At 36.0% G+C, this 60,948-nt stretch overlaps 1 protein-coding gene and 1 long non-coding RNA gene across 2 annotated transcripts; one reads left to right on the forward strand and one right to left on the reverse strand.

Moving 5' to 3' along the window:
* Positions 1–20,864: 20,864 nt before the first annotated feature.
* Positions 20,865–33,420, reverse strand: inhbaa (inhibin subunit beta Aa). Its single transcript, XM_088643713.1, has 2 exons — positions 33,027–33,420; positions 20,865–23,288 (listed from the first exon to the last, which is right to left on the reverse strand). The coding sequence occupies exons 1-2, from the start codon at positions 33,418–33,420 to the stop codon at positions 22,510–22,512; spliced, it is 1,173 nt and encodes a 390-aa protein (XP_088499839.1). The 3' UTR covers positions 20,865–22,509.
* LOC148657440 (uncharacterized) lies at positions 29,984–60,180 on the forward strand. The gene is made up of 4 exons (XR_015940968.1): positions 29,984–30,231; positions 33,214–33,442; positions 50,546–50,652; positions 54,560–60,180. It is a non-coding gene; the product is annotated as an uncharacterized LOC148657440 (long non-coding RNA).
* Positions 60,181–60,948: the final 768 nt, after the last annotated feature.

Below are 60,948 nucleotides of genomic sequence, written 5' to 3' on the forward strand. Positions count from 1 at the left end.
TGAGAGAGACAGCTGTTTACATTTTTTACACGCTAGCTACTATTATTATTGAGCCTCCATCAGGACACAAACCATTTGTTTAAATGTCCCAGCAATTGTGTTGAGTGCAGTTTTGAATGTGAACCGTTTACAGATGTTGCATTTCAATACAGTGCCTTCTATTAAAATTACAGGGAAAAAAGTGATAAAAATAAATTTCACTGCTTAAACACTTTTTCTAAAGTAAAAAAAAATCTGTATTATTTGCTTGTGGAACATTGCAGGGAAAGTCCAATATCTGGATGCGTTCACCTAATTTTTCTTGCTGTGGACACTACTGAAGTCATAATTTTTAAATATTGATGTTATGAAAATGTTACCCTTTGTTTGAACTGAATTAAGCTTGTGTGTCATTTTTATTTTCAAACAGGTCCACTTACTTTGCTTTTAATTTGTAGTGATTTACAAAATAAGGACATCATATCTTGTAAACAGAAACCTAGCATACTTTTATGTAGCATCTAATAACCTATTTACTAAACTTATTATACTGTATTCTAAAGACCTTCACTAGACATACTGTAAGAATTAATAAGTTTGACATTAAAAATATTACGCAGAAAAAAGGACAGTGCTATTTCACATCTGGTAAGGCAGTGATAGAGCTATTTAGAGGGAGAGAAATATAACAGGTGCGACAGCAGTCCATAGTTTTCAAGTGCCGTAACCACTGTCTGTCCTGAGATGAACCCAGTTAATGGCAGTGCTTTTAGGCAACATTTTACTCCAAAATTTCTGCTGAGGGATAAAGTTATTTAAAAACAAAAATGTTGTGTACACATTATAATTCTGTTGTACTTTTTATTTTGTTGTTTTAGAAAAGCATTCTACAAACTAAACAAATGTACACACTGTATTTATCTGTGTATCATCAGCTGTTTTCCCGAATCATCTCGGAGAACATACGGTTTTCACATTTTGTTGTTTTAAAGTTTGCAGAAATTATACTTGAAATAGCAATTCATATTTGTTATACACACAAACTACACCACATGTTCAAAGCAAAGAAAGAAAAAGACATCAGTAATTAATGTGAAAGACGAATGGAAAAGTCATGGCTGCATAAATATTCAAATCATATCTGTGGCAAACCTAAATATAGACTCTGGCTCCGCAGTGACCCTAAATTAAATAAAGCAGTTAGAAAATGGATGGTTGGAAAGTTACTTAAATTAGGTAATTGGGTTCACATGATTTTAATTCATTTTGATTAATACACCTCACCACTACATCTCATGTGCAGTAAACTTCAAGAAAGATTCAACCATGAAGCTGTCAAAATAACTCAGGCATAAAGTTGTTCAAAGGCACAGATCAGAAGAGTATATAATATCTCTTTAAGCACAGTGAAGTCAAGCATAAAGAAGTTGAAAAGACGTGTATCATATTACCTAGACATTGCCTCGATCAAACTGTCCCTCCAAACTTAAGTGCCAGGCATAAAGGAATTTGGTTAGGGATGCTACTGTGAGGCCAATGGCAATTTTGAAAGAGTTACGGACCTCAGTGACAGTAACAGTTGGACAGTGAAAATGTCAATGGGAACGAATATACAGTATATTCCACTACTCCTGTCATTAGTTCCGTGATTGTAGCTATGTTCCCCAGGTGTATACTGTTATGTCTACCATTGTTTAAAGTCTAGCTCCTCCAGTCCTCGGGGCTCAACATTAGGGTACGGATGTCACGAGGCCCGCCTAGCGCCAGGATACCCTTCGTCCATCTCCTGTGGGCATAGGCCTCATCCCAACACCTCCCGTTTCCTAAGCCCGGGGTCTGGAGGAACCCGCCCCGTCACCCTAGGACCTCCATGTTTTGCGTGTGTTTGTGTTTTCCCCCCTTCCCGGGGATTTTAACCTTGTCGCGTCAGAGGATGGATTTATTATTGATGGACTCGTGGACTGTGCCCTGACCTGCCTTTGGACCTGCTTGGATTTGGATTCCATTCTTTGTCTCCCCTGCTCACTGTCTCATGGACTGTCACTGTTATTTTGTGCACCATTAAAGCCCTGTGTGTTTTTCCATACCACGCCTCCTGTTTTCTCCAGCTCTTAGTGCATCGATAGGGTCTACAACAAAACCCGACACGGACTGCAGACCCTGTCCATAGCAGTACACAACTCAAATGGGGATTGCGTGAAACTGGAAAAAAAAAAACAATTCAAATCTCAGGGGGTATGCAAGACAGAATTTGAACTTTTAGGTCTTAATGGAAATGGAAAACATTATATGTGGCGAAAACCCAGCACTCAGTCAACAGCCTCCCTACCGTCATCCATTCTTTCTACCTCTAGTACTCACAAGTCTGAGAATTACAATCGTCTTGAGTAATTTAAATTTTCCAATGTCATTCATATTAGTGTAAAGACCTTCTTTGGCTGATATCTCAGTCTGTTTCATTCTCAGTGTAGACGTCAAAGCTTCCACTAATTGTTTAAATCTACAGTGAGTGCCTGTCCAGAAGGTGGTACTGTAAGGGCAGTGTTAGCATCAAATAACTTCTGCTGCAATTCAATAATGTCTTCCTTCAAACTCTCATTATCTGATTTACTGTATATTTTTGAGACGCAAAGGTCATCGCCTAGGCTACAGGGACTGCAGACAAGAGAGGCTAAACTTGCTACTCTAAGTCTGCACACTAACTTTTTCTGCCAATCTTGTCTTTGTCTTTTATTTCCAATTACAGATCACCACTTGTGGCAACACACTGAGTCAGATCATATATTTCTGCATATGTGATATGTTTTCTCCTTAGATGTCTTCTTCTTCAAATGATCTAATAGTACCTCAATATTTTTGAAAAGATCATTTTGATTCTTCACTGTCATTTTGTCATTTTACACCTTATAAGGGCATAGGCCCACTGTAGCTCAGAGACTCTATCCCTTACAAGCTTGTATCAAAAAGCAATGACTATAAAAATCAGTTCGAAGAACTGTGCCTTTTCTACTTGGATTATGTTTTGGCATAACATGTATAAAACAAATTAAGTTAAGTTTTATAGTTACATAATTTTGACTTCTGCAGTCAAACCTTTGCTGCCTAGCTCCCCAGTAATGTTAGAGAAATGGTAAGGGTCCAAATTACATTTAATGGTCAAAAATAAAATTATTATTTATTATATAATAATTACATAATTTAGGCTTACATTATTACATAACACCAGCTTCTCTCATCTAGGTTTAAAAGAGGGGACAGAAGCTCAAATAAGAGTGAATGAAAAACTTTCTTTCAATTGCTACACCATAAATGTTCTAACAATAATAGTTATCATAAAAAAGGGATTATTACTCTCTTTCCTTGTAAAATGGTATAATTATTCACAGGGTCTTCTTCAATTATCATTTTTCTGAGAGGTGTCCTATTTCTTGCTCTTTTTTTTGTCTTCTGGAACTTTCCCAAGACATAAGAGTACCAAACAATGTACTGTAAGTCCACCAATCAGTGAGGCAGTTTTCATCACAAAGTGACATATACTATACACACTAGGCTTTGTCCATTCAAACAGAGGATTTGACTGCAACTCAGCAGACATTGCTAAATGTACATTTGAATTGTTTGGAGAAAATTCAAGGATCATTGAGGATAAATAAGGATAATGAGAATACTTGAATAGTAGAAAAGATAACAATAACAGAAGAATAAAAACATAATTATATAAAAATTATTTATTAATGCCTTATATACTCATTAGGATAATTCACTATGCAGAAACACATTCAAGAGATCTGATTGGTAAATAAGGGCAATATGTTCTAAATTAGTGCTGTTTTTTTTTAAAAGGAAGTTTTCCAATAATAAAAGCTACTATGTGTACCTGAAGAGAATCAAAACCCCATATAAAATGTTAAGGAACTGCTGTACCAGCTGGGTTAAATAAGGTTTTTATATTAATGAGAAAATATGAAACAAGCCAATATAGGACTTCAGTAAATTATTAAGTATACTGACTTAAAAAGCCTGCATCACTGCTATGCTTGCCACTATTAAAGGATACATTTGGAGGTTATTGGCAATAAAAATGAATGCTAGCTCTCACAATTTAATAGATTAATATTTATTATAGTGTTTGTAGGTACATTAAGTCTATTTATATCTATCAAGATCACATCAAATGGTGCAGTCTTTATTTCTTTAAAGTACCAGAGATTTCTGTTAGTTTCACAACATCGTAAAATGTTACAGATCATACATGTTTTATGCAAACACTCACGTAAAATCCTTCATGGCATGAAGCTTATTTTTATGTGAACTGCTTTAAACTAAAACATAAATTCTTCGATATTTTAGATGCCTGGTGCATAGTTATATAAGAATACATAGGAAGGTTCTACATTTTGTGTTAACTTTGAAGGCAGATTCTGTGCAAATTGTGTATTATATGTATATTTTATCTTGTAATATCTGTCCATTACATCTCAGATTTTTTAAAATATGTTGGGCTGGAAAAAACAGTCTGCATAGTACAGTATCAGCAGGTACAGTATAGGTTCCATTTATTAGCCTCTTCTTGCATAGATATGAATGAGAGAGACAAATTCAAGGTCAGCCAGGAAATTGTGATTGAATGTGTCACACTGTTGAATGGTACTGATACGTACAAGGTCCAAGTCAGTGGATTATATACAAATAAAAGATAGAGGTGCTATACAGTATCTGTCTTTTACTTGTTCCTTAATTGTGTTTTTTTTCCTGTAAAATCATATAGGAGAAAAGCAGTGTCATAGTCTAAAGGCTGGCTCAAGGTGAGAATCACAGTAGTATGAAGATCTATAATTTTGTTATCCTTGGTGTTTTAGTAATGCAAAAAAAATCTTAAATAGTTCATTAGTTAAAACAATGGAAAATATCTACTGTAACTTGCTATAGTGTAGTTCAATAGTTATGAAAATATTTTATTTAGGAATGGAAGATTATTCATATACAATATCTCTTTTTTTCATGTTTAAAAACATCAGGTTAATCCATTCACTTGACATTCTTCATTCAGTTTAGTACTGTGTATTATGGTATCAGAGTTATTCTTTGATGTATCTAAGGAAAGACTTTTCTGACCAAGGTATCTTTTACCCAGAAAACCCAAGTTCTCTAAAATCACTGAATAGCAAGCTTTCTCTTCAGCAAGGTTCAGATACAGTACTTAGCTTGAGTCAGGTTTCACTTGGATGATCATGAAGTAGCTCTCTTCTGACGAAAGCTTCAAGTTCCAACTCCTGTAGAATCCTTTCTTGTCTTTCTCTTCCTTCCTGTCCTTCCTCTCCTTGTTTCTCTCCTGTGCTCTAAAAGTGTCTTATATTGTGTGTTTCTGCACTGCACACTGACAACCATTGACCCACAACCTACCAACAGTAGGTATACCAAGGTAAACTTTACAGTGGTTTCTGATCAAGGGACTCCCACATCTCAACAAACTCTCTGCTTTGAAGCTAGAAGTATTTACTCACAAACTTTATCTAGAATATAAGACACACTTCTCAGTCACCTAAAGCTGTAACATATTAATACATCATATAATTTAAATGTTACTCTACACTACAACTATCTTAATGTCCTTAAATTTGTCAGTATTTTTATTGCTTTCCACATTGTCTAGCAATGGGCACTGATAAGTCATAGTGAACACCAAAGCATGATAACGTTTCCTAGGTTGCTTCTTGATTCTTTCTATATAAATATATTAGTTGTTTAAATTTGTAAATCCCCTGGGAACAATCTAATCCTGATGTAAATCTTACTGTTTATCTTATACTTTTAGTATCACCTTTGCAGATTTAATATTTGCTGTTTTCTGCATTTTAAACCATTGTCAATGCATCTACAGTATATCTTGAATTCCTACAGTCTAAAGACTGAATATTAAACATTTACAGTTTAATACATTTAGGCTGCCATTTCTTTAATGCTTTTTGGAAATAGATGCAAGAATGGTTTCAATGTCTCCGTGTGTGTGTATTTTTAAATTCATTCTTTTGTTACTTGCTTCATCTAATAATATTAGTAATATAGAGGGTGTCAGAGCCTGTCCCAGCAAGTATCAGGTGCAAGGCCAAATACAACCTGGATGGGACGCCAATCTATTGGACACACACAAAAGAGTTTGAAAAGGCACACAATGGATAAGGTTTTTGTTTGGTTTTATCTACAAGATTTAGAAACTTAGATTGTGGTGTTTTTTTTATTGCAAAGCTTTGGCATCTCACGTACTGTATGCTTTAATTAATCCATTTTCAATGCTTGGGATGGCTTCTGGGTTAAGGAAAACTGTGCAGCGCAACTTTTGATAACTCTGTCTTCAACAGTATCACTAAGCCTTTTTTTAGCATGACCTTGACGTTGTGGAATGCTTGCTCCTCTGTTTTTGTTCTATGCAAGGTTTAATACTGCCTGCAGACAGCCAACCTTGTAGCTAGAATGGGCTGTCTGAATTGAAATTCTTAAGTTAATTTGTAGGGCTTACTATGCTGGTGATTTGTTTGAGGTTTTGTGTGAGATTTTTTACTATGTTGGTGATTTGTTTGTGAAGGTGTGCTCCTCGGGTATGCAAAGGTCCTTTAGTTTTGACTAATGCTCAAAGGATTTGATCTTTTCATAAAAGTATTTTAAATTTGACTAAAACGAAATCCTAAATACTGCTTTTCTTATGCACGTTCGACCATGTTTCCTAACCCTCCTATTTTGTTATCGACTTTAGTTTGCTGGCTGTATCAGAATCTAGATTCACTCTTCTCAACACCTGGTCCATAAACTAGCACCAGTTCCTGGAACAGTGCTGGCAATCCCTGACATAACTTTAAATAACATTACCCACTAAATTATATTTTTGGTATTAACCACTATTTAGCCTACGTGGTCTAAAAAGAAGGAGGACCTCAGGGCACTGTTCCCTGTAACACAAAAGATTGAGAAACACCGATCTACAATCACTGTTAGAAATAACAGAGTGCACTAGTTGTAATACAGATTTCTGGGGCAGTTCAGTAATTACTTCACAGTCTTTTTAAGCATTTAGCCCGCATCAGCCCTCTGTGTCCTTTTCAATAACCAATTCATAATCCTAGTCCACGCATTATCTTGAATGTACACAGCCTGCAATTTGAGAGTTAAAAAGCACTATCAAACATTTCTAATTATCTAAATGTACCATATCATAATCTTGTTTATATTCATTACTGCTATTGCTTGTTAGTTGAGCAACATGATAATCATTTTATAAATCTGTGCTAACCATGTCTTGGAAACATACTGTTATACAGATTATCCTAATTTAGTTACAATTATTGTTTCCACAACCTTCCATTTAAAAGAAGTAAAATATACTGATGGAAAAAAGAAATGCAACATTTTCTGGAATGAGAATACTATAGTTACACTGTAGTTTATGTACTTTCACAAAAAGTTGTCAATTTGTTTTAAGCCCTCTGACCAGCAATATAGCTTGTGCTGTGAGGCATTGCAACTTGCCAATTACGCGAAAGCTCGTTAGGTGCACTTTTACCTAATGAGGTCCAGGTGGAACAATGCCTAATCAAGTCACCTTTAAAAAGGCCTTAATTCAAAGCTTAGGTCACTGCAAGAAAAAGGCCACATTTAGTCAGTTTTCTGTGCATTTCATAATGCCTCAGATGTCACCAGAAGCAAGGAAGAGGCCCTTTGGCATGCTGCAGGCAGGTGTGTCATGTGCTAGCGTTGCCCGACACTATGGAGTAAGCCACTTCACTGTGTCCCGACTGCAGAGAAGGTTTCAGCAGACTGGCAGGACAGATGACTGTCCAAGATCCAGTCGCCCTCGAGTGACCACACCAAATAAGGACCAACTGGTCCATCTGAGAGATTGTTTCAGATCTGCCACCTGTACTGGTGCTGAAACTGCCAGCAGACACAATGCCCGCATCAGTGACAGGACAGTGAGGCTCCATGTGGTTGGCCTTAGAGCAAGGCAACCTGTCAGAGGCCCTGTGCTCACACCTCCTAGACGTCACACCCGACTGGCTTGGGCCAGACAGAGGCTGTGATGGACTCGTCAGCAGTGGCATCAGGTCCTCTTCATGAATGAGTCACTCTTCAGTTCCACGCAGACGGGAGGGCCAGAGTGTGAAGGAGGTGGTGTTGCATTTCTTTTTTTCATCAGTATATATCGATCTCCTATTACTTAGTTTGCTTTAGGCAATGTTGTATTTATGCACAACACTACATTAGCAATTTGTGGATGTATTTGAGTAAGTAGCTGTGCCAGCTGATGCAATATAGTACCTTCTTCAGATGATACCGCAGCCGAAATGTTGTGTCTCTTTTCTTTTCCTTTCAGCACGAAATACACCTTTGTGTTCAATTTGTGAATATGAGCATTGTCTCAAGAGACTGCTGGAAGACTTTTGTTAATGAACATGAATATGACATCTGATTTCCAAAACATGAAAGAATTAAGGTTTATCCCTTCACCCTCTCTCTTTTGGGAATATTTCTGTCAAGATTCATGATCTTTTCTTCTCTTTTTTCTTATAATTCTCTATGTATTGTTTTCTTTAAGTAGACTTAAAATCACTATATTTATACAACAAGAAAGTGTGAAAACAAAAGGGGGCCATTCTGCCCATCCTTTCTATTTTGTAGTTAGTATCTAATTGATCCAATTAAGTTATTCAACTGTTCTTGTAATATACCCAGTCATCTATTCTCTGTCATGCTACATGCTGAATCTTTCAAGCCTGGATGCCTTGCTTAAGAAAATACAAGTTACATGTTGCAAGGAACAAGACATTTAAAAAAAACAACAACATATTTTTAACATCTTTCATTAAACACAAGTTAAAGAGGACTGGTTTCTTTCACTTATAATAATAATAATTATAACATCACTTTATTAACCCTTTACAATTTCTTGCATTAGGAATTATCTTTTCACATGCCCCAGCTTGCTCTCCATGAGACACACAGAGAGGGAGAGAGCCTGGGGTCAGAGCACAGGGTCAGCCATTGTACAGCACCCCTGGAGCAGTTGGGGTAAAGGGCCTTGCTCAGGGGCCCAACGGAGTAGGATTCCTCTGCCGGCTGCGGGATTTGAACAAGCAACCTTCTAGCCACAGGCACAGATCCTTAGCCACAGAGCACAGAGCTCTGTAGTATGATATAGCAATATAAGATATTGCTATATTATAGCAATATCTCTTTAAAAAAATTGATAATTGATTTTAAGGTAACCTTACTGTATGTTGTACATAAAGTTCTACATAATATTAAATGTACTATACGTGTTCAGTATTTTTTAACTGTATATGGAACAAGGATTAAAGTTATTTGTTTATTTAAAGTTGTTTTGCAGCACGTTGTACAGTCCGTTATGTCCCTTTACCAAGACTTTCCAATGTTAAATACATTGTTTTGTTTCTATTGGGTGATCAGACTATAAGAAGATTAAAAGTGATTAAAATTAATTATTTATAAATAAAAAAAGTATTCAAAAGGCATGATTAGCTTTGAAGTATGTTTTGAAACTGAATAGGGTACCTAGTAAAAAACAAAAGGTTTGCAATATCAGCAAAGCTATTTTAGCTTTAAGGTTTACATTAATTAAAAGAAGTTAGATGTGGGCTGGAAAGGGAATGGATTATATCATTTTACTTTCCAAAAAGTAAATCAAAGTCAAGACAAAAAGTTTAATTATGTTAATTAAGAAAAATATTATAAGAAACAGCATGGAAATGGAAAAACATCTAAATAAACAAAGGAGTCCTAGGAATTTCAAAATCAGGACATGAAAATTAAAAAGGCCAATACAGAGTTAAATATATTCTTGGAAACCTATGCAATGCAGAATACAGTCAGTTTAAAAAAAAAAAACTACAACAGCAAAAGAACAATAAAGGATTTGGTAAAGTCTCAAAGAAATAATAGTGTGAAACTGCTAGAAGATGAAGTGGAAATGGCTAATACTGTATATTGAATAAATATTTCATTCAGGTGTCTTTACTAGGGAATACATTGACAACATGTGGCATCTTTGGCTGTGGAACGTTCTATATTAAATAGTACTAGCACAGAGGTATTATAGGTACTAGAAGTACTTAAGATAAGCACATCTCCAGGGACGGATGGAATTTTACCAATTACACAAAAGGAATTGAAAGATGTTATTTTTAAACCATTACCAAAACAGTCATTCGTGGCAGGAGTAATGAACTCTGAGTGGAAAATTGCTAATATAGCACCCAACCACAAGAAGGGTGATAAAATCAATCCAAGTAATTACAAAGCAGTAAGTCTTGCTTCTACTACAAGGTCATGGAAAAGATAATTATAACTAGAGTATTATCTGTATGGCAACAGGGTTCTAGGGGATCTTCAACATGGATTCCAGTGAGCAGCAGCAGTAATGGGTGTTCTGTACAGTAAACAGAGTATATCATATCGTATATTTGCTGTATATTTTTAGAAGGCTTTGATAAAGAATCAAATATAAGATAAGTCTCACATTGGAGGATAAGTCTCACATTGGCCATCCATGGTTGTGCATGTGTTTGGGTCTACTGTATGCATTTGGATTGAGAATGAGCTAATTGATAGAAAACAAAGAGTAGATCAACAAAACACAGAGGTGATATGATTGGTGGAGTAGTGTATTACTAAGGGTAATGTAAAAATCCAGATGTATGACATGAAACCCTCATTCCATTGTGTAATTAATACCTGTCAGGACAAACAACCAAACCAATTCAAACAATGAAGAAAACCTGAAAAAATATGTAAATGCAATGTCAATGTGTCATGTGGGTAATGCACAGATGAAATGAGAGGCACAACAGAAATGTGAAAACATTTGTAGGTGTTTCATAGACACCATAATATATGCATACTGTATGTTAAAAACATGAACTAACAACTGTGTAACTTCTACAGATAAACATTATGAACCTTAATGGATAGATTATAGGCTAAACTGATTAACTCTTGATAAGAAACAACAAATTTAAAACAAGAAAATCTGTGGTTGCTCCACTACTTTCACTGAATCCTTCTTCTGTCTTCACAAAAGCATAATCCCACATCATAGTGTGAATACAAACTTCACATGAAGATAGTACAATCAGGACAAAGACATGCCACTGTATTCAGTCTACACATTAAAGTTTCTCTCCTGGAGGCAGTTGTTCTGTTAGTTACTGACAGCCTATAATCCTTCATTAAATTAAATACTATGTACGTGAAACAGACTTTTTCAGAATATGTTGTTTGAAAACTATTTAAAAATGTGTCACATTTCTGTGTCAGTGATATCTGCTATCTCAAGGCCAGAAAGCAAATCCATTGTGTGCATCCTTAACCCAGAAAGAATGACCAACCAAGAAACCGTGAGGTTCTGAGAAGTGTTTGGAAGTCTCAGAGAGATTTGAGATCTTTGAAAAGTCTGAGAAGATTCTTGGGGAGACTACTGTATAAGTGTTTTTGAAGCCAGTAAGCTGCTTCGCTGCTCAGCTCTGACAGATAGGGACTTTATGAAGAAGTTTAGTCAGTAGCTCAAGTGGAGCTAAGGTTTTGTATTGGTGTTTGTTTGATTGTGGTGTTAGCTGAATTTTTCCCTGCACTGTAAAAATAAGTTTTTGTTGTTCTGGACACAGAAAAAATAAGTGTTTGTTGTTCTGGACACACCCGTTTTAAAGTTACAGCACACCCAGCAGGTTGTCAAAATGATCTATCCATCCATTTTCTAACCTCTTTACCCAATACAGTAATTGGGGAGCTGGAGCCGATACTGGCAAGCAATGGGCACAAGATGTGATACATCCTGGATGGCACATCAGTCCGTCGAGGGCACACACAGATACAAACACACACACTCACACCACAGCCATCTCTTTCAACTAAGGGAGGAAACCAGAGCACCCAGAGCAAACCCACATGAATATACAAACTCCACATGGCCAGCACCCCAGATATTGAACCCAGAGGCCCAATGAGGGGAGGCATCAATACTAACCGTTGTGCTAATGTGCTGTCCCTGTCACAATTTAACAATTTATAAATTATTACATTGAAATCAATTCTAATACATTATATAAATATATTGTTAACATAATTTACCATTTAATTTACAGATTTACCAATTGGTACAAAGATACAGTACCAATTTATTACATTTAATGTACACAAGTTTGTCAGAAATACATCAGGTGTAAGTAATAGGGCTCACAGGGCACTGAGCCTGTTACAGAAGGTAATGCTGTCCACTTGAAAACTACACTTTAGGTAGCATTGAGTTCTGTTGAGGCCGGAGGCCTGGCCTTTTAGGGGAATAGAAGGACACCACTGCTTGGTGTTCTCCACCAAGAGCTGATTAAATCCTGGTGAAAACCGAATTTCACTTCTCACATAAGTGTTTCCAAATATGTCTGTGAAATAATGTGAAACAGGTCATTCTAAAACATCAAGGCACACACATACAACAAAGCTTTCTGGAATTAATTAAACATACAGTATATCTGATGTTTATGTAAATTCTGCATTATATATCGCCTGTTTTTCTATAGAACCATCCAGTTCTTTGTGGTGGGGAGAATATTAACATTAAAGAAAAAGTCCAGAACAGAGCAAAGACCCACAACATGCTGCCATGAAGCTTGGAAATATTTAAACACTAAGGTCCTTATTGTCCTAGCACAAAAACCATGTATAGACTGTACGCTCCCTATAAAATACATTAGACCGGCAATCTGCCCATAATTTTGAACAATAGTGTGTTGTTGAGTCAAGCATCTTAACAAACCAAAGCTACAAGAGTTATGAAGGAATTTCATAAGACAAATGTGTAGATAGGACTCACTTTTTATTGTTTTTAGATTTTGTTTTGCATTAGATATTGTTGAAACCATTTATCATAAGCAACCTTGCTGAAGGATTTTGTTTTCATTTTGTTAAGGTGGATTGCATTTGCTTCTAAGCCAGATAAAATGTTTACGTACAGGTTTTCTGGGACCCTGTAATTATCACTTTATTTGTAATATGATGCATACTTCTCAGAGATAAGTATGACAGGCTTCATTGCATTGAGGGAGTGGCAGCTCTGAAATCCACTCATATTTCAAAACACTTCTTTTTTAAATGGCATTTAAATCCAAGCTGATGCAATTAAAATGATTATAGTCTTTACATGATAATCAGACTACCTTGATTAGCCGTCCGTATTTTCTTTCTTTAGTTTATAAGAATAGGGTTTTTTCTTTTCCTTTTTGCTTTAACAAGAATGGCCACACATTAGAAGTTAGATTGTCCCGCAGGCTCAGAATAAACCTATTAGAGTATGCAGGTTTCAGCTTTTCTCAAATGAGAGATGCCTAAAATAAAAATAGACTGCAGTAGTATCATTTTCTTAGAACTTGTGTGTTTCCTATTTGAAATATGTCTCTGTTGAAGTTGGCAAAAATGTTAAAGTATTTTTTGTGTGTTTTGTTATTATATGGTGGGGAAAGGTTTAGATTCCTGGGATGGTTAACTTGTTTTTCTGAATAGCAGTCTACAGTCTGACAGACACTGTCAATATCTCTATATATTCTTGCATTCCTGTTCAGCTTGTTGCCATATAATAAAAACTAAACCATGCCACATTTTCTCAGGGTTAAATCCAGATCCTCTGGTCACGTAGACTATGAAGAAAAGTAATAAAAACCAGTCACTCTGCATTCAGAACAGTGAATTCACTTTTGTTCCCACCAATGTCATTGCAACCCCTGAAAAAGTTCAAGGAAAAGAAATGTAAATAACTTCTAAATTTATAGATATAGCATAAACAGGCTAAGGGAAGTAATTATTGTTTGTCTTACAGCAAAACTAATATAGAGTCATTTGATGGGTATGAATTATAAATTCTCATGGGTATGAAAATTTCAACGAAAAGATCAACTTTTAGTTCATAAATGGTTGAAAAAGGTACAAATAATGGTGAATTTAGCAAACCACCCAAAACATTTTTTGACTTTCACTAAATGACTGGTTGAAACGTTTGCCAGGTAAGTTCTTAGCAAATATACAGGCTGTTCTTATGCAGTACAGATTATTTTGCAAATGAAGGAAATGACAAAAAAAAACACATTTACTTCCTAACTTTAAACTGTGTGTGAATTGTGATTTGTTCAGTCTGAGTATGTATGAAAGGAAATATTTATTATTATTATTTTGCAATATTTTCCAATCTATTATTTAGTTCAACAGAAGATTTGTTTTTGCTATAGCTTTAGATTTTTCTCATCAACATTATTAGCCTTCTCAGCCTCTGGCATTATGTCCTCATCTTTAGTGACCTATTGCTGTCAGCACAGTCCTGCACATATTGCTGAGAATATTTATGCTGGTTGTACTCACCTTTAACACATCTAAAACCTCATCTTTAGTGTCTCCATTGGGTCAGAGGACCCTGCTGAGCCTCTGCATTTTAATGTACATAAATGCAGATACTGTACATAGAAAACCAAGTATTTTCATTCATATTAATTATGCAACACTAAACCACCTGATTGTATGGGAGGCTGTGTATAAATCATTAGCTTCCTATTTAAGACCAAAGGTGTTGAACAACTAGTGTGAATTTCGGAATACTGAACAAGTTCTAGTTGTCTTTTATTTCTACCTCACTTTCAAGCATTTTGATTTTTTTATAAAGGGATATACCTCCAAGCACACTTAAAATCCTGTTTCAGTCTAATTGCGAAGCAATCAAATTGGGAAATCCTACCATATGAACCATGCACTCAGTTTTCTGACTTAGATTTCTCCCTGTGGTCGGATTCCTGGTATTTCCTGGTACATCCAAAATGGTGCAATTTCCGTATAAAGAAAAACATGATTATAGGAACTGAATGTTTATTTCTAAATCCAGTTGCATAGCAAATGCCAAATCTATTATCCTGGAGTCCAACCACAGATGAATCAGTTTATTCATGCCATGAAATTGTTCTAATTTTTACTCTCAATTAGTACATGTCAACTTTTCATTTACATATAAAGTAATCTTAGCATCTATCAGACTCGTTTATTAAAGACACGAAATGAAGTCAAAAATACAACCTGAGGATTGTTTTTTTGATAAATAATCTATTAATCTTCATTTGGTCTCACTTTAATGCCATGAACTGTTCAATATTTCATAGTAAAGCCCTTAAGTTATTATTTATTTTAATTTACACAGATCTATAGTATCATCATGTAGTTTTTCAGGCTTTTACTGTCTTTTTCAGAAGTGAATCTGTATGCCTTTGTTTTCTGCTTAATTGCGGTTACAATCTAGTGAGTTAATTTCATTTACAGAATGATTGTTTTCCATTTTAAGCATATTAGCACAGTTTTCATGGGATCTAAGTACCTGCAGTTTGCCAGCTTTATTTAGAGAGCATAACTACTTCAATTACTCCACAGACTTCCTTTGATTCCTCTGTCTGCAGTGTGCCACAGTATAATAACATTTATTCTGGTCTTTTTTTTTATTCTTGTCCCAACAAAGTCAGCACAAAGTTTAAACTGCAATAAGCAAGTGGATGGAAGGGTAGCAAACAGATAGGATTCTGACCTGAAAAACTCCACGTGCCCTCTGTTCGTCTCCCAGTCTTGTTAGTTTAGTGGTAGGGATTCATACTGACTGCAAACGTCACAGGTGACAAAAAAGTTGATGCCTTCAATTGTTTGCTTGAAGTCATCAGTAATGCACAGAATGGGTTCACTGAAGCAGTGGCAGTTCTATAAGCCCCACAGTAAGATGTGACATAATAGGGTATGTCACGAGAAGGCATTAACGAGGGGCCATTGTTATGCACTGATCCGTCACATATGTCTCACCTATGAATATTCTTTTATGCTGGTTCGCCATCCTGAAATTTAAACCTCAGGGACAAAAAGTTGCTGTTTTAATGCGTAATGTATGTTTATATTCATAGATTCTTCACGTAAAGCACGTTGTCATTTCCAAAACGGTTCACAAACTGATAAAAAGCTGCTCTTTTTAAAAGTAACAGAGAGTCATTTTTCTTTTAATTCTGTTACCATGCAAAAGTTCCCTTCAGTTTAAAGGATGTTGAAAGTAAGTTTAAATTATTCTAATGTAAAGATACTGTACATTTAAAGATAAAGTATTTCTATTGTGTTGTATTTTTATTTTCTATTTCAGATTCTTGCTGTTTTACCAAAATTGTTGTTTTATCAAACATTTTGCTTGAGTGTAAATGGTTTAATTTCATCTGATGCATTAAATATACTGTATAATGGAAGTAGTTAGATTACACAGACTTTATTATTGTAAGACACTACACAAGAATCAGAATCTACTGAGTAAAATTACTTGTTTTTTAGGCAAAGACATTTTCATTAAAATGTATTTTAATTTAGCTAAATATGATAGAGATTATAGTATAATGTTGCATAAGTAATTACAAATGGAATCTTAACCACAGGAAAGCTTAAAACATTTGGCATCAATAAATATTGATTTAGTAGCTTTAAATCCTAAAGTTCTTTGTTTTTTATGTTTTATTTGAGTAGACAGTGATCTTTTATTGTAGCTGTTAGAGGAATAAAAACGAAAATTATACAGGAACAAGTAATAGGTTTATTCCATGCTAAAAAGAGAAGAGAGAAAACACAACGTTTCGGCTATGAAGCCTTCTTCAGGTACTTGTTCCTTTGCACACTATGTATGCTGACGCAGCTACCCACCTAAAATTGTATAGTATAACTGCCCTGTGCTGGGCTGTGGGTGGGCTGGTGGTTTGGGGGGATACAACAGCTGTCTGCTTAACTCCCCAGGTCTTTTGATCTGTTGCAGGGAGAAAAGTCCTGACACCTTTAAAATTGCTATATGCGGAGTTGTCTAAGGGATCTACAGTACAGCACATATTGGGGTCACATTATCACTGACAGGAAAAGTAGTGCCTGGGAAGTCGAAGAGTTGCTGTTTTTTCACAAGCCAAGAGAACCCTTGCTGAATTACCACAACTCAGCCCCTGGCACGTCCTCTGCCAATTTTGTGGCTGGCTAATGACAGGACCCAACCTTGAACTCACGCCATTTGCAATGTAGAGCACGTTCTTCACCAGAAGTAACTTCTTTTAGTAGTTCAACCAATGGGGAGCCCCCAATAAGTTTTATTTTTTGTACAGAATCCAATCATCTTTGGTTATTTGTTCCATATACAGTACACCTCATTATCCATCCATCTCATAACCATTCATCCAATTCAGGGTCACAGGGGAGCCAGAGCCTATACTGGCAAGCAACACGCACAAGGCAGGATACACCTTGGACGGGACACCAGTCCATTGCAGGGCACATACAGACACAAACACATACGTACTCTCACCGGGACCAATTTTCCCAGAAGCCAATTAACCTACCAGCACGTTATTGCACTGTGGGAGAAAACTAAGCACCCAAAGGAAAAGCATACGGACACCAGGAGCACATACAGTACAAACTCTACACAGTAGACTTCATTATACAGTATATTAATCTATTCTCCCAAAAGCTGGGGAAAAGCCGTCCAGATACTCCTTGTTAACCATTACTTTCTTGGACCATAAATTCAGAATGCATAGAATTAGAGAACAATTTATAAATGAAGGACTGACTTAACTCTAAAAATTGTTTATTTAGGGGTCAGAATTTCTTCAATTCCTCAAATCCTCAGACAACAACAATTTGCAATCCCCTCCTCACTCAACAAATCTTCCATTCCCAGGTTTAATAGTGGGAAAATGCTGTTGTTAAGATGAACAACTTCACCTCTTTGCCCTTATGAAAACTGCCGCAGGGGTTCCAAAAACCTTCAACAAAAATGTGTGGATTGATAAGTATAAAGAGCTGTAAAACTGCTGTTAATGTATTATTTTTAAAATGTTTCTTTTCATACAGAGGCTTCTTTTCATAAGACAAGCTTGATTCTAATCCAGTCAAACCTCCTTAACCCATTCCTCACCAAATGAGCTCTCATTTGTAAACACTCTTATGTTTGTGTAGGGGAAAATGTATTTCCCCTTTTTTCTCTTGCTAACATTTTTTAAAGTTGGTGTCAGACAGCCAAGGACTATTTTTGCTTTATATCTTTTAAAGGGCAGAAAGCAGGGCTCCTCTCATCATAACTTTATTGTTCTAAATATGCTAGTACAGCTGTCTCACATGCAGTACGTTTATTTTTTTTCTCTTTTCAGTTCAAAGGGCTTTAGTTGGCATGACCAATCTGTAATTCGTTTCTCTTGTTTGGAATGTGTGTGTTTCAGAATAGCATTATCAGAAAATGGGTGTGTGCAGGAAAAGTACATTGCATTGAGTACCAGAAAATTAGTCTATGTGTGTTTTAATACCCTTATAACAAAAACCTTGATATAGAAAGCAAAAATAAGTGAGACTGAAAAGACTCAATAATAATAATTATAATAATAATAATTGCTTACACTTATATAGCGCTTTTCTGGACACTCCACTCAAAGCGCTTTACAGGTAATGGGGACTCCCCTCCACCACCACCAATGTGCAGCATCCACCTGGATGATGCGACGGCAGCCATAGTGCGCCAGAACGCTCACCACACATCAGCTATCAGTGGGTAGGAGAGCAGAGTAATGTAGCCAATTCATAGAGGGGGATTATTAGGAGGCCATGATTAGTAAGGGCCAATTGGAAATTTGGCCAGGACACCGGGGTTACACCCCTACTCTTTTTCGAGAAGCGCCCTGGGATTTTTTCTGACCACAGAGAGTCAGGATCTCGGTTTTACGTCTCATCCGAAGGACGGCGCCTGTTTACAGTATAGTGTCCCCGTCACTATACTGGGGCATTTAGGACCCACATGGACCGCAGGGTGAGCGCCCCCCGCTGGCCCCACTAACACCTCTTCCAGCAGCAACCTTAGTTTTTCCCAGGCGGTCTCCCATCCAGGTACTGACCAGGCTCACACCTGCTTAGCTTCAGTGGGTTACCAGTTGTGAGTTGCAGGGTGATATGGCTGCTGCCATATAACAGCAGCAAACCGAGCTCGTGGTTGTATATTAGCAACAACTTATACAGCCATGTGGCATTTTGTCCGTATCATTATTGCAATACCTTATCATGTTTTGGTTATTGTAATATATTATTATATTTACTGTTAATATGTATGTGACTTTGCATCGCGTTTTACTTTTTAGACTGTTTTGAAGGTTGTTCAATGTCTTGGATGAACATTTCGCTGATCCACAATTATGATTTTAGCTTTTGCTTAATTAAAATATATTGTGTCGTAGCCCTCATATAATCAGTCTTTGTTGAAAGCAACTTTCTGAAAAGAAAAGTACTGTACCAGCCTAGGAAGGTCAAAAGCCCCATTATAAAAACTTTTTTTTCATTGGAAGAAATAAACTTGAGAGGAATCTAGAGAACTAATTCACACTTATAAACCTACTCTCTAATTGCATTAACTACTGTACAAGAACATATCTTTGTTTATTACGTTTTCTTTTGGATATGGAGCCTAAGAAATACAACAATAAAACTTGTTAAATGCCCTCCTATCAATTCTAGAGATAGTGCTCATAACTGGAATGGTAACACTGTGAGATTATGATTGTGTGAGGAAAATAAAACGTCTGCCCTAAAATCTGTTCATTCAGAGAAAATTATGACAAAAGTATCATATTTAAAGATATGTCTAACATAATTAGTACACTATGGAATTAGTACACAGTCTTAATCTCAAATGCTTAGTAATGCAATGAAGCCATGAAAACACTAACACAATGCCTGGTTACACTTTGAAGAGTGCAGAGTACAAGAGAGATTATAGAAAATTGTATAAAGAAGTAGGTAGATCACATTCTGAGGCTACACACAGTACCGGTTGTCTCTTTAAAAAAAGGGATCAAGGCTCATTTCAGTACTTAAGGAGATGCATTACAGTACCAGCCTGAAGTAACTTTATTGTTTCAGATTCAGTATAAGATGTCTGAGAGAAGACCTGATTGAGGTCTTCAATGTTTTAAACAAATCGACCAGCTAGATTCCAGTACTTATTTTAAGTTAAATTCAGTACGGACAGGAAACTGACATTAGGAAATACCTTTTTACAAAGGGGATTAATACACACAGTAGATGGCAAAGTGCAGTGGTTACCTTGCTACCTTGGAGTGCTGAGACCCTGGGTTCAGTCCCAGACAGGGGGTGCTATCTGCATGGAGTTTGTATGTTCTCCCCATTTTCACATAGGTTTTCTCCCACAATTCAGAAAAAACATGGTGGTAGGCTCATTGGCCTATAGGAAAACTGTCCCTAGGTGCGAGTGTGTGCAATGGACTGGTGGTCTGGCCAGGGTATACAATGCCTTACGACTGTTGCTTGCTGAGGCTTTGCTCTAGTCTTCTTCAAGTCTAGGATTCATACTGTGACACTTTCACTCAGACTAGAGAAACTGATGGATTCACCATAAACCTTTTTTTTTACTGTATGTTCTGAGGCATTGACAATCAAAAGAGCTAGATAATCCTAGATAAGCCCCTGAAATGCGTAAAGATCACTATGAGAGCTACTACTACTACTGCTATTATTATTATTATTATTATTATTATTATTATTATTATTATTATTATTATTATTTGAGTGAATGAGTGCAGGTGTGGTATTATTATTATTATTATTATTATTATTATTATTATTATTATTATTATTATTATTTGAATGAATGAATGCAGGTGTGGGTGTGTAGATATTTACGTAGGAATGTCATTGGTGTTCAAATACTTAAATGTGCACATACAGTAGACGTTGTGTCAGTGAGAAATGTAATTGCAACAGAAGAAAAGTTCTTTTAATTTCACAACACAGTATTTAGTGTACAACCCATAAGCTTTAATGGTGAAGCAAAATACTGTAAAATAAATTAAATAGAAAACATAGCCACAAGCACATATTTTTTTCTTTTTTTTGATTTGTACAACAAAGCAATGCAACATAAATTTATCTGTATCTCCATATATACAGAATAAAAATAAAGTCTTTTATCTTAGACCAAACACTTGCTTCAGTGTCGTTTTCATTTGTCTTGAGAAAAACCAAATACAACCACAGTTTTTTTTTTTGTTTGTTTTTTTGTTGCTGTTTTTATACAGATATATGCCAGAGGCATCCTGGCAATTTTTGAATTTCTTTCAGTCCAGACTGCAAAGCAAACTCCGAAGGTAACAGAATCAAATTGCTGAAAATTAGACATTGCACAATGATACAGTGTTCATTGCAGTAAGCAGAAAAACAACTTTTTACAACAAGTCAATCCACTGGAAAATAATAATGCAGAATTCTGATGGGGTCCTTCCAATACTCAGTGAGAAAATATATGTATTTCATTAAAAATAAAATAAAGGTTTGTATTTTTATGTTGTTTTTTTATTGTGATTATTTTTTGCACATTCGTTTTACACATTTCAAACATACAACTAGAAGACTGGTCTTAAGTGCCTTTTTAATATAAGCTGCTTTTCGACAGTGTACCACTACATCTCAAGAACCGAAAATACACTTGATATTGAAATGTGAAGGGGACTCAGAAGAGAGCTGGAGGAAAAACTCTTGGATCACAAATCTTCACTGAGCAAGACATTTTTCTGAAGTGTATACTGTAACGACCACACATAGGAAATTGGAAACTCTCACACAAACTCTTTGGTGTTATTTAAAAGAAAAATATATATGCCTTAATTGATTTTTTGTTTTTTTTCTCTCTCTTATGTGCTCTAAATATTCATTTAGCCCACTTTTTAAGTGCAGCTCCTCTGTATTCCAATACCTGTTAAATATTGATTAGGCAAATCAAAAATGTCGGTATAGTGCAAATCGTAAACGTTCAGAACGCTTAAAAAAATAAGAACAGAAAAAATAGTAATAACAACAATATTAATAAAAATAATAATATTAATAATATTAAAATAAAAATAATAATAAAAAATAATAATTATATAGAGAAGTGTTTGGCTCCAGCAGCTGGTCAAACATGTTTCTTTCAAGTATCTCTCAGCAACAAAAACATGAAATATTTACTTCCAAAAAAGTATTAAAAAGTCTTCCTCTTTTTGTTTGAAAAGGTAAACAGTTTAAAATAATACTTGACAAGTTGCATAGTTTTGAGAATCGTAGGCACCTTATCAAAACGGTAACTCTTATTGCAGTGCACTGAAGATGAGCAATGCTGCACACTTGCAACATATATATTTTCTTTCTTTTTCTTCTCTCTCCCTCTTTGTAGTAACAAAAATATATTATATATTTCTCTTTTTTTACTTTTTTTTAAATCTGAAAGTGCCTCAGAATGGTCCAAGTTAAAGACAACCAGCAGATTAGAAGACGTCTGAAGGAATCAGCGCCATGTCAGGTTGAGTCTGAAATGATTGTGAGTCTGCTTGAAAGAAGGTGGGATAGAAATTCCCCCCTCTCTCTGTCTCCTTATTCTATTTTTTTTCAGAGCAGTTGCCTTGGTCCTTAAGAACAGCCGCATTCCTCTACTATCATGTTCTGAATGTCTTTTTTAACAATTTTCTGCCCTTCGTCATAGTACAACATGGACATGGCCCGTAGTTTGGTCGGAACGCAACAAGACTTGATGTTTGTGAAGGGGCCATAGCCCCGCATTCTGTAGTGGTTGATGACTGTTGAGTGGAAAGACAGCGAGGAGCCTGTAATACCGGCGACATTAGTTGGGCAGTCGCCTTCGCAGTAGTTGGCGTGATAACCCGAGGGGGCTATTATCCAGTCGTTCCAGCCGATGTCCTTGAAGCTGACGTGGAACTGCTTCTTGCAGCAGATTCTAATTTTGCCGTCGCACTCCAGACCCCTCTTCCTCCGGCGGTGAGGGTGGTCCTCAGACTGCCGCACCACGACCATGAGGAACGGTCGATGAGACTGCTCCCGCTCGTCCTTCTCCACCAGAATCGGGGTGGCGCCAGCTTCTTTGCACTGCTCACACACTATCCTCAGGTCAAGGGAGCTGTACCCTTTCTCCAGCAAGGCCTGGATGCTTCCGGACACGGGCAAGGTGTGCCAACCACTCCGTCTAGTGTCCACCGCTTTCTCAGAGATGACAACGTCTACTTCAGCTCCATCTGTGCCCTGTTTCTTCTGGTAGAGCTGGATTGTCACTTTAGCACGACTCCTGTTGGTTTTGGACAGTTTAAGGAAGAGCCAGACATTGGCTTGTTCAACTAGGGACAGGTCATTGCCTTCCTTTGATATCTGAAAGCGCACAAAGTCTGAAGAGTCACCTGATGGGACAGAGAGAAACAGAGGGGAGAAATCAGTAACACGGCCACATCTGAAATTAAGCAGTTTGACAATATAGGAGCATCACCGCACTCTTGCAATGTGAAAGTTCTTTTCTGAGAAACTATGTTGATTTTGCAAACATAAAACAGAACATTTTGCCTGTTTTAATGAAAAGAATAAACATTTTTTATTCTTTTTTCCAAAGCTACTGTAATCATTGTAAATTATTAGGTAGGTAAGGAAAGGCTTCCAAATGATCAGTGAAATACAGATCTAAACTTTTTCACCATTACAGTGACCTACTGTAAACAGCAAAAAGAAACAGGGAATAAGTTACAGTCAGACAACTAGACTTTAAATACTTTACAGTATATGTGCAACATATACACATTTTCAGTATATAAAGAGAATTCATATACTGTGTATAATTTATAATTTTTATACTGTATATGATATATACATTATAATGTAAATAGCAATGTGAATGTTCTTATTGTTAAAACATATGTAATGTATATACTGTAATACTGTATGTTGGCTTTCATTACTTTTAATTAATGTTAAATCCTCTTTAAGCAGAATGTCTTAGAACCGTTTTATGAATAGCTGTATAACCCTGCTTTTGCAACCCTGCCAAATATTGATGGATATTCATGTTTTCCAAATAAAGCTACATAAAAAAATCCCAAAGTCAAGGAAAGCAACTCAAGCGGAAAGACTGCAGAGACAGCTTTTTCTGCTCCCATGGGTTCTTACAGGTTAAAATTAGAAAACACACGTAATGCTCAAGACTCACATTCCAGAGTGCCCTCGAAAGCTTTAAAGAGACCAAATCAGATACTAGAAAACATTACTGTAGTTAAAAAGGCTCCCAAGTGTCTGCAAAGACAGAAATTGAAAACATCTCCTCACGACTCCACATAAAAGATCATGAGAGCTCTCCATGGAACAGCAGATGGAGCCATCTTCTCAGATCAAATAGTTAGAAGACTTCTGAATTAAAGTGTATTTGATAAATGTCAAGTAGAGTAGTACAACTAATGAAAAAAGGCAGTTGTCTTACTATAAAATGGCAGATGTGCATTCACAGAGCACGAGGAACAAGACTTGTGCCCCTTGAGGACCAGGCAAAGGTGCTGTGGTGAGATCACCAGATTCATAAATATAGTCTGAGGATGAGAACTAACAGCATATTCATACCAAAATGCTGTATCACAAATATGTAATTGCAATGCTTAATTCATGAATCTTCTTAAAGATTTGCTTGCCACCAGCCACATGCTAGTTGACTTGATCCTACCGTCAAAGCCGGTAGTAATAGCACTTTGCCTAGAAGAGCTTATCATCAGAAGAAGCTGCCATATTTGCTTCTTGTGAGATTCAAATGATTATTTGACCAATGAAATCAGGTTGGCAAGTGTTTTGAAGGCCACCACTGATCTTTGTTATTCAGATATACAGAATGCAGGATATTTCTTTTCCCACGCCTGCACTTTGTTTCCAGTGCATTAAGGCACTCCATGGCACATATCACATGCTAGCAAGTGATAGTTTATAAGAAATCAGGATATTCTCTTAGAATGGCCCATCACAGGTCCCCTGACTTAAGTCCAATTGATTACCTTTAGCCAGTGAGAAAGCTGAAGTAAAAGTATTACGAGAACTACACGTAGAACTATGAATGACAGTGATGCACAAATGGATATGCAGAAATTCCACCTCCAAGCAAATTTGCTAATGATTTAAAATAAAGTGTGTAGTTTACAACCTCGATTATATGAGGTTAATCACAACTGGAGATGGAAAAGGTACAGATCCTTTGCTTGCTGTGTCTATTCAATTAAGCAATGCTAGGCCTGAAGAAGGCTCCATGGCCGAAACGTTGTGTTTTCTTTCTTCCTTTTTTCAGCATGGAATAAACCTATTACTTGTTCCTTTGCAGCCTACGCATGCTGACGCAGCTATCCACCTATGCTAGGCCTTTGTAATACTTAGTAGAAGGAATTCCTCAGAGAAAGACAGTTAGTATAACTGTGATTTACAGTATAAATAATCCTTTGGTATGTGTACAAAAAACTGTTACAAATACTGTAAGTGCTTGGCCAACGTGTAATTTTACCATATGAATTTATATTCCAGTGGTGTACTGTAAGTAATTAGTAATTAAGTTAGTAATAATGTATTGAGTATTTTCATTACCCCCTTTAAGTTTAAAAATGTACAGATAAGGATAGCAATCTACAACAAGCAATATGAAACTTGTCTGTTGTTTGATTTACTCCCAGCATATATGAATATTGTATCTATTATACAGTATGTGCTAGAATTCCCTTAATTATTTATGACAAATATGACTTTGCTCTGTGCAATTGTGATTACAGTACAGTATAACATTTTTAGAATTTTTTCAAGCGAGACACATTACATAACCCATAAGGTATTCTGTTACATGACATTCATTTCAACATAAGATTCTTATTTTATTAGGGTATGAATAATTCTGCAGGGTACTGTATAAAAGTCAATTGCAATGTTTGTGTAAGTATTCTTCAGTTATTTCTCTTAACAAGTCAATGCCCTTTTTGGTACATTGTGCCAATTTATATTTTAGCTTTAGTATAAATTGTTTTGCATTTATACTTAATTTATTGTGACTGGGCATTTCATTTTTAATATTTATTTGACATAAGAGGATTTTCTCATTCTTGTTTAGTAATAGCATTTATATTAGTGTAGCAATAGCATGTATGACAACAGGATTTATAAAGCTGTTAAAATACAGCTGTTAATGTGGCTTTGGAGAGCAGCAGAGTGGCTTTATCTACAGTATTTCATGGCAGTGCAGTATTTCTAGAGGCACCTTCTGTTTCTTTCTAATAATCTTAGCCATACAGTGTCTGTCCTACCCAGTTCCACCATGTCACCAGATAGCTATTTAGGCTGAATGAAGCCTGCCTTCAGCAGGGGGTGACACTCACAATATCCTAAGTCAAATGCATTAACACAAGGTTAGTACTTGAGAGCTCAATTCATTAGCCATTAGGCTTAATGATTCCTGTATGTGCCATTAAAAACAGAAAGGGTTTTCAATGTAATCCCCAAACAATAAACAGTGTATTCGTTCTGTGAATACAGTTTGCACAGCTGTCCACCGAACAGAAGGATGGAAAACAGCAACTGCAGTAGACATCAAGGACTTAATAAAGTGCCTGACAACTTCCTAAAGCCTTGGAAGATTTTTGTTACATTCCTGCCTCTTACAATTGTGTCCTTAATCTTCTTTAGCCTTTTTTATCTAAAAAGCAATGGTGTTTTTCCTCATTTCAAACTTTATTTACCAAACATTTATAAGGTCTCAAAATCTCCTTATCCCATTTGAATTAAAGTCAACTGCTAAACTCCTCCAGCTATTCATAAACTGTAGCTCAATGGCTTTTAAAAAAATATATATATTTAGATCTAAAAGAATCAAAGTTCCCAAAGTCTTAGTATCTTGGCATTTTTGTGATGTTCTTTTTTACCACTCACACAGTTCTCCACCGCTACTGATCGGCCCTGATTCCTCTTTTCTTTCCTAACAGGGCATATTCTGAAAGCTGCTACTGTTCTTCCACTACGTAGAAGGAGAATTGTCATCATGAACTGCACTGCCATTTAAGTGTAAAGCTCTTGAGGACCACTTAAAGGACTAATTCCAAGGTTTACACAGACTGTGGGACAAATGCCACATTAGTGCAAAAGGTCAAGCATGGTAGTTGTCACGTAACCTCGCTCAGGCACTCTGTATTGTTGTGCGTCCGTGTTAATGCACACATGGTCTTGCCTACTAAAGCTATTCAGGCGAGCAGTCCCAAGCAATGAGGTACCACTTTGGACTGCCAGCTCTTTTATCGCTGAACACAGCAAGGCAGAAAGGCTGCTGAAATCAAGGTAAAAAGGAACAATACACTTGCACAAAATAAAGGGAAACGTGCAAGAAAAAGTGTAATCTTCTGTTGTCCGATAGATAGCAGGAACTTTAAAAAATTAAGTTAACTCACAGATTCTTAACCCTCTCCCTGTAGGGTCTGCTGCCCTACAAACTTCAGGATTAATATAACCTGCTTCCTTTCAAGAAAACAGTTACATAGAGAGCAAAGATTAATTAAGTAACAATATAAAATTTGCTCATTTTGTGACAAATGCACATTCCATAGTGCCTATTAGAATTACATATTTTGGTGCTTTGTAAGAATGTAACTTTGCACATTAAATTTTAGGTTTGTCTAGGGAAATGGTTGAATCCTAGGATTGTATATGGAACTATAGCAAAAATGCTAATGCAAGATAATAAAAGAATAACCAAGAAAACCAGTTTAAAGATATTAAATTTGGCATAAAGTGATCTTTGTTCCTTCTAAGGCAAAAGCAGATTTTGAAAAGATTGGATCATCTCTTTGCCACTTTGGATTTTAATACAGCCTTTGGATCACATTATTTTCAACTTCTTTCAATACTAAATTATAAATGCTTAACTCCCTGTCTAATATGTTCATACTGTATGCTATTGATTATTTACAAGTTTACAAGGATGATCTTAATAATTTGAAATATAATAAGAATAATATATTGCAGCTGAGAAAACCTGAACTTCATCATATAATAAGTACAATCGTTGTGTTGAAGGCACTTTAATAAACTTCAAAAATAACTTATCAGTAACCAAGGTACTCCTGCTTTTACAATTATTTCTTGACAGCACATGGAGATTTCAAAACCTGGAGAGACACTGCACTACTGTATGTTCCTCGTACAGTAAATGGCCTTTGGCATACTTTTGTTTTTGGCTGGGTTGCAGAAATGGTTCCTGATGACAGCTGGCTTGAAAAGGTCTTTTCTTGTTAAAAGAGTAGGACTTTGAGTATAAAATCAACTTTCCTAAAACGTATTTGTGTTTTGTCCTTAGATGCCATGTAGCCTAATAGAAAAGAGCTAAATGGATTCCTACATTAAAAATAAATAAACTTTAAATTCCTCCATTAACCATATGTCTATTTTTGTGAACTGTTAAAAGAAAAGTTAATAGTGATCCAAAACTCCTTTCAATATGGCTAAGTGGTACCTTTACATTTATATAGCTCTAGGGCTTCTTTGTGAAAAAAGAACATATGTGAAATTGTAGACTTGTAAATTTAGGAGCTGTACGTCCCTTGCTGTAATCTTTTGCAAAACTTGACTTTTGATGTTCAGCTACAGTCAGGTGGTCCAAATGTATGGTTTTTTGTTTCTATAGAAAATCCAAGTTGCAATATATCAGATATTATCACACAATCATGTTTGCTAGACCTGCTACAGTATTAACAAAATTTAAGGCCAACAAACTCATTCCAAATAAAATTAAGTTGAACAAGATTCCAAAACAAAGAGCATTTTAAATTTTGCAAATTGTAATGCAATAAACATTTAGAATATTTAAACATACATATAATTAATTGTTCATATTAAAGTTAAATGTATTCATAGATTTATGTTACAGTTGATAACTGTCTAGAAATAAATGCATTAGAGTGTACATAGATGGCACAATTATTGCATCAAAGGAATGTATTGCAAGATTCTTAAAATATGTATGAGAATGGACTGTAAAATGCAACTCACATTTTAAAATTAATATAAAATGACTGCTTTTTGATTATGATCTGTAATATCACCTGTCTCAGGAAAATATTTTGAGACCCTCTGTTACTCAATGACAGAATTCCCCAGGGACATTTAACTCTTGAAACAAACTACTGTGTACACCTTTGAATAAGAGTCACAGAACGCCTATAGTGGAATTCCTCTAATGATGTTCAGTTTAATTATTTCATTCAGGGAAATAAACTGTAGTGTAATTGGTGAACTCTCCATACCATCGAGTTCAGTGTGTTCTCTGCCTGAAACTCTTTCAAAGTCGGTCACACTGCTCAACAGCATGATAGGCAGGCTTAACCAAGTATCAGGGCCTGCATTTCTCTGAATGAAGCAATTAAGCACAGCATTGTTTGAAGAATTGCACAGCCTGCTTCTAGTCTGCTTCTGTGCTCTGTGTTGCATTGTTAATATCTCCATTCTTTGATTACGAAACCTCATAGGACAAAAGTGTGCACTGAAGTTTTAATGTAACGGCTCTCATGAGCTATTAATAGTGAAGAGCTATTATGAGCATCATTCTTATGGAAATATGAGCAATGCAATTCCTGATGACAAAAACATACAGTATGAGTGGTGTATAGAGATGTTCACCACTGTGCAAAAGTCTTACTTATCTTAGACACAGTGGGTATTATGAAGCAGCAACAATTTACTTAATACCTCCACTAGTGTTTTCTATTATAACGCCTTTGATTTTTCTGAGGTGCTCCTTGTCATTAACAAAATTGGCTCCTCTTTCCTCTCTTTAATAGTCATAAAGCTGAAAGGCTATTTTTGTACTATAAAACAGAATCTGGGGATTCGTTAAAATAAAATGGTTAACAATTCAGTTGAAGATTGCCATATAATATGAAATGTCAAACAAGTATACACTGTAGTGTTTTTATACTGTATGTATGCCATACTGTATATACTGTACAGTATGTGTTGATTAATAGCATTTTTTTCCATGGCATGCATGAAGATACTTTTTTTCAAAAAGAATATGGAAATTAAAACTGGTATCAGAATACTGATGTACTAGTCACGAGGAAATCCCTGTTTGGACGTTTAAGCCTAGATTTTTTTTTTATTGTTTTGGTTATTTCTATTTTATTAGAGGTATACAGACAAGTACAGCCGTCTGTCAGCGGTTCCCTCTTGTGGTTTGCGTGCGGAATCGCATGTAAAAATGATAAAAATTGACGGCAAGCATTTCTTTGGGGAGAAAAAAATGAATAGTGGATAAAGGTTGTGAAAGGAGGGTCTTCTTATCTGCATTTAAATCGGGTAAGACTCTTTATCTTTTTCTTATCGATGTATCAGAGGATTTACATCAGGCTTACTTTGTATAGATCATAAGGAATAAGAGTTCTCGGTATGTCCACGATTTATTTTAAAACATGGACGCACAGAGTTGTTGTGCAAGCGAGCCGCATCTTTCCCGTAAGGATTTCTTTAAAGGTAATAGTAACGTATGGGTCACGTGTCTTGAAAGGACCCACGTTAAATTGTTTTACCTTTAAGATAAAAAAGAAACACTAATGAAGCTTTGGCATTTCTGCTTAATCCATTGGACGCAGTGAGGTTGGAATGTAATTTGACAAGTGTTCCGCGAAATCTAAAAAAAAAATCTGTTTCATGTCAGTAATGACATTTAAACGAAAGAGCTGTTCAAATTGATGAGCATACTGTAGTAAGCCTGACGTGATTTTTTTTCACAATAAAGCGTGATGAGCATAAATGTAATAGTTAAAGTCAACAAAATGCAATTCGCCGAATTAATCAAATACAATTTGGTTTTTTTTTTGCGATCTTTTACGAATATCAAGTATGGGTTACCAACGAGTCCAAAACACTGTACGTCTTAGGTCTACTTATCTCCAAAAGAAAACGTTTCTCATGCTCATGTTTCTTTAAGGCTATGTGAAGGAAGGTTTGCGTATACTGTATCTGAAAACCGTCTTCCTTCAGCCCTTCAAAGCACTTGAAGCAAAGTGTTGTAGGTTTTACGTGTTTGATGGCAATATAAACCTGGATTTTTCCTATGACCACTTTAGACACGTGTGTTACTGCTGCGTACAACAGAATTTGCGGCATTTCGTCTATGGACCGTTTGATGTTTAGGAAGTCGAAAGCATGCATCATGATAGATTAAAGCTCCACTGCATTAACTAGACTTGATATGAGAGATTTCGGTACCTGAAGTACTAGTGCTTGCTCATTATTGGACTAAAAGTCAACCGACTTTGTGCCTCAAAGAAAGTTTAGCAGCAGGACTTGGGTGAGATTGTTCTGTCATTAATAAGGTCAACGGTGAGGTCACGTAGGCCAGTCATCAAGTGAGGTAGCATGCTGATTTGCAATACAATATAGGTTTGGAACCTCAGAAAGTACAGTAGGCAATGTCAACCTTTTTTACTTTTTGTCCAGAAAAAAAAGGTAAAAAACTTAGCTTTCTGAATTAGATAATCGATAACTAGGACAAATCCCTTTGGCAGAATACTGGGACATGCCAGAAATTAAAAGATACTCATTCAAAATTGTTTTAAAAGTGACAAATGCGATCATTTTAATTTTAAAAAATCTGCTTCTGGCACTACTGTGTAAATCCAGGTATCCAATTTGTATTTCATGCTTTTTTTGTGCAGTTTGAAGTGTTATCTAAATGAGTTAGAAACAAAAGTTTTAGGACTATTTACTGTATACGTACTGTTTAACAATGAAAAACGTAGTTTGTAGTATACTAAATAACTACCATTTGTTTCACTGCAAAAATTAATTAAAAATATAGTTTTTTTTATCTTCCTCTTTGAAAATAATTAGAAAAGGTTGAAAGTCAGTTAGACATGAACATGCTGAATACAGTGGCTCTCAGTCATTAAGTTTCATAAATGCAGATTCTCCAGTACTCCTAACATCCTCTGAACAACTTGACATCATTGTACTGGTGTAGTAAAAATCTTTCATTAAAGTCAAACAATTGGTCTCAGTGCACGCCTTGCCAGAACATTGCTACTTCAGTGAACTCTTGTGTTCTTTTATTTTGTTAATCTGTACAGTCCACTTTTTGATCTGTAGAGCTCTTGAGCAAAGTACAGGTGTCATTCACTGCCAATGAATACAATGAATAGAAGCTCTTTGCCATACAGTTTTGTGGAGCAGACTTTTCTCATTACAGCTCATTTCAGGGCTTCCTGCTGCCAAATTAATCCTGTTAATTTAAGGAGTTTTACATACTCTCTACAAGCATGTTTATCTAATCACTTCAGATTAAGCTGTTGATTTTCAAAGACTGTCAGGCTCAGTGAGTTTTGGCTTGCTTTGAACTTGGGTCTCCTACCTACTACTCAAAACCCTCTTTTGCTCTTTTTGTCATAGCACAGAATATTCATTCAAATTTTTCATTCTTTCATTTCATTTGGTTGATTGTGTGAATGTATGTGTACTTTTTTATGCCAATATAATGAGGAATTGACTTTTTGCAATGTTACTTTTCCCACATTAAACTGAGTGGCATGTTTCAGGACTCGGGGTCTGTTGTTCAATGCTGAGTCCAATTGCTATCTGGACTGTGCATTTTCTGTAAAAAAACATTTAGACGTTAGATTTACTCTGAAACAGTAGGGGTCTCTGACTCCTGAACTGTGCTAACAGGCACACTTTGTAAGAAGCAGCAGTCAGGAGGATTTTCTTCAGTTATTGAGAATGCTGGAGTGCACTCTATGAAACTGTCTCCGTGCAGTACAAAAGGTGACAAATAGACAGCTCTGAAGAGTCAGGAATCACAAATATTCACATCTTCTACGTGCTGAAGTTGTGAACGTAGTTTTAGTAGGTAATTGGGTATCTAGCCTTCAATCAGTAGGATGCAACAAAATACCTTTAAGAGGGGTGCCTGAGTACAGTTTTAGATAACAGGTCTTAAAATCTTAAATTCTAGTGCATTAGGCTTGTTCCTCAGCCTCAGCTGCTTCCAAGAGAATTATGTTTACAAACCTGTCTAACTGGGTTGAAGACCTGCCCTCTTCCACACCTTGCCATGAAATCTCCCACCCCCCTCAGTTCTGACATGGGCTACTCACCTGCCTCAGCAAAAGTGATGATTTCCGAAGTTTGCTCCGCCAGCTCGCTCATCTCTGCCCGGCTGTGAGCCTCATCCTCAATCTCCACGTTGCCATCCTCGCCAACTTTTCCCACGTGTAGTTTTTTGATGGCATTCAGCAGGGCTGCCCTGGGCACGGGGTGGGTGATGTTGGGTCTTTCCTTCAGATGCAGCATGCTCAAGATGTGCTTCTTGACGGCCTCGACCATATCTGCTTGGGAGCTGGCAGGCACATCTTTCTGCAGCTTGGAGAGGGCGCAAGAGGGACAGTCGGTGACCGGCGTGTGTCCATCAGGGGAGCCAGGGGTGGGAGAGCTCCCTGCCAAAATCCCAGAGAAGAGCAACAACATTCCACTCAGCAGAGAAAAAGACATCCTGAAAGAGTCAATCTGAGTTGTAAGTTTTCCCCCTTTTTACACTAAAACTGAAAAATAAAAAAAACAAAGTAGAAACTAAGCAAAAATAAAGTATAATCCCTTTTTTTAAAAATAAAGAAGCAAGAGCAAACACTTTGCAGATCTGGAAAGTTTGAGTCTGGTAGCTACAGAAGTCTTGATCAGTTAGTCAAAAAAAGTTTTTCTAAGTTTATCAGCTGAAGTTCTGTGGCAGTGTAGAAGTGTAGTGCTGGAGGGATGTGCAGAGCACCCGATAGGTCTCAGTGAGTTCGCTGTGTATGAGCTGAATGGTTTTGTATAAGTGGGCAGGGTTAGCTCACTCACTCTCTCACTCTCTCTCCCTCTAATTATACCTCGCTCCCTCCCAGTTTTTCTATCACTATACTTCTGAGTCATGTTATACCAACTTTTTCTTTTTTTTATTGCTTGTCACCCTGCATATTATACATAAACTTCACCTCCTTTTCATGTTCTTATCTTGTTCTGGTTTTCTGCTTTTCTCAAGCTTCTCATTTATTTAACTACAAAAATATATCATTAACCTGTGAAAAGGCTTGATACTGTCCAACTGGGTCTAATTGTACAGGTGCAATCAATGTTATCATTCATAATCGATTCCTTTTTTGCGTTTTTGATGATTTAATGTTAAGGAAACTATGTGTATTATTTTAGAAGCATTTCACTGCCAACATTTGTGAACATCTGGTAAGGTTTTATTAATGCTGAATAAAATCTGTAAATTAGCCTTTCTTGCTGCGCTGGGCCAGTGGACATAGTTATACATGAAATACCTATCACTTTGTAACTCACTTCCTCTGTATCATAAATAACCTCTTTGAAGACAGCACCTTGATTTTTGTCTAGATTATTAATGTTCTTCAAAACAAAATGTTAAGTCAAATTTAATAGAACTGTGTTAAAAAAGCTCAACTATACACACTAAACAATTAGTCAGAAAGGAGCACATTGGAAAGTAAAGATTTCCTCTTTTCCTGATGTACTTTTGAAAAAATGTCATACTTCTAAGTGCTTTGTATAACCACAACTCATTTTTAACAATCATTCAGAAAAAGTCTGACAAGGAAATTTCTCAAAACCATAAGCTAGGTTCCTGAATGGTTTGGCTATGGCCTCCTGTTGGATCACAAGTTGGACCCTGTACTGCAGTTCAGAGATCACTGGTTCAAATCTAGGCAATGTCATTAGCTACATATATCCCTGGTCAGGGTTTCCCAGAGGAAACGTCACATTTGACAAAGTACTGCCAGGGGTTTGAGGTTGGCCAGGGTTTTCCTGAGGTCCGGCTCCAATGACTTTGCAGTGTGTGCCTTCTTCAGCTCTCTTATACTGTACTTTAGAAGTCACTCTGACACTTTCTAGAAAATTTTAACCAAGAGAATAGTCATTGTTCTTTGTTTCCTTTTAATTTTTTATTTTACTTAACAGACATGAACAAACGTGCTCTTGATTCCTTTGAAGAAATCTCAAAGGACATGCATTCTGGGCTCTTTCTTTCCTTTTTTGTAAAGACTTAGCAACTGCACAGCTTACATTGACTTATTCAGATATTTTGGTTATGTCCATATGAACTAGTGAGGTCAATTAACTCAGCAGCAGCCTCTGCTGGCAAAAAATGTTCCTTTCACCCAAATTTCAGTAACCTAGCAACCTAACAACTATTACTGTGCTCTTCACAACTCCTGTTCTCTTATTTCTGTTACCTCTCAACTTCATGCTCCGCAGGGTAGGTAATTAATTTCAGAACTTGCGCCATCTTCATGCTCTTAGTACATATTAAATTCATCTTGAGTGATGCTGGCCTGGAGTTGGGTATACTTCCTTGGAATGCTTGTGATCAGACCTCTTAAGGTCAAACAATATTTTGAAGAAGTGGGATGTTATTTATATTATGTTATTTTTTCCTGCATATTCCCCATTTTCTTGTCAGCCCTCAGTATTGCAGCTGTTGTAGCTGATTAGTACAGACAGATGGCTTAATATTACTAGTGTTGGCCTGCTTTCGATCTGGAGGGATGTGAGTGGTGATCCCATCACTCTCATCATCCTGGGACTCAGAGTAGGCCTGCAGATGCAGTGTGACTCCTCGTTGGCATGGGTGTGAGCTCTGTTATTAATGTTGGCCTAAAGGGGAAAAAAATGAGGAGGAAAAATACAGTTGCAGCTCAGTCATATAGAGGTGGAGACCTTTAAGGGCAAATATTGGTAGGACTGCTTACATCCCACATCTCGAGAAAAAAAAAAGTTCTGCATTGGACTCAAGCTAAAACATTATTCTTCTCTTGTAGGAAAAAGTTGACAAAATAACTTTTTTGAAGAAGATCTGAATGATCAAATGTAGACAATTATATAACATTAACACATGAACAATGTAATGCAAGATTACTTTTTGGAAAGGCGAGAGGTGGTTCTGTCTAATCTGAACTGTCATGTGAAATTTGTTTAAAGGCCTTATTTTAGTAATTTTTACATCCTGTACTTATCATACCAAATTTTACCCCCCCACACACTTCTCAGATTATTTGGCCTGATTTATTCATCTCCTCTCAAAATATCTACATTTCAGCCTTATCTTATTAGGATAATACCTGCAACAGTCTTGCAGAACTACATGAGGATTCCCCCATGACTGGTAGTAGCTAGATCTATTTCTCTCATATCTTCAGAGCAATTTCTGAACACTGGCCTTCCTTTTCAGTAGAATGAACTAAATTTGTCTGTCTATAATGATTTCCCCCCTGTCTCTTATCTTATGAGTGCTTAGAACAAAATTCTGTGGTTCATAGTGCCAGCTAAACCCATTTTCTAACTTGCAGCCATAAGCAAACACAGATAAATTTCATTATGGTAGATATGCATATACAGTATTATTTTCACTATAATGTTGTTTTCCATCTACTATCTTACAAACATCACCATGACTTCCCTATTTCGTTTCTAGCATTGCTGTATTATCAGATTTTACAAGTTTTTTTTTTTATGAAAAACTTACAGTTGAGCTAGAAGGCATTACTAAAGTTTTGCCTGACCAAATTAATATTTTTGGAAGCTCGTTGATTAAAAATAGTTGGAAGGGACAACCATGTTTTTTTTTTTCCCACAAGGGGGCAAACTATCTCTAAAGTATAGTTAGTGCTGAATTGCCCTGGAGGCAGGACAGAATGATGTAGTGCTGGAATGGAGGACGTGCTCAGAACTTAAGTCCTCACAATTTTAGGAGGGGGAACATTTGCTAAATGATTCACTTTTTCTAACCGTGAAGCATCACTGTGGCTATCCTGCTGTTTGTGCTAGATAGGGTGGGTGGTGAAATGATTAAAACATTTTGATCTCATAACTGATACTTTTTTATTAAGATAATATAGTATCAGATATGTTATCTGATGCTATTTTGAGCTAGCCGAATGTGACATAATGCAGCTACAAATACAGTACATGCCACTTTTTACTGCTAATTAATGAAATGATCTCATTCTGCTGCTCTCAGAAATGCTTGATTAGTGAGAAAAACATTTTTAACAATGGGTCAGAGTAATGCATTACTTTTTATTGGATCTCTGAAAATAAACTCAGTAATTTTAAATGAGTAAAAGCCTTGGATTTCCCTGTTAACTTGCATGTTTGCCAAATTTCTATACAACTGTGCTGAATTAGCTCTGCCACAGAAGCTTTACATGGTGAAGCCAAATGCAGCAGTAGTCTTCAGACAGGAACTTGTCAATGGGATTGTTTACAATTATAGACCAAATAACATGAATGAGTAAAAATATAGTTTGTCTGCACTTCGTGGCATTTTGTGTGCTATGAGAATTGATCCTAAAATACAATTTAATATATATATATATTATATCTAAGGTGCGGCACAATGGTGCTTTGGATAACCAGCCTCGCAGTGGTGAGACCCTGGGATAAAGTCCTGGGGTGCTGTCTGTGTGGAGTTTGTATGTTGTCCCTGTGTACATATGGTTTTCCTCCAGGTTTCCCGGTTTCCTCCCACAGTACAAAGACATACTGGCACCTGGAAAAGTGATCCAGGTGTGAGTGTGTGCTGGTCTGTGCCTGTGTGTGTCCTGTGATGGACTGTGGTCTCGTCCAGGGTGTATCCTGTCTTGCTCTTGTTGCCAACTGTGTTGGATGGATGGATAGATCTCGTACCTAACAATATATAGTGTATGTATGATCTAATTAAAAAATAATGTACTGTATTTAAAAAAAGATACAAAAGAGGAAAACAATCTTCACAAATTTAGGAAGCATGTATTGCAAGTATTTTTTTCCCATTCTTAAATGTTTCTTTTGTTTTAGAACAATTGAATGAAAAAACATGACAATCTGAATTAAAGAACAATTCTTACCTACTGTGAACCTAGCAAAAGCACACACATGTTAACTGTTAAATCATTAAGAACATTTAAAGTTTATTAAACCATTCATTTTTTTAATGTCAGACATAATAAAGCCATTGATTCCACCACTTTCTACACAGAGAAAAAACCTGGTCAAATGATAATTTATACACTTGAAGTGCTGGGTTCATCTGCCTTTTTCTGTTTTCAATCAGACTAAAATTGTAATTGAAGGGACCAATTAGTGATGCTCTTGATTAGCTCTAGATTCTCACTACAAACCTGATTTACCAATAGAACTTCAGTAAGTAAAGTAAGTCATCCTCAGAAAGACTTTAAGTGATTTCTTAGTCGACAACAATTTTTCTTATTGAGATTAATATTGTGAGATCTAGAGTCTAATGCTCTGATTTCAAAGTTCTATTAATAATATTAAATGAATATTTTATAAATCGATAAAAAAAGATTTATAGCAAGAAAACAGACACATTACCTATTAAGAATGACTTGTTTCCTAAACGATTGTAGAGGCCTTGGCCATTATTTTATACAAGAGAGGTCTTGAAAGAATCTTTCATACTAAATTGTCAGCACTTAGGAGCTCAACAGTCTGCATAACAATATTCTTCAAATAAGTTTTAAAATTTGGTTTCTGTACCATATCTGTAAAGATAATTTTTGTCTGTTGTTTTCATATATGCTTTTGAGAAACATATGATTGAAATACATTTTAGAAATATGCCTAATAATAATGATAATACACTTTATTTTATATAGCAGCTTTAAAGGTGGCTTCTCAAAGCACTTGTTAGTAATAAGTTAGATACAATATAAATTACACCCCCAAAAAGCTAACGATAATTTCTCACAGTCCAACCTCTTACAATGCAGCAGTTCAACAAGACCAATTACACAACGATTATTATTTCACAGCTGAGCTGCTAATTAACCCATTAGTTTACAATCCTTAATAAACAGCCATTGGAGATGAATATCACAATCTTCAAATGTCTTTGTTGGTTTAATCAGATGAATAATGTGTACTACAATTTATAGAAATAAACTATGTAATATTCAATATTAATAGATATTAATTTTCAATAAATATATCCACATCACCGGTGTGCCAGTAAAAGTGGAATCTGAAAAGATATTTTACTTTGGCAAATATCTGGATGTTTTCTTATTTTGAATATATCAATTGTTGAATGCACAAATGGTTAACTTTATAAATGTATGATAGCATTCTGACCAAATACTACACACAACACACTTAGTCCAGAAATGGTAATTCAGATAGTATACATTTTATCAAATGTGAAAAATAAGACTTTTCTCTACAGCTGTGTCCTGTAAAGTGAATGCAGTGATGTCTGTAAGAAAGCAATTAGCGTTCCTCAAGGAAGCCCAGTTACAACTCACACGCACACAATATGCTCCCTGTATGACTCAGCCCCATTAAAAAACATGCGTGCACGTTTTTCCCCTGCATTATGTCAGAGCATTTTTACAACCCAGACAAGACAGATGACAAAATGGAGATCATTGCTGATTCAAGCACTGCGATAGAGAAGAGAATAGGTCCTCATGGTTCATGTGACTCAGGGTAAATGATGCAGAAAGCACCAAGAGGAAGTGAAAGATTTACCTCTGAATAAGATAGTAGGCAGAATGACACTGTGTCTTTTTTAATGTAAAAATAAATCTCTTCACTTTTTAAGATTTCTCTTAAGTGATTTCTCTCATGTTTTTCTGAAATTTCTATCTGTGCCTCGCTCTCACTGTCTGGCTTCTACTAAAACCGAAGGGACTGGTACTTTTTCCTGGTTGCATATACCTTCCTTTTTTCTTTATTTTATGATATACTGTACAGTATGGCATGTAGGCTTAGTTATATAGTTTTGAAAGTTATATACTATTGTGCTGAAAAGAAAAGCCATTTCTGCAATTCCTTTCTGTCCTTTAAACAGACAGATTTCCTTTTGGCATTTGGTTTTTATTAGGTGCTTGCTTTTTTTCAGCAAACTCAGCAGTTTATTTTCTTCTTTCTGTTTTATTTATGAATTTTCGAACTCAATTCAGACATCATTCAAAAACACAAGCTTATCAGCTTTGAGCTGTCGGCAGCGATAACAAATTAACCAGAACAGCCTTGGCTTTTTTTACAACTCTGAAAGATGTCTGAGAGGAAGACCATGAGAAAATGTATTAAGTTTTTGTAGACCAGTATTAAATCATTACCAAAAGCTAGATGTTATGGAGGAGGCATAGTATAGTGGGTAAGTCCATAACTGCCAGGTTACAACATGTGTTCAGGTTTCCACTATAGACACTGCTGTTGAACAATACCATTGAACAAGGTACTGAACAAGATATCCAATTGTTCCTGTCCTCCCAGTTGTATAAGTGGTAATCCCTGTATGTGATTGGCATCCTGTTCCCAGGGGTGGTGTGAGTGGGTCATGTGCTCCCTAGTCCAGTTAACTGCAAAACCCAGCATGAACTCTGGCATGCACTTTACCTTTTAGTCAATGATATATTTCATTGAATTTAAAACTGCTTTGTTCAACTGAGCCCCTGATGCCATTATACATTGTATTGAATTTGGTATTCAGTTACATTCTAAAGAAATGACATCTGAGCTACGGCCAGGTTCCTTTTAGAAATGACCAAAGACAATTCAGAAAGAGTACTGAGAGCAAGGGGTCTTTATTCGCTTGTATTTTCAAGAATCGGGAAGTTGAGAGGTTACATATGAGAGGACACCGTTCAGTTCAGCCTATGTAGATTGTTTTGGTAGGTAGTTGGCGATTGACTTAAGGATCTCATGTTATTTCTTGAAGGAAGCCAGAATAATTGAGAAGAAATGGTTATAAGCACGAAAAGAAAAACAGTACAACCATTACTGAAAATCTTTGGTATCTTGTAAAGAAGACAGTGGAAAAGATAAAAACAAACAACATCATAGAACTACTGACATACTAACATTTCAGGTTGGGGACCACAGTTACTACAAAAAGTGCACTAGTGCACGTAGATATACAGTCGTTTCAAGGTCACTATTGTCTTGAAGTTGTTATATATCAAAAGAGGTTGGGAGAATTTTCAATAGTCATTCAAATCAAACCAGAATGTCTTTGGCAGGTAATAAATAACAGAGTACCCACCCAAAGCCCACAGACTCACAGACACATACATACATATTAAATTTGAAATAATATAGTAATTTCCATTCATTTTAGCACCAAAATGATTCTCTTTAAAATTCCAGCAATTCCAGATGATGTTTTAGTCATAAAATAGGCAAAGTTGCATTGTATACTACTAAAAAAAAGCACCATCTCCAGGACACTGATAGCAAAATTCTCACCTTTGCAAAAACTATACTAAAAATCAGTTTTGTAACATAATTTCCTGAATGATTATATTACCACATTTCTTAGGAACTAGACGAAGTATAACATATCCACAGTCTCATTTTGAGTTTACATTAATTGCATTTTCTGAAGCTTACATCGATCCATTGATGCATATTCCTATCGCTTTATCTAATACAGGGTCATGGGAGGGCTGGAGCCTATCCCAGCGAGTAATAGGCACAAGGCAGGATACATCCTGGATCTCTGTTTATGTGGTTAATATGAAAGAGATCATGCATGTTGGTGCAGGTAAATATATAGTTAACATCGGAACAAACTTCTCAGTTTATTTTTGTATATACTGTTTATTTTCAGAGGACTGATATACAGTATATGGTTTTAGTACTATATACTGATTAAAACGTCTGTGGTGTTGTTGTGATTAGTTGCCTCCTTATGTCATCTTTATGTTAGCGAATGGATTAAATCAGCACACCATTGCTGACCGGGGTGTTCAGAGTCAGCAATTTCTAAGTTGGCGATACTTTACAGCCAAACGCAGTCTATTAATGGTAGGCCACAATCTATGAGACCACAGATCATGAAAGCTTATCAAGACTAAGGGCCAAGTGTGATGGTCTGGAAAAGAATGTCTAATTGCTGTAGAAAGTCACTTTAAGTGATAGATTGCAACCTGACTGCACATTGCAAAATTGATCAAATCCAGGGATCACATGTGCTACCCTTCCTGCTGGCTATTCTGATGTGGCAACATCCCAGCAGAACTGAACATGCTTTATGTTCTTTTTTTGCAAGATGAGAATGTAATAATTGTGTAAAGTGTGTCCTTCTTGCCAGACCCCATCAGGGATTTATGGATAAGATGAAATGACATGTTTCATCTAGGGCTCAGAGACCAGTGAAACTGGTACATGCTTATCCATACTTTACTCTATACTCAGAATCATACAAGACAGCATGTGCAACATAGTGCAAGGGACGTGTCTCAGATGTACAGCTTGTGTTGCTTCCTGTGGTGGCCACACTCTCTTCTATCCTGTGACTTTCACAGTAGCCCCCCATTAATCAACAGGGTTGATAACAAATGCTTATCAAGTAATGAATTTACCTATGTCATGTCTCTTCAATAAATGTCAACCTACCACAGGTTATGTTATTTTCCTGCTAAAGCTTTGTGAATTTGTTGCATGTGTAACTGATGTTTCTTTTGATGCTGAAAGTATTGTAGAATGACATTATGTCTGAAGATGAAAATATGTCAGTGTGCAAAGAAAGTGTAACTTCAGTGCCCTTACAGGGGGCTATGTCCAAACAAACTGAGAAGTGAAATGCGGGTTAAAATGCGGGTCTTTTAGAGTCTAGAGAAACTGCTGTGCAAATGCTTCTGTGTTCACAGCTTGAGATCCCCTGGAGGGGGCTGCTCTCTGAGGTTATTGGGGTTCTAACCTCTGGAATGGACAGGGGCTCCCAGCTCTGGGGTCAGACTCCATAGCCCCAGGGTATCTCCCTGACAAACATCCACTGAGGAAACAGTGACAGCTACACTACATAAATTTTCACAATGCAAAATGAAATAAAATGATATAGCCCCTCACTTTGCAGTAAAGAGCTCTCTTTTTTTCATTTTCATTTTTCTTTTTAAAGACAACCAACCATATGCTAAAGCCATAGATCAGAGGTCAGAGTCACTGATGTGAAGTGCCATGATGTATACGAGAAGACTGAAGCTCTGTCCACTGGTGACGTGCATTATGACATTTATAAATCATCAAAAACCTTTTTGGAATGTGAAAAGGCACACATAGAATTGTAAATCAAAGGAAATAGTTAATATATTTAATGTATTTTGAAATGTCTTAAGGTTTCTGGGAAAATGGTCCAGGTGCATTTTTAAAATCCATTCAAAAAATGGATATACTGTATGTAATCCTTGGATCAATAAGATATTATCAAAATGAAATACAGTGATCAAGATGAGCTTATTGGCCTCCTCTTACAGTATGTTGAATGTATAACACATGATTATTTTTAAAAACCTTTGTTTTTAACATTTTCTTTTCTTAAAATGAATCTATTTTTTTACAGTTTTACACTTGGAAAATTGTCTTATCCCCATTTAAAATCAAGTATTGATCATGCATGTACTGTACATGCCATATATTTTATTTGGTTTAATTTTGTGCATTCTTTGAAAGGAAACAAAATTTGTTGCACTACAAATATGTTTGCATGTATGTGTTCAGATCTAAGAATGAGAAAAACAGTTGATAAAGAGCAAAACCACCCAAGCTCACTAACTTCCTTCAGTTTTAACTTAACTTGGAACACTGTTCTGGATATTGATTACTTTGCAGAAGAAAGTAGTTTCCCATGTACAGCAGTTTAAAATTTAAAGGATTTAATCAACCCCCCCCCCCCCCTGAAGAGACTGATTCTAATTAAGGTCTATCTTCATATCGGATGCCCTTCATTTCCAGGATAAATCTTCCTGTCTTTCTTTGGTGTCTTTCCAAAGGATAAATATCTTTCTTGGGTTGTGAGGACCGAAACACACTTTCTGGCTTAATGAGGGTATAATACAATTCTACAGGGGGAATAAGAGCAAGGCACAACAGTGATGCTTTTTAGAAACTACATCTGTTTTCACAGATTTATTTTGATATTGTTACCAATATCTGAACAACAGAATAAAAATTATTATTATTATTGCAAATGATGGGACTATAATGGGGATAACCAGTTGGTTTAGAACTTATCTGGGGTGTGAAGATCAGGCACTTAGAGATAAGCTTGATATGGAATATGAAACAGGAGTATAACAAGACTATCTTTAACACTTAGTACAATACCTGTCTTGTTTGCTATAAGATCTGTCTACCTTTGCAAGTACTGTATCTCCTGCCAATACTGTATATCATTTTGTAAAAAGTCTGCTTTTTTCAAAGGTTAATCCATTTTCGCTTTCTTCTACTCCATTTGGTTTCCATATATTTATTTGCACATTTTTGCAAAATCATTAGCCTAGAACGTCAGACAGGTTAGTTAGTATTTTTCTGTTTTTTGTTCCTTGGCCAATTTTCTTTACAATTCCATTTCAGTTCATTTTAGCTATCTAGAGTTGGGATGAGAATGGGCATTGTTTTTAACCAGTTTGTAGTTTTATTGACATAACTGAGGTAATATGTCAGCTGAACATATCAAAAGTTATGAAAATCAATTACTTTTGCATGTGTTAATGGTTCAAATATGCCTTTAAATTCTTAGTAGGGTTTCAGTAAAGTTTACAGGTGTTTACATAATTTTGACCATATGGAGTATTTGGAATGAAAACCACATTACTCTTCATTTCTCAAATATATGAATTATTAACATCTATGCATCCTCAAAGAGATTGCATTCAGCACCAAAATGATACTACGCACGATGTCTAGAGGAAGCAATTATACATTCTGAGAAGGCAGCATTTTATTGTAAGTATCCTTGGTTTAGAGCACAAAATATAAAAGCTTTCTACAGCTGTGTATCTTTACAAGACTGCACCATGTGGGTCCTAATGCCCCAGTATAGTGATGGGGACACTATACTGTAAACAGGTGCCGTCCTTCGGATGAGACGTAAAACCGAGGTCCTGACTCTCTGTGGTCATTAAAAATCCCAGGGTGTTTCTCGAAAAGTAGGGGTGTAACCCCGGCGTCCTGGCCAAATTTCCCATTGGCCCTTACCAATCATGGCCTCCTAATAATCCCCCTCTATGAATTGGCTACATTACTCTGCTCTCCTCCCCACTGATATCTGATGTGCGGTGAGCGTTCTCGCGCACTATGGCTGCCGTCGCATCATCCAGGTGGATGGTGCACATTGGTGGTGGTGGAGGGGAGTCCCCATTACCTGTAAAGCGCTTTGAGTGGAGTGTCCAGAAAAGCGCTATATAAGTGTAAGCAATTATTATTATAATTATTATTACAATCAAAAGATGACTTTAGTAATTAGAGTGAAGAGACATAAGTAATGCTGTTGTCCCCACCAGCCCCACCTAATATCTTTTTCTTCTTAAGTATTTATCTTCTGTGAGTAAGGTCTAAGGCATACATATTTGATACTCACATACTGTATGCACTGTACTGTATATATAAAGAGATGAGATACTGTATTAGTTGCAGTGAGTGAAATAATTTTATTGTATGTAACATAACTTTTTCACCTTGTTCATTACCAAGAACTGAACTGGCATCCCCTCTGGTGATTATCCTTTTGCACACTGAACTACTGCTGATCACAGCGTTAGTACTGAATCAGATGGCATTTTAGTGAAGTTAGCTGATTGAAAGGTGGGTGGAATCCCTCGCTTTTCTCGCATGAGGGATGCCACCCCCTTCTCTTTTAGATGACTCACTTCAAGAGCGATTTCCCTTTATAGCTAAAAAAAGATCTCACTGTCAGGCTTCTAATTAAATACAAGAGTTGCCTTTTCCAAAGCTACGTTCCCAAGGAGGAGAAGCACAGAAAGCATTAAATATGCCACTTAGCTGAAAGTAACATGTGAAAACTAGTTTTACATTTTTTGAAAGCTGAATCATGCTACTTCATACTTCAGCATCCTACAATGACAATACTTTTCAAGCAAGCTGTCTTAATTTCCTTCAGTAGCGCTACAGGGATTATATAACCCAAATGTGCTGGTAATGCAGATCACAGCAGTGATTTGACAGAGTGCAGTTGCTAATTAGAGGGGGAAGCAAAATTCCCCTCACAGTCCAACTAATGGCTTGAGCCACTTTGTTGTGCCAAGGAAAGTCCAGGAACTTTTTTAGATCAAATTCTTTAATAACTTCAGTTTTGGTAACAGTAAACCAAAAGAGAATATTAATCTCTCTCTGAATAATTTTTAATTGTTATTCATGTTTAAGGAATTAATTTATTTTTATATTCTGTGGACATTCCATAGTTTGGATTTAAGACACGTTTGGAAAAATTCACGTTTTTATTCCTAACCTGAGCACATGTTTTAGTGAAGCCTTTATCAGAACTCTTGGAAACAGGTAAGACAGGAGTCTTACATTCCATTCCTGAAGCACCTAGTGTCTGTCTGGTTTCTGCTCCAACCAGAATAGTCAATAAAACCATTAACTTAATTGTTTATTTTTTAGTTCTATACATACCATACCATTTTGTAAGGTCTTTTACTGTCAAAACATTCACTTAAGTAAAGGGACTCTTGCCTCTAAGATACCATGGAGCCTATTGGAGTTATGTAGTTAATTAAACAGACTGTGCAACTGAATGCTTGAATAAAACAACCAAAAGACACTAGGCTCTCCAGGAACCCTTTATGGAGACCCCAGCGGTAAGAACTTGTTGTCCATGGTAATTTGATCCAATTAGCATTTACAAAATGTATTGAAAGCACAGTATTTCTTTTTTGTGGTGTGAATTACAGTACCTCACAGGTAACAAGCTTTAAAAAATCAATTTCCTTCAGCTGACTTATATAATATATAAGAGCCTGCATCTCATCTCATCTGAAGTGGATCAAACTCTTCTGCAGTGGGAGTTTGAAATCATAGAGACAGGAGAAAAACATAAATTAAAAGTGTCAAAGATCCTTTAAATATGTGAAAATTAAGTAAATCCATGTATCAGTTTGTATTTTCATAGCATGTGTCATTTGGGCATGTTCATTCCATTCAAACATTCATGCAAATAGACTGATATATTATTAAGTACTGCATGTGTCTTCATCTCAACATCTATTTTTCCAGAAGGATAAGTCACTTAGATGTGAGCTCAGCTCTAAACTGTTACGTCATCACTAAGATGAATCACTATACAGGGAAGAGTAGCATAAGTGTGATACTAAGAAAACTGCAGTACCAGATGAATAGTCACTTTTACACATCATTAGTAAGAGCAGATGGTAACGAATGTGTGAGGTGGTTTACAGGCAAACAGAGGATGCCTGTACATTTTACTTACTTATAAGGATGTTTCACAGACACAGACAGATCATTATTCGTGGTTGAAAGACAATGTAGACTTCAAAAACTAACCAGGTGTGAATGTGAATAGTATGACTTTAGCTGGAAACATGTGATCCTAAAAGGGTTACAACTAGTCATGTTAAATCCCTAAGAAATATTTTATAGCCTACTAAAAATATCCTGTTACTCACCTGGGAAACCATGGGGCGCACTTGGCAGATCTATGCTCGACCAGATCAGGTATCTGATAATGAAGTGTACTAGAAAAGAAATGTTTAACACAACGCAAACAAAAGCATAACTAAGTAGTTTAGACAAACTGAGCTGTAAAGTGTCCCAGTGAAGCTGCTGTGAAATTAAGGAAAACCTTAGGAAATAAAATTCAAAGAATGATATCATATTTTCATGAGAGCATTCTATGGGATCAGACTGCTGAAGTAAGTGTTAGAATATCTTGTTACTTCAAGATTTCCCCCTTTAGATTCATGCTGATATGTTTTTTTCACAGCCCAGCTAGACCTGGAAACTAGCAGTTTGCCAAGCTTGGTCTTGGATATAAGCCAGACACCTTTTTCTCTTTTCATTGCTGTCAGAAAACACATATGGGCTACTGTTGTATTTCCCCTAGGATTCCAAAATGAAAAAATGGTGTTATTGGTTGACCTGGAAAATGGAAAGAGCTGAAAGTTGGCCCATTTCTTCTTTGAAATGAACACTTGCAGAAAGCTGAAAAAACAATGCATATATAATAGTTACAATACAGGCATATTAAATAGTACCATATATACAATATAGAGGACTCATCCCTCTCCAAAATCGATCAGCTTGTTCTATCAATATGTCAATCAAATTTGCTTATTTTATCAGATTAAACAGGAAAAGCCAACATTCCATCATAAACAGTGATCGATTGACAACAATAGAATCTGCGATGAGATTCCAATTTTAGGCACCTGCCTGTATAGAATATGCATGTTTATCCCATCATTTGTGAGTTTTTGATGGGTCCAATGCACCCTTCTACACCCCCTGCCCCTCCCACAAAAACTTCCATTCTAAATTGTTTTTTTTTTGGTGATGATGATGTTCCTAGTATGGCCATTTTTAGTTACCTGTACAGTATGTGACTAAAACAGAACCAAATGTGCATGTTGGGCAGAATGGCCTTGTCTCATGTGTAGCCATTCTGATCTTCTCATATGCAAATATAAAGCAGTATAGAGAAAAAACGTAATCATATAGAGATTTTTAAAAAGCGTTTTCAAAACATTACAACTCCCAAACTCACTCTCACGTTTGATGCTACTAAGGATCCCAGGAACATAAAAATGGATGTAAATAAGCTGAGGCCATTTGGTTCTTTTGAGCTTGTACATCAGATAAAATCTGAATGATTATCTGCTTCTGAAATGATCAAACAAAGTCAATTCAACTACATGATAAGCTGGTTGGTTCCACGTTCCCACAATCCATCATCTACAGAAGTGACTCCTGTTTTTTAAATTATTTTCTACTCGTGTCGCAGTTCTGTTGCTTATGATCTTGAAGAAGTCACCTGAGCTGTCTCGGACAATGGCTTTCAGGATTTAAAAAAAAACTGAAACACTTAATATTCTCTATCCCAAACTAAATACAGTACTGTATATTCACTATATACAGTAGTCTTTCTGAGTATGACATTTCTTTCAAACATGGAATTACTTTGGTTGCTTATGCTACTTTTACACTGTTTACCACCTTACATTTTTTATCATGAGTAGTTTGGACCATTTATTAAGTATATGACAGTCTGAGAAAAACAGTAATCCTAGTACTGATCCCTGTGGTACCCCACTAATGATTATGTTCTTATTGAACTGATTCTGTTTCACTGTGGCATAAGACCTTGTATTGCTTATTGCCATCATTAGTTTGAGCAATGTTCTTTCTTGAAAAGCCTAAATCAAAAGCTTTCTGGGCATCAAAATATTTCCTATCATATGGAGCTATTTGCTAAAAGAAATCTAGCAGGTAAGGAATAATTTACTGTTTCTAAAAACCACATTTTCTATTTCTTAGAAGAGTTTTTGTTTAGGTGCTTTTCTAATTTGATTCTTGCATTTATTTTTTTAGCTTTATATGTAATTAAGGTAAAGCTGATTAATCAGTAATTCATTATTTTCCAATGAGTAATACCATCCCTTGACCTTAGAGTAATTTAACATATCTTAGTGAGTGGTCTGTGAATAATTTCCCTTTTTTGTGCATGGTTAAATACCATCTGGTATTGTCTGAAGTTCTCCTAGACTCTTTAAAACACCATCCTTTAATATGCTAATAATGCGGAACTGAGTTGCATGCTATTCATTTAATTTCTGAACAGACTCATTTGTGTCTTTGAGATCTTCTAATACTAATTTTTGTTATTTTTCTAGACTGTGAAACATTAGCTCTAGGTATGAGTTATTCATACGTCTGAAGTTTGTCATTTTTAAAATGCAGTCATGGTCTCTCAACGGATTCTTTATCTTATATACCATAATCCTTTTCTCCTAAACTATTTTTTTTTTAATTCACAGTCCTTTCCATTATGCCCTGCCTGTCTAGCCATAAAACTGTGGTCACAATTTTCCACAATGAGTCTCTTATTTCTACCTTTCTCACTCTAGCTTGGATACATGATCCAACGTGATGGAACATCAGAATGAGCACTTTCTGATGCTGGTGCTCTGATATTTATTCACCATATCAACATTTCCATTTCAGTCTTTGTGCTCCCAGTTGGCATCCCAATCTACGTGAGGAAAATTTAAATCCCCCTATTGTAGGATTTCTTACTGGCTACATACAGTATGATGCACATCTGATTGCATTGTATGACAAAGATTTAGTCATTTAAGAATTAAGTTATTACATCTGTTGGGTGTATGGCTGTGAGTTGGGTGGTTTGTAGCACACTCCCATCAATAGTCATCGATCCATTAAAACTATGAAATGTACACATTTAAATCCTTTTTCATATTAACTTCTACCTGGCTGTCTTCCCTGTCCAGAGTATTCAGAACCAAGTGATATTAAATTCATCTCCATCACCCTCTAAAAGCAGAGGTTCTATATCTTCATTAGTGTAATTGATATTGGGCCTTTAAAAAAATCAGCAAAAATATATTCATTTATGATGTTGTGATTAATGCTTTTCAGATTCTAGATTCTATTTCACTTATCTAAGGAGTGAACAGGCACTGATATTATAAACCGGACAATTTTAAAAAGTGAATGTTTAAGGCAAATTGTTAGATGTTTTCTTTAAGAACTTACCATTATGCTCACCATTCTGAGTAATATTCAGTAACATTGCTTTCAGTTCCATTTCTCTGTTTGGATTGCTTGCATGTGGGCGCAGAACTGCACAGACCTTGGAATTGACCAAGAAGCTGACAGATGGATGGTGGGACAAACGGACGGCCTGATCACTGCAGGTGTCTTTGATCCTCTTGTACAGTTTGTCATGTGAGTAGCTGCCAATGCAAACAAAGCCACAAGTATGCATGGGGAATGCATGCGTATGCAGTCACGTGCAGACGATGGCAGAATTTGACAAGTATGGTAAATATTCACTCAGAAGATACGCAGTGAATATGAAAGAAGCAATTCAGATTTGAGAAGAAGATATGAATATGAGGCAAAAGAACAGAATGTCATTCTTTTATTTCTGTGTATATTTGTGCTTGAACAGTATGCTGTTCTGTTTTAGAATAGTAGCAGCTTTTGTGTTCAATCCTCCATTTCAGATGAGCATAGGTTTTGGGGCAAGTGGCTGCCAGGTGTTTTTATTGGTCAGGTATTTTCTGTTGCATTGATTGTGCCCACATAAAAGAGCTGTAAATGTGTAGTGTTGGATGTAGCCCTTGTTCCTCCCTTTGGGGTATGCGTTTGGAGGCTGTAGGCCAAATCCCACATAAAGAAAACTGTGAGAGAAAAGCAAGCACTTTCGATGCTGAAAGAAAAGAATAATTCAATAAGAACCATAGCACAGAAACTGGGCATAGCGAAAAATAACGGTTTAGAATATGCTGGAAAAAGAAAGAAACCACAGATGTAATTAGCAATCAGCAACGACCACGTTGGCTGAGGAAAACAACTGCAGTTGATGATAGAAAAATGATCACAGCTGTGAAGAAGAACATTAAAACAACTGTCGTTGAAATGACCAACAGCCTCCACAGTGCAGGGGTGAAGATATCACAATCTGCTGTTCACAGAAGACTTTGTATTCCGAATTATAAAGCCTGTACTGCAAGATGCAAACCTCTCATCAGCACCAAAAATAGAATGGCCAGATTACAGTTTGCTACAAAGTACAGAGATGAGCCAGTAGCGTTCTGGAACAAAGCGTCATGGACAGATGAGACAAAGATAAAACAAAGTGATGGCAAGGTGAAAGTGTGGAGAACTGCAGATGATCCAAAGCAACACTTAATCTGTGCAACATGGTGGAGGCAGTGTTATGGCATGAACATGCACGGACCTGGCTCACTCATCTTTACTAATGATGTAACTGATGATTGTCGCAGCAAAATGACTTGTTTCGCTGTGCAGAATTGTACAGAAACATCTTTTCTGCCAGTTGTTCATCATGCAGCAAGACAATGTGCCAAAACACACTGCCTACATAACCAAGGAGTTCATCAGGATTTTAAAAAGAAGAACGTTTTAGACCTGACCAAGTCAGTCTCCTGATTTAAATGCGATCGAGCATGCATTTCGCTCGCAGAAAAGGAGACAAGTCGGAAACCACCCAAGAAAAAAACAGGAACTGAAAATGGCTTGGCAAATCATCTCAAAAGAACAAACCAAGAGTTTTGTGGTATCAGTGAGTCACAGGCTTGATGCAGTTATTGCGTGCAAAGGATTTGCAACCAAATCCTAAGTTTTATACTACTATAATTTAATTTGTCGAAATACTTATGCTAATCTAAAATGGAACACAAAAAGCAGTATTATTCTATAACTTTAAAGCTTATAGTGAATGCACAGGAATTCCCGGAAATAAAAGGTGACATTCTGTACTTTTGTCTCATATTATTCTTTTCATCTTATATATGAATTGCTTGTGTATACAACAAAAATAGAAAGTTTAACTTCACTGACCCAATACTTATGCAGGGCACTGTATGCTATACTCACACAGTGGCCATCAAAATAATGACTTGGCAAAAACAGCAAAAACAATGACCAATTACTAACCTTACAGATAGTTAAAATGAGGGTTCTAAATCTAAAAATGTTATTAAAAAATTAAATTTAAATTTAATGTCTTACTTATAACCAAGATCATTTGTTTGTGCCATCTCCTATGCAAGATAAACCTCATAAGTATTAGTTAAATGACCAAGTATTAAATTGTCCATTTCTGTAGCCTTGCTTTTGATGTGTTTCACCAGGATTTAATTATACCTAAATACAAATTCAGGTGGGTAGCTGCGTCAGCATGCGTAGGCTGCAAAGGAACAAGTAATAGGTTTAATCCATGCTGAAAAAAAGAAGAAAGAGAACACAACGTTTCGGTCGTGGAGCCTTCTTCAGGTGTCAAATAAATGAACATACAATATGTAAATGAACATACAATATGAACTTATACCGTAGAAGGCAGCACAGAGGTGCAGTGGTTAGCATTGCTGCCTTACAGTGCTGGAGCCCTGGATTTAAATCTGGTTTCTTTCCACAGATCAAAAACATACTGGTAGGTTAATTAGCTTCTGGAAAAATTGACCCAGTTGTGAGTGTGTGCATGTCGGTGTCTTTGTGTCTGCCCTGCAATAGACTGGCATCCAGTTCAGGGCATAACCCAACCTTGTGCCCTTTGCTTGACTGGATAGGTTCTGGCTCCCCTATGACACTGAACTGAATGAAGGGGTTAGAAAATGGATGGATGAAGTTACTGTATATTGATTGTTTATAGAAATGAAAAAGCCAAAAATGAAAATGAATAAGACAGCCTTATGTGTGAGTGCTTACTGTATATACTGTATACTGTGCTCTGTTCATGTGCCTGTAAAGAACAGTTTGGTTTCCATTGTAGACCAAATATTGGTGTATTTCACCTTTCAGTGCATTTTAATCTTAACTTGTTAAATCTGTAATTAGAAGAAATGTTTCAAAATGTGGAGGTGAAGTCGAAGGTAATTATTTAAAAAAGTGCCTGGAAAGCATTTGTATTTATCTGCAGTGGTGTATTTTCTATTTTAACCATTTTGAACAGAAAAATAAAAAACATAGTTGAAAATGTGACAATTTTACTAGTTGTATTTCTCTCTTCCTCCTACATTTTAAATTAGGTATTTAATTATATCAGCCACCATCATTTGTCCAACCATTAAACACTATAGTTAACAAATGTTATAGCCATACAATACATGTACTTGTTGATCACTTTATATCTCAGACCTACTATACAGTAACTTTAAGTACATCTGCACTAACAATTAGCCACAAGTCCACAACAGTGTATTTATGTTACATTCCAGCTGAGTTCCCACAGCTGTGTATGGTCATGTGGCTACGAAAGTACACTGTCATCAAAAATCACATGTGGTGTTTGGCCAGGTTTACTTTAACATGTCCAAAATAAAACAGGTTGAAAAACATCCTCTGTTGTTTTACCTATATCTTGTAGCATTAATATACTAACATTTACAGTACCTCAATATGATTTAAAGGGGAATTGCAACGCTATTTTTTAATATATATATTTCAGGGTAAGAATCAGCATTGGATGAGTGCATTTCAAACCACAATAAAGTAAAATGTACACATTACCTTGTACAACCTACAATTTACATCACAATTATCAGGTTTATCATCAAAATTATCAGGAATGTGCAGTGGCATATTCTACGATTCAGAACAAAGCAACAAAATATTCAGTGCCATCCAGGCTACATTGTAAACAAGCAGGTTTGTGAATACGTCTCTTAATTCAATAAAAATATTACTCTTGACTCCCAGAAGGTTTTGCCGATAAATTGAACTTACCTGTTAACTCTGCCTGCATTGAAAAATTTCTGCACTGAAATCTCTGTTGCACAACCTGTACTTACTTGCTCGTACATCAGATTACATAAGTTATTACAGTGACTAGTGAGCAGGAAGAGCCGCTTCACGATTTGTGGGAGTTCATGTTCTAGCCCATGGCCAGGGGTTTGCAACAGCATGGCGACATGACGTTAGTTTCACAATTTTCACAAATTTGTGCTTAATTTGAAATTTGCACAATTTTTCTATACCTCCAGTGAATTTATTTTGTTACCGACATTTAATAACTGGTCTGAGAAATTGGGCCTGCAGTTCCCCTTTAAATATGCTGAAATGTCTATTAAATATGCGACTGACCATGTTTTTGCCTTGCACTCTGCAGCTCTTAGACAGACCTGTGTACAGTACCAAGCCTCCAACAGCCTCCAGTCTCAACACTCAACTCCAAAAATAAAAAAAAACTGTGTTTAGCCCTAAGTTACTGGTTCCTCAAGGCCCACATGGTTCATTCTACTCGAGGTACCGAAGACATGAAGTAAAAATGTGGTCTGTCTTTTCTAGAAAGTGCTAGAAAAAAAGATGTTGGATTCTATTAAAAAGAGATCATCTGTCATGTTCATGGAAAAGACTCTGTTTTTGTATATCCCCCACTTCACACACAAGTCAAAAAGCAATCCATGACACATGGACTATTTCTATATCTGAAAAACAGTGAGGAAAAACTGAGGAGAGACCTTACCAAGGACAACATCCAATCATTGTTAACAGATGTGTTTGACGCACTGTAGATCAAGCAACAGAGCTAAAAAATCTGGTCATTTCAGAGAGGGGAAAGTTCGTTTGGAATGATGTCTCCTCATAACCACAGTGGGATGTTACAAAAAATATAAAATCTCTGCAGGGGCCAACAAGAAGTGTAAGGAACTGTGTTCTTAATGATGAAAAATGGACTTGATATATTTTTAAATGCTAGATCTGTGTTTTTTTTATTATTTAAGACTTCATTAAAGTATTTTAATATGCTTTTACCAAAAAGACAGTTTTGCAATGCAATAACTAATAAATGCAATATCTAGTGGTTTAATTTCTTACACACCAAATTTAATACATTTATATAAGTCTCATTCACAAACACTTTTTGTGACAGCAAACAATGTTTGTTATGTACAATATTGAAATAAATGGCAGCATGTTTTGTCTCGGTGCTTTATAAATGTAAAAGTAAAAAAGGTAATCTTGACACCAAAATAAAATACATGATAAAAGGCTTATACACTACATAATCAGACCAAATGGATCAGTTGTATATCTTCAGAAGACGCGTGCAAGCAGTATCCCATTAGATGTGAGTAATAACCATAGGTTTGTATTTACAAAGGTATGTACAGTACATATGTAATTATATTAACTTATAATTAAAACAGCTACACAACCACAAATTAAAGTGCATGTATAACTTAAATACAGGTCACGCAAGGAGATGTTCCTATTGAAAGGTGCATCCAAAAATAATGGGCATCTTATGTGCAATGCCACTATGCACAGACACCTCTGATTATGAAGGGTGGGGATAGAAACTGAAAACATATGGAGAAGAAGAGAAACTGAATTTAGAAGTAATTGGGGAGAATATGAAATGCTGTATTGTAAAGTACTTATTTAATTTTTGTTTGTTTTTTTAATTTTTTTAATTTTGGCTTATACTTCTAATTGCATTATAACTTCTTGAAAACAAGGCTTTAATTACAGTATCTACTATACAGTATATCAAGCTTATCAACATTAAAGTGGACATGCTCTTATCTGCAGTTGGAGACACTGAACTAGACAAGGGTTGACAGTTCTCCAACCACAAATCCTGAAGTATTACCTTGACCAGCAATACATTTATATATTATCTAAAAATAATTGAGATAAAATAAGTGCTCAGGATAACTATTTTTGAAAACTTTCTAGTGGATCACGAGGAAGTAAAGTAAATTCAATGCAGCAATGTACAGTATTTGCATCAAAAACTGGTGCAGAACTTAACAAAATGGTTACTGATGCTTCAGAGCAACTGGGACAAAAACATCAACCTTAGAATAGACCTCACTTAGAATACCACGTATATTCTGGTCACAGCATTATAAAAATTATATCACTAACTTTGAGTTTAAGAAAGATCCACCAGAGTATTGTTGCTTCTGCAATAAGCAAGTTCGGTGTTCTTGTTATTTGTACCACAGATTTTACAAACACATGCTTGTAAGTGACCAATTTATAGATTATATAGCAGCCACTAACAACCACTGTCCAGAATAGCACAATCATATATGATACAGCAACAATTGTCTGATACAGCATAGTCCAGGCAAGTCAAGCTTCAATGCGTTTTGAGCTCATATGTATTGTATCAGGTTTAACTGACTTCATAATTGTTAATGGTTGCATTTAGTTGCATTGGCAATCTTATGGCACATTTATATTAAGGTGGATTACGGTAGTGGAATGTAGTATCTTAAATAACAGATTTCTGAATTCTCTTTGCTTTTCTGTAGTTTCTGTCTGTAACAGTTCCTTTAAAAGACAGGTAATAAGACTGGCAGTGAAATTGGCGTTATCTTTTGTTGTATTTCCATAGTAGGAGCCTATGTCAGTATTCCATGTCATAAACAGGTGATTGATTAGTCAACTTGTTTTTAATTTAAGTCTTGTAAGTCTGTTTATCTGTATTATTTGTTATTCTGCCTAAACCATGAAATGTAGCTAAGAAATATTATACAATCAATACTCTCTCTATACTAGCTGGAAGGCTTGTAGTACAGTACAGTACATGCAATTTTGCTTGTAAATTGTAGTGGATTATTATTTTGAAGTAACTTTCCTAATACTGTCCTTTCCTAGCACCATTCATGACAGGCATCTGTAAGCTTTCTTCTGTTAGAGCTACAGTAACACTTGAGAAAACAGTCTCATATTTACAGCACAATTAGTCCAATTGTAAGTCTTGGGCAGCAACCTTCACAATTAAACTTGAAAACCTTCAGGGCATTTTACCATTTAAAAAAAAAAACTAGGTGTCACTTAAATAACTGGATCACATCAACCTTCTAAATGTGTAAACAGCTAGTTATTCTGGATCAATCTGAACAGCTGGGGATAAGTACTGTTTTACAGTATGTATTAATTGTCTATGCTGCATGCAGTGAGGTACAGTACAGACTGCACTTCCATTGTTGTTGACAGGGAATATATTAGAAAACTATATCTAGAAGAGTGGAAAAGAGACCTGACTATAGATCTGCAAAGCTAACCTATGTTTGCTGACTTTAAACTTTTTTATTGTACTCATTTCCAGGTCACTAAGAAAAATTAGTGATTGGTAATTTGATTTTATTTAGAACTTTATCCCTTTGTTATTTCTTTTTCCCGGGTTTGATTTGTCCGATCCCAAAAAACTAGAAAACAGTTGTTTACCAACTTTCCTCATGTTTCCTTTATTCTGCTGTGATGTAGTGTTGATTTTTTGGCAGTATTTACCAGGTTTAATCATTACAAGCTAGGAAAAACATTAACAATGATAGAGAATTCAGGACTTATTAAGTAATTCCAACAAAATTACATAAAATAATCATTCATACCCGATAGAAAGCCAAGTTAAAGAAACAGTTTTAAAATAGAGTATTAAAAATAGTCATAGACTGAATTTTGTATATATTATGGTAGAACTTGGCATTGTCTTGGCATAACCTTGGCATACATTTAAAAAAACATGTACAGTATATCCACAGATTATACCCTAGTCATAGTAAAAATCAGCAAAACAGCATTAGCTGAGTACAAAGAGGGCACAACAAGATAGAAACTCCTCTATTAATTTCAGGTCTAAGGAAACAGAACCTAGGATGGTGCAGTCGTTTGCCTTGTAGTGCTGGGACCCCTGGTTCAATTCCTGAGGTGCTATCTGTTTGGAGTTTGTACAGTATGTTCTCCCCGTGTTTGTATGGGTTTCCTCCAGGGGCTGAGGTTTTGTCCCACAGTCCAAAGACATACTGGGAGGTTAATTGGTTTCTGTACATGTGGTTCTGGTGCAAGTGTCTGTGTTTGTCCATTTCATGGAGACTCAGTACTGAATAAAGCAGTTTAATAAATGGTTTGATGGAAATAGAACCATTTAAACCATATGCCAGAACCTAAGAATTCAAACTAACTGGAAATCAGTGTAGGATGCGTAAGTACTGAATAATTCCAAATTGATAAATTAAGAACTATCAGCATTTACAGAACTAAACTGTGGAGGATGTAAAGACATGGACCAGAAATTTTCAAAAATTGGGAAAACAAACACAAACTCTTAATACAGTTATTATTATTATTATTATTATTATTATTGTTGTTATTATTATTATTATTATTATTATTATTATTATTATTATTATTATTATTATTATGCATAAACCCAAATTCAAGATAATTATTAGATAGTTGCTTCTGTCATTTATGATATAATTTGATCATACTGTTTGCTTCTTGTGATTGAAGTCATATTTGATGGGTCACATGTAAGTCAAGTATCCCCAAAAAAGCGATCCTTACCCAAAGTCCAACATTACCTGAAATGAAAGTATGCAAGAGGATTGGCAAATGTATTGCATGTGGATTAAAGGAATGCTCTTCCATTAGATCTCTAAAGCATCATCAAAAGCAGTACCATTATGTGGTACACTTCCACAAAATGTGTCCCACAGATGCTCTTGTAAAACTGGAAATGTGTTATTTATAAGTAACCAAACACCACCTTTGCATGTGCAGACTTGTCATTTCCTTAACACAGGATTCTAAAAAGCATCCGTTGTTTCAATATGACTTTGTATGGTGTAATATAATCTGTAACATAGGGATGAACTTGACTCACAACCAGCTGAGCCCCTTTGTAATGTTTGTAAACCAGGTGAATAAAGTGACACTAAGATTAAAAGTGCATCAGTGCTCTCTGCGTTTTAGAGTTAAGTTTAATATAATAAAGACATCTGATCTTAAGTGTGATCTTGATGTACATTCTAGTATAGTAAAACAGCTTCATAGTAAAGTCTATAATATATCGTGTCACCAAAATATCATTGATTAGCAATCACTGTAGAAGCTACAATGGAAATTAAAAAAAAAGATTTACATTCAATGTCAGGCTATATTTTTTTTCTTCCCAAGTTTGTTCCAACATACTATAGGTGGTCAATTAAGCAATTCACCTGATAATTTTCTTAATTGGACATATATAGGCTTTTACAATTGATTACAAATTGCATTAGCTGTATTAAAGGTACAGTTACCTATAAATCGTCCTCAGAGCCTGCTTAGAGGTATTACAGTTATAGAGGTATTACAGTAATACAACTAATTAAATAATGACTGTGTAACTGAGAACATGGGTGGAACAAATTCCAAGAGATGGGAGGTCCTCCAGGAACTGAGATTGAGACCTCTGGACTAAATTAAGTTATAACTTTTTAGACAGACAGATCTTAATATGTTGTGCAAAGCAAACATGGAATCAGCATAGCTCTTATCAAAGACAAAGTGACATTACCAGTGTGTTTGGAAATCATGACAAAAACCCATGACCAACGCAAGTTTAAAGAGCAAGTAGCAAGGGTCATGCTTCATACATAACCAGTTTTCCAGAGCACAAGAAGTAACTTCTTGACAAGTTTTCAAGCTTAGGATCTCACACACACTTTTAAGAATATCAGTTTGCATTGACAGAGGGGTCTGTTCCTGAAGCTGCTGCCTGTTTGACATAGAATACCTTGTTTAAAATCTTGTCAGGACATGAGAAATGGTTAGAAAAAAATACAGGCTCATTACTGTCAAGGTTGTATGTACTTGGTGATGTATGGTGCTGTTTTTCAAAACATCGACAATTGCTTCTTTTTCTGGAATTGTGATGACAGCATTTATCCTATCCTGTAAATAATTGTATATTGTGTTCCAAATAACGTTGAATTAAAAATAGAAAAATAATTTTTCCTAAAGCAGAATGTTCAATTGTATATCTACTGTATATGGAGAGAAACTGGAATTATGTCACATCTGCAGACTACAAATCTTCGTGACCAATTACATGAATCTGGTGTTTGACAAATTACATTCACCATAATGTTCAACTGATTTGTATAAAAATGTAAAAGGAGATATCTTCTTACTATACAGTATGAGCCACAAAAACTGCTTCATGTACTTCTTTGCTTATCATTTTTTTCACATTAAAAGTTACTGTCTAATAAATTCTAACAAAGTGAATTTTGAGCTATAGGAATTTTTTATGAGATAAGGCAAAAAGAGTAATGCCAAGATTCCTTGAAAAAAAACAAGTAGATGTTTTTCGGCCATTTCATGCATCATAACACCATCTAGTGGTATCTTCTTGGTAAACTCAGTTTCTAACTGTAGCTTAAGAGATGCTCCTCTTTGGTTTTCAAAAATGTAAATTTCCCAAGGGACAAATGTAAACTATGACAAATCCATAGTAGTTATAAATAAAGAATTGAATTTCTGAAAACATGTGGCCCAAATTTTGTTCACTCCTCTGAAACATTACTTTATAGAAAATCCAACAAAAACACATTTTTGCTGCCTTCAGATATACAGAAGCCTTGGAAAGGATTCTGTTTTCCTGGGATATAAAAAGACCTAACAGAGAGGAGACATGCTTCAGCAACACTGTGCATCAAGTTCCAAGAGTTCGGGGAAGTTTGTTAAAGTTTGGGGATGGTTGGTAAAGAATCCACA

Source organism: Lepisosteus platostomus, chromosome 8, assembly GCF_059453375.1.
Source record: "Lepisosteus platostomus isolate fLepPlt1 chromosome 8, fLepPlt1.hap1, whole genome shotgun sequence".
NCBI classification, from domain to species: Eukaryota; Metazoa; Chordata; class Actinopteri; order Semionotiformes; family Lepisosteidae; genus Lepisosteus; species Lepisosteus platostomus.

Bases quoted from the DNA above. Each gene is read 5' to 3' on its own strand.
- inhbaa (XM_088643713.1), bottom strand. From the start codon at position 33,420: ATGTCTTTTTCTCTGCTGAGTGGAATGTTGTTGCTCTTCTCTGGGATT. The intron at 23,289-33,026 runs GTGAGTAGCCCA...CTGTCCCATCAG, and splicing joins CATCACTTTTGCTGAGGCAG to GTGACTCTTCAGACTTTGTG.